Source organism: Panthera tigris, chromosome B2 (genome assembly GCF_018350195.1).
Source record: "Panthera tigris isolate Pti1 chromosome B2, P.tigris_Pti1_mat1.1, whole genome shotgun sequence".
Taxonomy (NCBI): Eukaryota; Metazoa; Chordata; class Mammalia; order Carnivora; family Felidae; genus Panthera; species Panthera tigris.
This window is the reverse complement of record NC_056664.1, coordinates 32,460,254-32,516,274: the sequence shown is the minus strand read 5'-3', so window position 1 is coordinate 32,516,274 and position 56,021 is coordinate 32,460,254. Positions and strand designations below refer to the sequence as shown.

At 53.8% G+C, this 56,021-nt stretch overlaps 2 protein-coding genes across 5 annotated transcripts; both read left to right on the top strand.

The window, feature by feature from the left end:
• The first annotated feature begins 26,435 nt into the window (after positions 1–26,435).
• MLN (motilin) lies at positions 26,436–31,859 on the top strand. Of its 4 annotated transcripts, XM_042986140.1 has the most exons (5): positions 26,436–27,176; positions 27,290–27,413; positions 29,467–29,583; positions 30,808–30,916; positions 31,717–31,859. In XM_042986140.1, the coding sequence occupies exons 1-5, from the start codon at positions 27,004–27,006 to the stop codon at positions 31,722–31,724; spliced, it is 531 nt and encodes a 176-aa protein (XP_042842074.1). In that variant the 5' UTR covers positions 26,436–27,003; the 3' UTR covers positions 31,725–31,859. The 4 variants fall into 4 exon arrangements, 2 of the variants coding, with proteins under 2 accessions (XP_042842074.1, XP_042842073.1); XR_006217591.1 differs by lacking the exon at positions 31,717–31,859 and having other exon boundaries at positions 29,467–30,263; positions 30,808–30,894; XR_006217592.1 differs by lacking the exon at positions 31,717–31,859 and having other exon boundaries at positions 29,467–29,946; positions 30,808–30,849.
• Positions 31,860–37,334: 5,475 nt separating this feature from the next.
• On the top strand, positions 37,335–55,002 carry LEMD2 (LEM domain nuclear envelope protein 2). The gene is made up of 9 exons (XM_007093203.3): positions 37,335–38,137; positions 39,755–39,795; positions 43,085–43,160; positions 46,270–46,346; positions 47,253–47,332; positions 48,953–49,098; positions 50,126–50,227; positions 50,310–50,412; positions 53,613–55,002. Exons 1-9 carry the CDS (start codon positions 37,408–37,410, stop codon positions 53,761–53,763), a joined length of 1,506 nt encoding a protein of 501 aa, XP_007093265.3. The 5' UTR covers positions 37,335–37,407; the 3' UTR covers positions 53,764–55,002.
• The last annotated feature ends 1,019 nt before the right edge of the window (positions 55,003–56,021 follow it).

Below are 56,021 nucleotides of genomic sequence, written 5' to 3'. Positions count from 1 at the left end.
AATCAATTAATGATAAAACCCTTGAGCAAACACAGCTACTTTTATCATTTTAGAATGTTGTGATTTGAGCAGCAAAAGAAATTAAATTAAAAAACGTAGAGACTCTGGGTCAGAACCCCAGCTGCTCTCGTTGGTTTTTAATCTCCTATTAAATGATATATCTTCTGATGGATTTTGTCAGCTTATTCAATGTAATAACACAGGACATGTGGCCCACTGACCCTCCTCTTTCTCTCTCATGGCTGAGGGGGCGGGTGCCACCGGCAGCCAGGTCAATTGACAAGCTCCAAATGAGGACGGAGAGGTAGGCCAGGGTCAGGGGGAGGGGCAAGGGGCTGCACGGGACTGTACATCACCAGAGCTGTGCTGGCAGAGGGCAGGGCCGTGAGGTGCCCTGGGACCACCCGTCTAAGCCCTCACATTACAGATGAGGTAGCTGGAACCCAGAAAGCCAAAATTTTCCGAAGTCACGTTGAGTCAAGAGTGTCCCAGTGCCCCGCCTGTAGCCCATTCTGTGGAACCTACCCACATAGATCATCCAGAAAGGAGACTGGGCTTGGGGTAAGGAGTGGGGTCTCCAGCCTTCCACCTTCTGTCAGGGCTTTAACAATGAGGCTTATTAAGCTCCGTCTGGGAGACAGAGTTAGGATTCCAGTCCCCCTCTCCAGGAAGACACTGACCACTAGGGAGAGCCTTTCCTCATGCTTGGGCACCTCCCAGTCTGATGGCGGGACGCAGACAAATACAGAGAGCCAAACCTACAAGTAAATTGTTCTGGTGAGAACACACCAGAACCAGAGGGGACGACTTGGAATTTGGGTTGGCTTCACCAAGGAAGGCTTCCTGGAGGAAGCTGAGCCTTAGGGAGGAAGAGCTGGTCTCAAGACAGCTTAGGCAGAGGATCTGAGGCAAGATAGAAAGGCTAGGGCTGGTGAGGGAGATGAAACACAGAATGAGTTGCCTCCATGAGTTGTCTGTACCCACACACAGGCACACTGATAAACATACGGGTCTGTTTGCACACACTCACGCCTACATGCACATACTCATCCATGCACGCTCATAACCACAGGCTTACGTGCCAGGTAGAGGCACACACGAGCTTTCTTACACCTCCATGTGCACACACACGTGTATGCACACATGCATTTGTGTCGATAGACCTGTACATGACAGACCTGTACTGGCCAAACCCAGCTTTGGATAAAGCTCACGTATGCTCTGCTCTGCACACAGGTAGTGGGCCTATGCTGCCCCCAGCCACACTTGGGGCCCCCAGCACCTGCATCGCCTGCCAAACGTCCCTGAGTCCCCCTGCTTGGGCTCTGTCTGCATCCCCCGCCTCTGCCACGGTCCGGGAACCTGGTCCATGTATCTGCTGCCTCTCCTCTGGCCCTGTGGGTGGGTGAGCGAGGGCCAACCTGGAGGACGCTCCCAGGGGAGCCCCTGAGAGCTCCTTCTTCCAGAGGACCCCCAAGCTAGGGAGGAATCTCAAGGGGCTGTCTGGGCCACCTGCCAGCTTCAAAGGGGGACCCTGCAGCCACTCACTGCTCTATCCTGTTTACTCAGGGTCTCTGCAGCAGGCCAGGTTCCTGTGAGACAGACTCTGAGCTGGAGGTCCCCGTGCAGCTTTCCTGGGAACAGGCCCCGAGGGGGAGTGAAGGAGGCAGGACTGGGCCGAGTGAGGAGCTGGGCTGTGATGCAGGCACAGCAAAGGCCTCAGCTGCCCCCCAGGAGCCTCGCATCAGGGACGACCCTGCAGGCGGCCTCACAGGAAGCAAGGAGGACGGTGCTTTACACTGTCCATTTACCAGTCACTGGACCCAGTTTCTGCCTCCAGAAAGTGAGGTAACCGTGGGGAAGGAGGTTCCCCCTCAGCCGGGAACGCTCCCCAGGGAAGAGGGGCTCACCTTGGAGCTATTAGCCGCCAACATTCCCCACTGAGGGGAGAGCAGGCACCTGAGTCTTAAGGGGCTTATGTGGGCAGCACGGCGGAGTCGACCGCAGGCTGCAAAGGACTCCCTTCCAACTGCCAGTCGCACTCGTGCCCCTCGTGCTGCAGTCAGGTGCTCCTCTCTTGAGCTTTTCTGGGCCCTGCCCCCTTGTCTTGTCCCTCCCGCGTCATTCCAACTCCTTGGACTGGTGTTGACAATTCCACGTTGCAGGCTTCTGTTTCCCTTCCAGAAAGCCAACGCCGAGGCTCCCTCCAGCATCCCCTCTCCCTCTTTTCCTGGGGGCCAAGATCCTCTCTGGGGAGCTGAGTAATCGGGGGAGGGGTTAGGACAGTCTCTGCCTGCCTGCTAGTCCTCCATGACTCAGATCGGTGGGACAGGGGCTGAGGCCATCTGTTTTGCTCTGGGCTGACAAGACAGTGGCGTGGGCTTGTGACTTTATTATTCAACAGGCTCTGTGGGTGGTAGATTCCTTTCCACTTTCTACTGCCAGGATCCCCTTCTCCCGGTCCTCTGTTGATATCACCCCCATCTCTGGTTCTTCTCACAGACAGCCCTGGCAAGGGTAGGAGCCAAAGCCTTTGGATCAGAGGCAAGACTTTCATTCCTTCCTTTCCAGGGAAGGTGTGAGCCAGAGAGCGCCCAGCCTGGAGAGGAAGGGGCTGTTCCACCTCCACCACCACCGTATTATCACAAATGCGCATTTGTTCTCACATTTTAATATCCCTGAAACTACGATATGTCTGATAATCGATGACTTCTCCTGGCTTAATCAGCAACATTTTTTCCCCCTTCATGGTACCTCAAACAATGGTCACTCTTTCAACGAATAGTGTCTTAGATTTGAGGCGACTGAGAGGTGCCGCCTCCCGCTACCAGCCACCACCGCCACCTGCAGTGGGGGAGGGGAGGGGACAGGAGCCGGGAGACCTCCCACCTCAGGTTTTCACCGCACAGCTTGGGGACCGAGGCCCTCCCGAGGCCTCCTGCCGGCAGAGCAGAACCAGGTTCTGGAGCCAAATAGAAAATTATTTTTAGAGACTCGGGGCTGAGACTTGTTTCCAGTGCGCAGACATTCTGGGGGAGAGAGCTTGGGAGGGGCAAGTGAGGGCTTTTAAAGGGCTTTTAATGTGCCTGGCACACCGTCTCCAGTGAGAGAACCGGCCCTGCGGGGTGCCTGGTGTCCAGAGCCCAGACTTGCAGAAGAAAACGCTGCGCTGCAGGAGAGGCAAGGCTGGGGAAGCCTGGGATGCTGGGCTCGGAGTGGAGAGAAGCACATATCGGTCCTGTCTGGCCACAGGCTACCCCGAGACCCCCGGGGCAGGCTCGCTGGGGGCTAGCCTTACTCTGAGCCAGGCACTCACTCTCTCTGTTCTCTAGAGGCCTTCGTGAACTCCCAAATGGCCTTCTGAGCAGACCCTTGGGGGAGGATAGGCGTCAGATGGCTGATACTGAGATCTGAGCCTCCACGGCCAGGTGAGACTTCAACAAGCAGCAGAGACTGAGGAAGCCCTTTCAGGCACAGGCACGGGAGCAAGTGTGAGCGAGGCCCAAAAGGAGACACTCCGTGCAAGGAGGCTGGAGGACCTGCGGGGCAGTATGGCAGGGGAGCCCCCTGTGCTCCCTCTAGAAACCAGAAGCCCACAGCGAGGGGCCCTGGGAAGCGAAGTTTACAGGAGGAAGGCAGGAGGGCTCTGAAAGAGTACTGACAGCCCCCCAGGACTGCAGGGCCCCCTGCCAGCCCAGGTCAGCTCTCGTGCATTCCTGCACTCTACACATACATCCTGAGCAGTCCTGGCCGGCCATGCACTGAACTGGGTGCTGGGGATTCAGCAGTGAAGCAAAAAGGCAAAAATCCCCCCTCTCTAAGAGTCTGTGTTCTAGTCAGGAGAGAGAAAGAGATAATAAAATAAGCATATAGAATGCCCGTGCTAAGCGCTAAACAGACAATAGGATGAGGGAGCTGGGGAGGGATAGGAATGCTGCTTTACATAGTGTGATCAGGTAAGTCCCTCTCAAAAATCTGACTAGTGATCTAAGTGAGATGAAGGAGTGAACCAGCAAGGTTCACCCACAGCAGTGAACCAGCAAGCACCCACAAGCAGGGTGCTTCAGGCACAGAAAGCAGTAGGTGCAAGGGCCCTGGGGCAGGAGTGAACTTAGAATGGTCAAGAACTAACAAGTCCAGTGGCTGAAATGGAAGGAGCCAGGGAGAGAGGAGGAGGTAAAGCAGGGAGGTAAGCTGCATCCGATCCTGCGGGGCTGGCTGGACCATAGAAAGGAATTTGCCTCTTAGTTGGAGTGAATTGGGGAACCAATAGAGAGTTTGCACAGAAGGGCAAGATGTGACTTCTGTTTTAGCAGAACAGACTGTAGGGGGCGAGGGACCAGAGGCAGGAAAACCCATCGGGAGACTATTGTTATCCTCCAAGTAAGAGACGATGAAGGTTGGATTCTAGATATATTTAGAAGGCAGAGCTGACAGATTGAATTCTGGGTGTATTCCAGTTATCTATTTCCACATAACAAACCACCCCCAATACTTGGTGGCTTAAAACAACCACACTCATTTATTTTGCTCATCAGTCTGCAATTTGGCGGGGCTCAACATGGAAGACTCATCTGTTCCCTGTGACGTCGGCTGGGGCCGCGTGACAGGAGCTACCGGAGGCACTTCCAACATGGCTCAGTCGCAGCAAGTGTATGCAGACGGCAGCTGGGAGCCTATCCCGGCTGTTGGCCCAAAGTCGCTATTCCTCTTCTCACAGGCCTCTCCCAGGCGCCTTGGGCTTCTCGTAACACGGCAGCTGGGTGACAAGAACAAGCGTTCCAGGAATCCAAGGTGGAAACCCCTTACGATCAAGTCTCGAGCCCTCGAAACGCATTCCGACGCTTTCTGTTGGTCAGCCGTCACCAATGCCCTGACTCAAGGGGAGGAGGATTAGTCACCACTCCATCTTCCAGTGGGAGGAGACACGGAGAATGTGTGGTCATTACTAACCTGTCGCAGGCTGTGTGAGAGACAGAGGGGAGTCAAGGGTGACTCCAGCATTTGGGGGCTGGGCCACTTACATCCCGACTGAGGTTGCCATTTACGTCCAGAGGGGAAGCTGTGTGACCTTTGCCAAGTCCCTTTTCTTCCTGGGAAACGAGGGGCCAGGATTAGAAGACAGCTGTCCCTTCCAGCCCCAGGACACGAGCCACAGGGGCTGGGGGCAGCCTGTCCTGCGAGTTCCCAGAGACAAATGACCTCTCTTCCCAGGGCTGCTCTCAGAGCCTCGGCTGGGAGACCCGAGGCTAAGGCCAGGGCAGCCGGACTTGGGAGGCACCACAGAGCAAGGTCCCAGCTTCCAGCCGTCCCCCTGGTATTCTGCCTCTGCCAGGCTCGGATGCGGCCCTCCCCGCCACAGAGCTCCCGAGGCGGCCTACCCCCAGGAAAGAGGTAGAAGGGTCCAGCCCGCTAATGCCAGGTTATGGTTTCCAGACGTCTCCGAGCCCTTATTATCAGGGCCTAACTAAGCATGAGGAGACCCAGCGGCAGTCGGCCAAGCCGCTGCCCACTGCTGCCCCACTCTGGGCTGGGCAGCCTGGTGGGGACTCTGAGATGCTTTCTTTCCGCCATGTAGGGAGGGGCGGAAGGGGGTGGCTGCAGTGGCGGCAAGCACACACCTGGGACCCCCGAGGGGTACACAGCGCCCCCTCCTGGAGGCAAGACTGGCAGGATGTAGACCCTCCCCTGAAAACACTCCAGCACCAACTCTGATGTACCCAGGAATCTCCAGGAGAAGAGTGTGAAAATACTGAATCTGATGCAAAAGGTCTGCGTGGGGGCCGAGACTCTGCATTTCTCACTAGCTCCCAGCTGACATCGATGCCGTTCATCCACAGAGCAAGGTGCTGGTCTAGCCAGACCTGTGGCTTCCCGGGTGTGCTTCCCGGGTGGGCAGCACAGACCACAGGGCTGGAGGGACGATCAGCCGGCCCCCCTGTGCTACACATGAGGCGAACAGCAGCCGTGGAGCACGGAGCCCCTGCAATGTCACTGACCACCCAGGGGGGTGAGCTGCGGGCCGTTGGGCAAATCCCTTCTCTCTGAGTCCGGGTTTGCTCATCTGCAAAAGGGGGAGACGTTTGGAAAGTGGCAGAGAGGAGGAAGGGTTGAGGGAGGAAGGGGATAGGGAATGGGGAAGAATTCCCACAGGAGACAAAGGGGAAGAATTGAAGAGGAAGGGGAGGGCAGGGCAGAGTGAAACGGGCAGCAGTCAGGGAGCCCTGGGCAGGAGTCAGCTGGGAGACCACTGAGAAAGCAAGCTGAGGAGGTGATGAGGCGCCCGGGCAGGGAGGGAACCAGGACGTGAGAGGAGGTGGGCGGGCCCGAGGGGCAGCAAAGCGGCAAGGCACTAAGGAGAAATCAGATTCCAGCTGCAACTCTTCTGGGAAACATCTTTTCCTTTATGAGGGGAAAAGCAGAAAAATGACCGGAGGAGGCGCCACTCTGTTTTTTTAAGAAATCGAAGCAAAAATGTCACCGCTGGGAGTGTAAAGCCCATCAGGATGGTTAAGTAATGGCCTGGCTGCCTTCATCAGGCTCAGCCACCCACAAGCCCCCCTTCCTTGGGCCATATGTCATCCTAGGGCCCTGCGGCCCAGACTTGCCTGCGATCCCATAATGAGCTGCAGGACAAATGTAAAATGCCCACCATTGGTCAGCTCCCTGGCAAGTCAGGCCCAAGATTCAGAACTTACAAGACCTTGACTGTCCCACCCCAGTTCCATAACACAACTGTAGGGAAACCGAGGCACAGATATTCCCGACCCCCTTCTGGACCACCAGACTTGTTCATTGTACTGGCTTTCTCCACCCAGTGGGGCCTACCAGGGACCAGAGTTGCCCTTAGGCTCGTGGAATGACAGTTTGGGGAAGTCCTTAAAGAGCAGAGAAATGGATACCTGTGCCTTCCTGCAGCCCAAACCCCAGATGGAAACTTTCCGTTTGGATTTTTGTCAGAAACAATTCTCGGTTGGGCACTGCTGGCAGTAGGGAGGCCAAGGCGAGGCCTTGGGAGAAACGAAAGAATGTCGTCAATGCGCTGCCCGGGGTGGAGGCTGGCATCACAGGCTCTCAAAGGCTCTCAAAGGTGCCAGGGCAACGAGGGCTCAGCACGTGTCCGGGATAGAGTTAGCGAGGACTCTGCTGACAGCACCTGCCAAGCTCAGGCTGGGGCTGGGCTTTAGTAGAAGGAGGAGGGTCTGGGACAGCCCATCCCTTCCTGCACAGGGGGCACTCAAGGAGGGGGTTGAGCAGCCCCTGCCACATCTTGGCTCACTCTGTACCTCGGTCTGGGGTGCCCTCTCCCTCCTGTGCGGCTGTGAGTTTACTCATCCTTCGTGGCCCAGCCAGGGAAGCCCACCCTGAACCTTCGAACCTCCTGATCAGTCTTCCCTGACAGGCCAGGCCGGCTCATAAATGGAGTCCTGTCCAAGGAAGCATCACAGGCTGCCGGTCTTGACCCTTTCTGTAAACAACCAGAAGCCCCTTAAATGCAAAGCCTAGCACCAGCCCTGGCTCACGTGAAGAATGTTTGGAAATTCCCTTTCCCCGTTGTACAGAGGGGCCTGATCGCACCCTGGCCCACCAGCTCTGTGCTCTGAGCCGCTCCCACTCAGCTGACCACACCCTGCTTTACCCCTTTCCACGGGCCCTCTCCCCCCATGCTGTCTCTTAGTTCTCGGTTTGTTGATTGCCTAGTTCTCCCGACTAGAGTGTAAAATTCAACAGGGCGGTCTGGTTTTGCCTGTTCTCTTCACTGCTGTAGTGTCCCTGGCATCTGGAATAATGCCGGGCACATGGTAGGTGCTGAATAAATGCTTGTTATATCCCGTTCTTTACAAAGACTGAATGTACGCACTGGAGTATTTCTCCTAATTGATCCATAAACCCAAGCCACACAGGCAACCGATGGGCGGGGGTTCGTTCTGCACCGGGAAAGCAGAAAACACAGGAGAGAAATGACTCCTTTTGTACTAGCTTGGAGTCTTGCCCCTTCCCTTGGGAAGCCTGAAGACTGGTGGCATCTCTCCAGAAAATTCCCTTGCCTGGACTCCAAGCCCTCAGAGAGCCCAAAACACAGATTTATTTTTGTTCATATGCTGGAGAATATCTAGAGAACCAGTGCCTTTTTGAGATGAGCACGGTATAGCAACTTGCCGAACATCACCCAGTACGTTGTGTCCCGGGCCAGAGTCCACCCTGCACCGCCACCCCGACCCCAGGGGCAGGGCACTGGCCATCAGCCCACACTGGCTCTCTTCTGCCACCCGCTGAGATCGAAGGAGGCCAGAGACCAGGAAATTAGCTGACGTAGGGGTTTTGCTCCAAAATAAAGTGCCAGGGTCTGTGATAGAGCCTGCACCTGCCACACCTCTACTCTTGGCGGGGGTTTGGGGGTGACTCTGGGCCCAGGGGCTTCAGCGCTAATTGAACTGTTCTCAGGCTAGGACCCCAATGGCTCTCACCTGGAGACAGAGTGCTGGGCCTGGTCCCCAAGCTGCTGGGGCTCATAATCTGCATCTCTCACAGAGGTTAATGCTGTCAGGAGGGGCGCCAGCTTTGAGGACCACTGGCCTAGAGAAAGCACTCCCCGCAGCTGACAGACTCACGCTGGGGAATTAGACTGGGAGAGAGAAAAGTATGAGGGACTGTTGCTTTTTGTTTACCCATTTCAAAATTGTTCCGAATGCTTAAAAGCCATGGGGATTCTTTTCGGAATAACTTTTAAATTTTTAAAAGAAAACAAGCAACCCGTGCATGGTGTGAGTGGCAATGATTTATCCAAGGTAACAAGCATTTATTATGCGCCTACTGTGTGCAGGATGAAATTTTAAATGAGTAAGACACAGTCCCCACTGTCTGGACACTGAAGAGTCAGATGGGGAGTGAGACAGAGAAAGCGGCAGTAAAGAAGGGGGGACTGCACTGCAGGTGTTTACAGGTATAATGGGAGCACAGGTGGCCATCAATTCCACCCGAGGAATCGGGGAAAGCTTCCAGAGAGAAGGAAGCATTTTCACTCAGCCTTGAAGGACCCCAGCAAGGGGAACAGCGTGCCCAGACCTGAAGCAATGTGGTACCTGCATTTTTAGGGAACTGGACCAAGCCTGGGGTGCAGGGAGGATTCCGGGTTGGGGGATGGGGGGATGGAAGGTCCTGGAGGCAGGCCAGAAAAAGCAGGTGGCAAGCAGGTGATGAAAGTCCCTATCTGTGAAGCTAAATGGCTGTGACTCCGCAGAGAGCCCTCCACGTTGTAAAGCGGAAGATGTGTCCCAGCTTGGAGGGAGGGAGTTTGAGAAAGGAATTGATTCAAAAATGCCCACGTGAAGCAGAGGCAGCGATCCCGGGACCAAGGGAGTTTGAGAAAGGAATTGATCCGAAAATGCCCATGTGAAGCAGAGGCAGCGATCCCGGGACCAACGGTCATCTGGAGTGAGATGCTGGCGGATTACCTAGGAGGGGAACCTGGGCAAGACTGGACTGGACTTCCTGCACACAGTGGGGAGGCGCTCCAGCATGGTTGTGTGGGTGTTGAAGGAAGTCCAGTCTGTGGACGGAAGCAGGAGGCATCTGGTTAGTGGGAAGGAAACCGAGGCCCCCCAGGAGAGGAGGGGAGGCAGCTTGCCCAAGGCTACCCCAAAGCCCCGTTCTTCTGCTGGAACCGGAATGCAGATCTAGGCTTCAGCCCCACCCCCACCCCACCCCGTTCCTCATGGGAGCCAGAGGTCCCCCTGTGGGCAGAGCGAGGGAGTGGCTCAGGTCCTTTAGGTCACCATCGCCTCTCAACCAAAATCTCCTCCACCTTGTGGAGGGATCCAGTGTTCTTAGCGGGAGGCAGCCCTCCCTGACTGGCGTGTCTGCCCTCTATCTTGGCTGATTGACTTTTTACTTTCCTGCTTGTCCAAGCAATAATTAGGATCCCCTTTCCATATTAAGCAGCAGCTGTCATCACCACTTCATGACTCTCCTAGTCACATTTCTCCTCCTTCTCTTTATCCTGGAGGCAGGTTTCTGACAAGTCGGCTGTTTCCTTGTCCCTGCAAAAAGGCAGAAAGATGTTGAGAAGGAGGCTGGAAGTAGCGGGTTGTGGGGGGTCGGGGGGAGCTTTCCTAGACCACGAGCAAAGCTGGTTCTGACTTCCCAGCGGGAAGGGCATCGTCCTGGATGGAATCGGTCACATTTGGTCTCCCTGCAGGGAAGCTAAGAGAGACTCTTAGGCCTCCCCGGTCTCCCAGGTCACCTGTCCCCAATGCCTGAATCCCCTCCTTAGAGATTCATTCCTTTGAAAAGGGCATGTTAAAAATACAGATATTTCTGGAAGAAGACTGGTTAAACTGTCACTGTGATTTTAGACATCGGTGCTGCCCCCTTGCTGCTTTGCCTGCCCTCCCCCTGCTCTGCTCTGCATCACAGGAGCTGCCCCCAGAAAACGACATTTCCTAGGCTCCCTGCCGGCTGGCTTCCTGTCAGACTGAGCCCATGGCTGGAGACGGGTAGGAGTTAGAAGAGGAGAAGCCAGGGTATTTCTTCCCTCTCTCTGACTTGTGGTGTCTCTGCCTGTGGCTGCTTATCTGGTTAGTGGCTACATCTCTGCTGTGGCCTCAGCTTCCCCAGTTTGTCCCCTCCACGGTTCCAGTTCCAGCCTGGGAGGCCCGTTGGGCAGCCCCTTCGCCACATCCTAGCACCCATCAGGCAGCCTCAAGCCCTAGGCTGGTACCATCACCTCTTTCTCTTATGCCTCTATCCTGGTGGGGGAGGGCGTTGTGGAGGGGCAACGGGGGAGAAGGGCAGATTCCTGCCATCAACAACCTCCAGGGTATTTCCCCACTTCCTGCTTAACTTCTCCAGCACGTCTGTAACTGGTTCTGCATGTTATATTCCCTCTGTTGAACTACCTGGCAAAGTTCTGTTTTCCTGCTCCGACCCTCGTTGGGATAGCTGCTCGCACTTAAAATGTGCAACATGGAACTGCCAATTCCACCTGCCCCGTCAATTCTTCCTTCCTCAGTCCTCTTCAGGACTGTCCACACAGCATCCAAGTCGGAAACCTAAGCACCGTCCTTGATTTCCATCTATCCACCTATCTACCTACCCACCATCTATCCACCCTCTATCCACCGTCACCAAAGCCATTTCCAAGTACACATCTTGAATCCTTGGTTTCCTTGCCACCATCATCTCCCACCTGGCCTGTAGCCTCCCACTTGGTATCCCTGCTTCTTTTCCTGCCTCCCCACAATCCACTCTCCACACAGCAGCCAGAAGGATCTTTCAAAAGATCCCTGCCTAAGCGACCTCTTTGACCTTGGCCATAGTAACTTCGTACTAGACACATCACCCGAGGCGAGGGAAACAAAAGCAAAAATGAACTATTGGGACCCCATCAAGATAAAAAGCCTTCTGTACAGCGAAGGGAACAATCAACAAAACTAAAAGACAACCGACGGAATGGGAGAAGATATTTGCAAATGAGGTATCTAATAAAGGGTTGGTACCCCAAATCTATAAAGAACTTATCAAACTCAACACCCAAAAAACAAACAAGGCAATTATGAAATGGGCAGAAGACATGAATAGACATTTTTCCAAAGAAGACATCTAGATGGCTAACAGACACCTGAGAAGATACTCACCAGGGAAATACAAATCAAAACCATGATGAGATACCACCTCACATCTGTCAGAATGGCCAACATTAACAACACAAGAAATAAGATGCAGAGAAAAGGGAAAGCTCTTGCACTGTTGGTGGGAACGCAGACTGGTACAGCCACTCTGGAAAACAGTATGGAAGTTCCTCAAAAAGTTAAAAATAGAACTACCCTACGACCCAGCAATTGCACTACTAGGTATTTACTCAAAGGATACAAAAATACAGTTCAAAGAGGGACATGCACCCTGATGTTTATAACAGCATTATCAACAATAGTGAAACTATGGAAAGAAACCAAATGTCCATTGACTGAAGAATGGATAAAGAAGATGTGGTATACACACACACACACACACACACACACACACACACATATATATATATATATACTGGAATATTACTCAGCCTTCAAAAAGAATGAAATCTTGCCATTTGCAATGACATGGATGGAGCTAGGATGTATTATACTAAGCAAAATAAGTCAGAGAAAGACAAATACCATACGATTTTACTTGGGTGGAATTTAAGAAACAAAACAGATGAACATATGGGAAGTGGAAAAAAAGAGAGAGGAAAGGAAACAGACCATAAGAGACTCTTAACAACAGAGAACAAGCTGAGGGTTGATGGAGGGTTGTGGGTGGGGGATGGGTTAGATGGGTGATGGGTATGAAGGAGGGCGCTTGTTATGATGAGCGCTGGGTGTCATATGTGGTGATGAATCACTGAATTCAACTCCTGAAACCAAACTGTATGCTAACCAACTAGAATTTAAATAAAAGTTTGAAGAAAAAATAAATAAAATATAAGATCCCTACTTAAAACCCCTCAGTGGCATCCCATTTGAATCCAGACTCCCGTCCAGGGTCAGTCAAGATATGTTCATTCATATGTAACACCAACTATTTCTGTCTAGTTTAAGGGGGAAAAAAGGCTCTGCTGGGGGATATCAGCCCTCAGGATTCATGACAGGAGACTCTAGGTTTGGAAAAGAGACAAGGAGCATCTTTTGGCAGGAACAGCCAGGACAGAACATACCCAAGGCTCCTAGGCCCCACATTCCCCATCACCACCCAGAGACAGCCTGACTTTCTTCCCATCTTTGGCTACTTCCCATCTTTGGCTACTCCTTGTCCCAGAAGGGAGGAAGGGTGGATGCTGGATAGCCAAAGCATGATAAATATCCATAAGTGACCTTCAGGCACTGCATGATCCAGCTCTTGCCTTCTCTTTATCCCCAGCTTATCCACCTCCCACCAGCTCCTGCCTTGGTTCACTCCACACCACACTGACCTGTCAGTTTCTAGAACATGGTCAAGTTCTTTCCTGCCTCTACAGTCTGTGTCAGGGCTCACCCTCACAGAGGAAAGATGCCTCATGATCCCTGCTTCCCACAGTCCTCTTACTCATCTCACTTTCCATGCTACAGGGATGGGAGGGGTAAGGGAGCTGCTGCTGTGTCCAACAGGTGTCCAGGCCATGCTCCAGTCAGCTGTGATGGGTGACCTCAAAGCCAACCTTCATGGCCAACACATTCTCAGAGCCCAGGTGTTGTCAAGGTAGTTTATGTGGGGCTGCTTCCCCGAGGGGGCACCCTCCAAAGCTAGCCCCCCCCCCCCGCCTCCTTCCCAGGCTCAGCATCTTCCAGGGGGTGCTTCTCCTAGAGGCAGGGCTCAACTTCAGACACAGGAATCCAGTCCCTCTGTGTGCCTTCCCCCTAACGCACCTCCTTCTACCACCCCCCCTCCCTCTTCACCATCCACAGCTGCAAAATTTCAGCAAAAGCATAAAAGACAGGTGCTTGTCTTTGGCTTTATTCTTTTAGAAGAAAAACAATGAAGAGACGAACCCTAAGAAATCAAGTGGGGGGAAAAATCAATCCTTCGTCCTGGAGAAATGTTAAATCAGCGAATTAAAATGCTGGAGATGAAAGTGGGACTGCCGGGTGGAGCCTGTCACACCCGCTCTGACAATGACAGTGTCATGATGGTGGGGGGATGCAGGCGATGTCAGCTGGGAGGCTTGATGTCAGCTCCCGCCCCCATTCTGCTGGCTCCTGAGTCCTCTCCTGCCAAGACTTCCCTCCAGCCCCTGGGCCCTCCTGGTCTCCTCCTCCAGCTTGGACAGTCTGGGTTGGGGGGAGCTCTCTTGCCTCTGCCCCTCCACCCCACCAAATTGTCCTGAAGTCCCCCAACCCCACCCATCATTTAGGAGAGTGCTCCCTAATGGTGGAGTGATATTGGGATTCATAATAAGCAATACATACTTGGTCTTTCTCCTTCCCCACAGAGAGCTCCTAAAACCCTTGGTATTTCCTAAGCGACAAGAACAATGGGAGCATCTTTTGTTACAATGTTTGTTTTCTGGCTCCTGAGGCAGCCCCAGAGCCTCAAAGATGAAAGGAGTGCCTTGTTATTCATCACAAACCCCTTCTACTGCACCAGGGTTTATGTTAATGAGGTAACTTTTGGAAAGCACCTAAGGATGGGGTTGGTTGCCAAGGGGAACCAACCACTTATTGGAGGATTGGAATTTTCAGCCCCTCTCCTCCACCTCCAGGGAGGGGAGAGGGGCTGGAGATCTTGTTCAGCCACCAATGGCCAATGATTTAAACTCCATGCCAATGTAATGAAACTCTTATAAAAAAGACAAAAGGACAGGTTCGGAGAGCTAATGAGCTGGGAACACATCCACATGCCAAGAGGGTGATGTACTCTATTCCACTGAAACAGAAGCCCCTGTGCTTGGGACCCTTCTGGACCCCATCCTGCATACCTCTTTATTTGGCTGTTCATCTGTATCCTTTATAATACACTGGTAAACGTAAGCTTACCAGTCACGGAAGCTGACTTCTGTGAGCAAATCAAACCCAAAGAGAGGGTCATGAGGAATCTCCGATTTATAGCCAGCCAGTGCGAAGCCCAGGTAACAAGCTGGACTTCTAATTGGTATCTGAAATGAGGGCAGTCTTGTGGGGGTGAGCCCTCTAGGGAGATAGTGTCAGAATTGAGTTTAAATTGGAGGGCACCAGCTGGTGTCACAGAATTGCTTGGTGCTGTTGAAGAAGACACACACTGGAGATGGCCTCAGCAAGTTTGAAAAAGAGATAATGGCCTCCTTGGTTCTCTCGAATACACCCCTCCATGACCCAGCCCTCTGCCTGCCTCTGTCCCAGAGAGAGTTTAGCCCTCAAGGAAATAGACTGCATTCCTGTTTCTTACAGACACTCAGTCCCCTGGTCATTGACTGTGACCATGGATCTTTTTACAGGAGGTTTCCAGGTGGATTAAGTTCTCCGGGGAAACAAAAATGGGAGAAAGAGGTGGCTGACATCTGTGGACAAGGGCCCATCTGATGAAGCTACTCAACGAAAGGGGTATAAGAGAGGAAGCAAAGAATGTTTAGAGAAGAGATAGAAACCCAGAGAGGCAGCCAGCAGGATAGAGCAGGGGTCAAGGGGGCTGGTGCATGGGCACCCCTCCCTGGAACCTGAGCTTATAACTGAATCAAGAGAGAATTTGCCCACCTACTGCACAGCAAGCCAATAAAAACTGACATCGAGTGTTTGCAGTGAAGAAACATAGGCTATTTACTGGTGTGGTACCACTCAGGAGAATAGGAAGCTAACACTCAAAAGTTCCAAACTCCCTGATGGTTTGTAAGTGAGATTTTTAAAAAATTTTTTAATGTTTATTTATTTGGGGGAGGGGGAAGGGGCAGAGAGAGAGGGAGACACAGAATCTGAAGCAGGCTCCAGGCTCAGAGCTGTCAGCACAGAGCCTGACGCGGGGCTCGAACTCACAAACCAGAAGATCATGACCTGAGCCTAAGTCGGATGCTTAACTGACTGAGACACCCAAGCACCCCATAAGTGAGGATTTTTAAGGGCAAAACTGGGGTCCAGGGTCTCCTGAGAAAGTGGATGCTGTTGATTGGAGGCCCATGAGGTCACGCTAGCAGGTGCTCTGGTGGAGATTTGTCTGGCTCCCCAGAGGTTTCTTCCATCTCAAGAAACTTGGAATCCGAAAAATATCTTTATTTTTTATGTTAGAGATTTCATTAGGTAGATCTGGTTCATCAGGCACATGAAGATGGTGTCTTTGGGGTGTGCTGATTCACTACTTGTAAGCCAGTGGGGTTGCGCCCCTACAGGTTCTTTGGCCGGTCCAGCTGTGCCTAGGGGTGATATGACCGCTAGTGTTTATTCTTTCGTCTAAACTGACAGAATGGACTACAGCTTGAAGCTGGATCCCAGACTGAGGGGGGGTAGGACCTCAGGGGGGTAGGACTGTAGGCAGGACCTCAGGGATGCCAGCTTGTGAGCTGGAGGATGAAGGAAAGGCCTGCTGCCCACCAGCACAGTTAGCGACACACCCAGACGGTTTCATCCTCTAATGAGCCCTCTTGTCCCCACGCAGCATCTGCCTGCGTGGGTCTGTGTGGTGCCACTGTCTGTGACAGCCTGGCCTTGATAAGCAGCTGTGTTTTAGGACAAAGTAGGGCCTTCTTGGCACAGTACTGGGCCTATCATCAATGATAAGGGGACAAATTGGACCTCCTGTCCCCATACGGGCTTGACAAAGCCAGAGGCAGAGGGAAGGAGGGTTGGGCATGGGCGCCAGGGCTGCCTCTTCTTCTCAGGGCTCCTCTGTCTTGCGTGCTAATAGAGGACACCACCCACAGCAGAAACACCGCAGCGGAGCCTGCCCACACTCCTCTCTTGTTCTCCCAGCTCCCAGCAGGGTCACTGAGTACCCTTGAATGAGGGGTAACATTCCAGAGATGCAGCAGGGGATGTTTTGTTGTCCATAGGGGAAAAGGAAATATACCCACTGGTGTAAATTATTCAGCCTTCCAAGTTCCGAAGCTGCAGGAAAGAGTGCCCTGGGGTGGCCAGGGAGCCTGATTCAGCGGGGCAGCCTGGGATCCTCAGCACCACGGACAGCGCCCCGGGCCCGGGGAAGCCACTTAGGCGCCTGCAGGCTGGAGGACGCTGAGGGCTAGGCCTAAGAAAAGTGCACCCTTGAGGCCCTGAGAGCATGTCCCTTTCACTGCAGCTTGAAGGGACATCGGATAAGGAATGTCACCGCCAGGCCCAGTTGCCTGGTAATCAACCATTCTCAGTGCCCTGCATGGAAAGGCAATTAAAGCAAGAATTAAAAAGCCATAGCATCATTTAAAATCCAATAACACGGCTGGCCTGAAATGTGTCTTCAGTCTCTGGGGAGGGTGGAGGTGGGGTGTGGGGAGGGTGGAGGTGGGGTGTGGGGAGGTGCGGAGGGCAGAGGGATGTAGCAACAAGGGAAGAGAAAGAAGGGAAAGGGAGAGATGGTGGCACGGTGGTGGAGATGGTTTCTGAGGCTCATGTGCCTTCCCACCATACTGCTCGTGCACCCACAGGCATCGGAAGCCCTCCTTGATGACTCTGACCTCAAGGAAGTTCTCTCCTCTGGAGTCCTCCAGAGCTTACTGCCATCTCATGGTGTCCAGCCTTGGTTCCTTGCTGTCATCTTTCCTTCTCAACCAGAGCAAATGGTCCTGCAGGGACGTGTTGTGCTTCTGTTATCAGTGTCCACTGCCCCCACCCGACCCAGTGCCTAGCACAGAGCCGAACCCTGCATAGGTGATCATTAACTATCCATTGATTGGTTCAATGGCTGAAGATTTTGTCATAGTCCTACCCTTCCCGCCCATTACCCACAACGCAGCAAGACCATCCATAAAATGAGAATCATAAAACTCATGATCGGGGCACCTGGGTGGCTCAGTTGGTTAAGTGTCGGACCTCGGCTCAGGTCATGATCTCACGGTTCGTGAGCTCGAGCCCCACATCAGGCTCTGTGCTGACAGCTCAGGGCCTGGAGCCTGCTTCGGATTCTGTGTCTCTTTCTCTCTCTGCCCCTCCCTTGCTCACACTCTGTCTCTCCCTCTCTTTCTCTCTCTCAAAGATAACTAAACATTTATTTAACTTTTTTTTAATGTTTTTATTTTATTTTTGAGACAGAGAGAGACAGAGCATGAGCAGGGGAGGGGCAGAGAGAGAGTGAGACACAGAATCCGAAGCAAGCTCCAGGCTCTGAGCTGTCAGCACAGAGCCCGATGTGGGGCTCAAACTCATGGACTGTGAGATCATGACCTGAGCTGAAGTTGGACGCTTAACTGACTGAGCCACCCAGGCGCCTCAAAATAAATAAACATTTAAAAAAAATTAAAAAAAAAAAAAACTCATGATCTTCATGACCCTATGTATTGAACACAAAGCAAGTCTGGCCATTTCCTCCTTTTGTTTCCAGCGTCTAAAGGGGGTTTATGCACACTCCTTCATGTAAAAGCTCTGAATTTTCTTTTCATTCCTAAGAGACCCAGAGAATTTCTAATCTGCTAAAACGACGGTAACCCTTTTCCCATCAAATAAAGCCCTCCTGCAGGTAATCTTCCTGTCACAAGCTGACTGCCTTGATGTGACTTGGAAGTGAGTAGGGATACTGGGTTCCCTTTCATATTCCATCCTCCTTAGGAAAATCCTAAACCGGGAGGATTCAAGTTTGATTGGAGCTGTTCTTGCAATTTATGCCTCCCGCCCCTTGGGAGCTTACACGTGCCTATTTTAAATAAATTCCCCCTTTTTTCCTCTCCCTTTTACAAAGAACAACTGCAAATCTTCTCTAAGGGTAGCTTTTCTTTGGGGTGGAATTCAGTTCTGACAGTCGAACATTCATGAGATGAGCCCTGGGTGAATAATGATTAAATGAATTACCTCTGTGATTGGGCCTTGCCTGGGACCTGGGGGCGTTCTCTCAAAGTCCCGCAGTGTTGTTTGGCTGCAGTTTCCCAGTAACTTCGTTGCTCTTCCAAAAGGAATATTATTCTAGGGAGTAAAAAAGGACAAAAAGAGGAATGGGCGCTGCCAGGGGAGGCGAGGTCGAGCTCTAACGCCCCTGTCTTCAGAGCTGCTTTGGGCAGTTCTTGTTTACGATCCTGGTAGGAGCAGCCAGCCTTGCCGCTATCTATCTACATCACTCTCTCCAAGTTCGTCTTGCCCCCGTCCTGGCTCCTGGGGTGCCTCTGGCTCACCCTACTATCCCCACTGAGATTTTAGGACCTGCCCATTTGACACGTACCTCACTTAGATGTGGCACACAAGAGACCACAAGGGTTTAGGACCTGAGCCGCATGCTCAGTGTGGTGGCAGAACAGGTCTCTGCTCAGCCAGACATCTATGAAGGGGCTGGAGCACCAGACCTGAGCAGCAAACAATTTCTGCTCAATTCCTGGGTGAACTCACCCTCCTCCACCGTGCACCGTCCACCACACTTGCCCAGACCCCACCTGGCCACCCAGCCCTAGCCATGGACCCCAGAAGAAACAGAATCCCCTCCTAGCCCTGCCACTCACCTCCAGAGTGGGCTGATGGGAAGGAGGTCTGTGTGACTGCCACAGCTGTCAACCGCAGAAGCCGCATGTGACCCGCTGTTGCCATTAGCAGCCACTGGCAGCCCCCCAAATCCAAAACCCATCAGCCCAGCAGAGGTGGGGGAGTCACTGGAAGAGGTCGGCTGATGCACCGGAAGAAAAAAGTTTGGACAGCCAGCTCCTTTTACCTGAATCTACCCTGGATTAGGCTGACATTTGAAATGATTTTGGCTCCCATCCACACGGCGTAAAACCTCTACCAAGACTTCTTTCCTTCTTAAACATGAAAGCACAAATTTTCTCAACCACAGACTTCCTTAATCATTTATGAAAGTTTGTCAGCTGTCCGTGTTCCAGTGCCTCGTGCCCGCGGATCAGGGTGCTGGGAGCCACCTGCCCTGAAGGAGTTGAAGAGGAGACAGAGGCTTTGCCTTCCCTTATAATTAATTCGTCACTTCCAAAGCCATCTGCTTTCTCTTCACACATACCCATCACCTCCATAAAAATATAAATACACATATTTAAAATTCAAATACAAGGCGACTTGATGTCGCCAGCTCAATTAACAGAAAGAACAGAAAAAAACAAATCCCACCAAAGTCAGCCCATAGACCCAGCTCTTAGCACCTGCATCCTGTCCCTGGAAAAAAAGTTATGTGACCTCTTTTTGAAGTTTTATAGCAGCAGCTTTGGCGATAAACCCCCATAAATAGAAAGGGAACCCAGAAGCAAGTTAGTGACTGGGACATTTCTAGGAGGATATTAACCACCCGGGGAAGTATTGACCGGGAAGTCGGCAGGAATGCTATTGTAAAACTCAACCGAGCCCCCAAGTTCTGTGCACACCGTCAATAGTCCACAAAGCTGAACTGAACAGGAAAGCATTTTATTGGATTGTTTTGGGTCCAGGTTGTCGGTGCACATTGAATGGACTCAACAGGAAATCGGAGATGCAGGAATGTTAATTCGAGTATCAGATGTAACACACAAGAAGCTCAACAAATTGGACATTAATTCTGGACAGACCCTGTCCGAGTTTGTTTTCCTTTCCACGCACACTATTTCTACATCAGGGGTTCTTGGGGTATGGTGTCCACTGTGTATCATTTCTCGACAAATCATTTGTGCCTTCTGAAAAAAGACCCTGAGCCATAGAAGGAAAAGAATAAAAATACCCCACAGGTCGCCAAAGCCCGCGTCCCATGGGCCAGGGCACAGTTGTTGCCTAAAATACATCTCTCAGTGCTTGCTTGCCCTAGTTTCAAGTGCCATCACCATCAACTAGTATTTTTGCTCATGAGCCCAGTCACACACCTCTAGCTCCACGAGGGACCCCTCCCCCGCACCACTCCTGCACTTGACGCTGTGTTCTTTGCCTCTCCTTGGCCTGTGCTTAACGTCAGCGGTGCGCATTTAATTCTTACCAGCATTCGGGCAAGCCGGCCTTTTCGAAATCTTTCATTTTTCATTTTTATACCTTAAGCTTTGGCACTCCCAGCCATCCTGGGGCTATTTTGACTCATCTGAACTCTGTCTTCCCCTGGCCACCGTCCTCTGCCTCTTTGAGGGAACCATCTGGAAAACACAGCCATGTGTGCACCTCCATGCCTCCTTCCAAGGGCCCCCAGTTGCAGCTTTCCTTCTTTGCCGGCCTCCCCTCGCCATCCATATCTTCATCCTGTGTCCCCGGGGCCTTGATGACATATGTCCAGCAGCTCACCTGGCCTTTTCCAGCTTGTAGTTCTGAGCTCCCAACGTCTTCTCATATTAGGTCTCTGTCCTCCTGATGTTTGTTACATCTCCCAATTCAGTATCATCTGCAAATTTAATTAACATGCCGTTGCCTCCCTGTTCCAGGCCATTAATGAAGATGTTATGGCAGTACCCAGCAAACAATATTTTCAAGGTCAGGAGGAGAGGAGAGCTTAACGGCTAATACTTCTGCCCAACATGGGGGAAAGAGGCAATCAAGTGCCCACATGTGGGTGGGTTTTTCGCCTCCCCTCTGCTTCAGCCGCTGCACGTCCGTGGCAACTCCCGTTTGGAGAATGAAGGACATTAGATTATACCTCCCTTTTGCTTTTGTCCAGTTTCTAGCTGGAGAAATAGCCACTAATTGAGCATTTGTAGGGAGAGACGGTGTACATGGTAAAGACAAAGTAGTCGTTATTAGGCTTGTTATCCACCCATCGCTCCGTTTCTGAAGCACGACCCGTGACCGTGGAAAATACACGTCGAGGGCCAAGACACCCAGCAGAGAGGAGAGAGAAGACATTTCCCCGGGGAGACACTTTCCCTGAAGGGCTGACCCTCAAGATCCACAGCCAAGAGGGGCACGAAGGAGAGGCCCCTTCATCTTTGCAGGTTGTGACCCCAGAGCAGAGCCTCCCATTAGTCCACGTCCTCCTCTACGTTCCAAGGGGTGGCTCACTGTGAACCCTGATTTGCCTTTCTTCCAGGGCAAACTGCAGATCTCATACCGTAATATTGCAAATTGCTTGGATCAGAAGTACTGAATCATGGGAGAGTTCCAGGATAATGCAATTCATGCCCAGAGAATTGATCCCAGATTATTTATTGTTTCCTGCATCTCCTTTCTCCCCATCTCTCACTGTAGGCCTGTCTGGGGTTCCGAGGTTCCCATCATTTCTTAGACAGAGTGTCTCTGGACCAGAGCCCGGACTGGCCCAGCAGAGGCAGGGCCCGGGTCTCAGAGCCCTGGTGCAGAGGGGTGGTGAGGAGAGGCTTTGAATTTCCCCTTGTGCTTGGTGGAAGGCCTGGCCCACCAGCTGCAGCCCTTCCTGGGTCCAGGTCTGGCCTCTCCAAAACTAAGAACACATCAGAACAACCTGTGCTTGTCCCGGGTGGTCAGCTCAGACTGCATTGTGCTCGGATACCTTGCGGGGGGAGGGGGGGAGGGGGGTGGGCCTGGCTTAGGAGAAAGTGGTGGGTTTGTAGAATTACCACAAGGCACTCACTGTTAAGGGCCTTCCCCAGCTGTAGACATCCTACCTGCTCACTCATCAAGCATCAAGCGGCAAAAAAACACAGTGGCCTCTGAAGCCAAACTTTGAATCCTGGCCCTGCCATTTTGATAGCTGTGACCTTGGGCCCATTGTTTCGCCTCAGTTTTCCCACCTGTAAAATGGAATAATATCCATACCAGCTTCACAGTGTATGTTGTAAGATTGCAAAAAGCTGATGTCTGGCTGTTATTTTTTACATATCAAGCACCTTCCACACTCCAGACACTGTCGAGGTCAGGGGTAAGCAAATTTTTTCTACAAGGCCCAAATAATAAATCTTTTCAGCTTTGTGGGTCTTAATGTCTCTGCCCAACTATTCAGCTCTGTTGTTGTAGCCCCAAAGCAGCCATAGACAATAAGCAAATGAATGGGAGTGGCTGTGTTCCAATGAAACCTTATTTATGGACTCAGAAATTTGAATTTCATATATATTCACATATCACCAAATATTATTCTTCCTTTGATTTTTATGAATTATTAAAAATGTAAAAAAAAATGTAAAAACTACTTGTAGCTCGTAAGCTATGTAAAAATAAGTGGCAGGTTGGATTTGGCCCGTGGGCCATAGTTGGCCTGCCCCTGGTCTATGCATGAGAGACACAGAAACTGACGTGTTCCCCGGCCCCCCTCCCCGCCCCACAGGAGTCCATTGTGCAGACGAGCCTCCCAGAGCCTGGGTAGGTGATGGGCTCCTTCATTACCCTCGTGCTAACCTTGTCCCTACCAAGGTCTGTGACCTGGTCTTAAAAGCCACTCTTGCAACCTGGGGCAGGGCGGGGAGTGGCATCTCAGTTCCAAGCCCTGGCGTTTTAAGCTCTAATTTCTCTGCGATAAATCTCAAAGACTGCAGAGACCCAGTGCACCCGTCTGACAACAGGCGGCGATCCAGCGAGCTGGAGGAGGTCTAACCTGGCGTCAGAGTAGAATGCAGAGACCCTGCTGGCCGGAAGCCTTGCTGAGCCGGGGGTTTAGAGGTTATGTGGGCTGGGTTTGAAGCACCTGCACTTGTTTCTTTCTGAGAGGAAAAGCCACAGCAGACTGGAGGACTGAGGGGGGAGGGGTTCCTGGACAAGAAGCAATCCCCATCTGAATGTTTGGGGCAGCGTCTCTGGAAGGTGCTAATGGCCAGTGAGGTTCTCCTGGAGAAATGGCCTCTGCTAGCCCAGACCCTCTGGACTTCACCCTCAGTCTGCCCCAGCCACCTCCCAGATTCTCCTCGCCCTGCCCTGATGACCAGACCCAACCACTAAGCCCATTCAAGGCACTATGAGGGCCCCCGTTTCTCCCCTCATCAAATCCAAATCCTTCTGCTTGGTTTCTAAGAACGCCCACACTCAGACCCAAGAATGACCCTCTCCCAACCCGCAGGGAGACCCTGCCATCCTATGCCATCCTTTATTCCTGCGTATGCCCTGTGTCCCAGAAGCCCCCACTCCCATCCTCTGCCATGTCTGGCCACGACCAGCCTTGACCCTTGTATAGAGAGACCTTGGGGGTCCCTGGCCGACTCAGTCGGTAGAGCATGCAACTCTCAATCTCAGGGCAGGGTTGTGAGTTTGAGCCCCACATAGAGAGTAGAGCTGACTTAAAAAGAGAGAGAGAGAGAGACCTTACAGTGGGGTCACCGAGGAGCTATTTCATTGTGCCTCGGTTTCCTTATCTGCAAAATGGGACAATTAAGAGCACCAACGTCATGGCATCGCTGAGGCTTCATTAGAACATGCGTGTCAAGCATTCCCGGACCGTGTTCCAGAAACGGCACTGGCCAGCAGCAGCAGTAAGCCCTGACTCTAGATTACAGTCATCTCTCCCCTGTTTAAATCTTTCACTTCACCATTTGAGTTATACAGTTACCATGAAACGTGCCTGGATAGGTGTCTCATCTCCCCCATTTAAGCTACAAACCCACAAACCTTCTGTATCACACACCTTACATGCTTTCTTGGCTCCCACAGAGTCTCTGTTGCTCCACAGCCCTGGGTCTAGACTGTCATTGTCTTTTCATTAGTCGTTTTAAACTGCCACACACTCCTGAGCCTTTTCTTTCTTTTGTGAGGGGCTTGGGGGGGGGGGGGGAGGCTGAAGGCAAGTTATCTTTCTAATACAGCACTCTGTCTGACAGCCCAACAGAGAATCCGATCACTAAAGAGCTGGCCTGAAGACACTCAACAACATCATATATTTAAGTAACAAAAAAGAAAGGGCTTTTGTTAAAACGACCCTCTGAGCGGCAGCTAAGTTCTAAGTGGACGGGAAAGTGCCATCTGGGTGGAAGCTGGCCTCCACCAAATCCTGACTGTCGCCTTCTGGGAAAGCCCCAGAAGTCCAACGACGTGCCAGGCCCTGCCTGTTGTTTCCGTGAGCTTTGAGAATCCAGGCTCCCCACCCAAAGCCCCCAAGGTGTGGCCAAAGGTTAACGGGCTCCCAAGGGAGGGCTAGAGGGCCCATCAGACCAGCCAGATAGCAGATATAAGGGCGGGTCAGATGAGCCAGATACCAAAGGAGGAGCAGAGACAGACAAGGTCAGTGCCACCCAGTCCGTGCTGCTGTGAGTAGCGACAGAGGAGAGGGGTGGGGGGAGGGGGAGTTCGGCCTGAGCCCCAAAGCAGAAACCAGCCCAGTCCAGAGATCTCCCCTATGTCCCTCTGCCACCTTCAAATACTTAACTAGGCTTCCGGCTGAAAGCCCCGAGCTGATTTCCAGAGAAGCAGGTTGAAGCCATACATAGTGGGAGCACAGGCAGGACAGCCCCGGAGGCACGGAAGCTGGAGGGAGGAGGAGTGGGTGCAAGTCCTGATAAAAAGGAAGCTGTCTGGGATGCGTGGTGCCATTGACTGCAGGCCAGGTACCCAAGCCAGAGCTCAGCATGGACACCGGACCCCACTTGGCACGAAGGCTTTGCTCTGGAAAGTTCAGGAGAAAGCTGGTCCCTAGAGAGATTACAGGACGGGGCATCTCTTACCAGGTCGGGTGGTACCATGGGTGGGGGGGAAGGAGACAGGTGCCCGCCTATCCAGAGCTGATCACTTGAAGGCTGGAGCCCCATCGCTGGAGATGGAAAAGGGACATCACTGGCTCATCACACAGTGAAAAGCTCTCCCACTCCGAGCTCCCAGAAACACAAATGAATGTAGGTGACATGCCAACTGCCAGTTGGATCAAGAAAATGAGCAGCAATTGGATTTTGCCTTTTTTTATTTAAAGTTTTTATTGATTCTTATGGAGTGAATGAAATGCGAACACCGGAATGAAAAGGGCTCTATAGCATCTCCGTGAAGGAAATGGGACGCCATAAATGTGACATATCCGTCCCCACTGGGAGGGAAACAGGGCTCCACAGACGCGCCATCGGGGAAGCGTAGGAACGGGGAGGGGGAGAGTGCCTGGGAGCTCTCCACCCCCCACCCATCCTCTGTTCCCCTCCAGATCCTCCCGGGGCTGGGTCTCGGCTTCCCGAGGGTCCGCCTTCAGTGGGTGAGCGGTCTTCGGACCCCACTAGGAATTTGTATGTAGCTGGCATGGGAGGCTTTGGCTGCCTGAGCTCTCTCATCCTTTCTCATGGAGTGTTCGCCAGATGGAGAGAGAAAGTAGGACGGGGCAGAAGGAAGGATCGCAAGAAGGCAGAGGGAGCGTCCTGCTTCATAGCAGTGGCTTCAGATGACAGAGGAGACAGGCCCCAGGGAAGAGGCAGGATGCAAGACCACAGCCTTCGAAGATCCTCTCCAGAGGGGGATTTGGGGTTGGACCCGCAGAGAAACTTAGAGGCCAGTCCAGGGCACGACCCTCTCCCACCAGCAGCCCCGGGCCGACTCCCCCAAAGCTCTTTATCTGCAACCCTGTGATCACCCCCACGCCGGCTGCAGCAGGGGCCGCCCCTGGTCTCATTTCCTTGCTCTGGGGCCTGGCCCCTCCCTAGGTCTTCACCTCTCTAGGCCTCCTCCCCTCCCCAGATTTCATCTGCTCCCAGATGAGTGGGAGGATCATGTGAGAGAGGGCTTAGAAGGGGACACTGAGCACCGGGGTAATTACTTACAGAATCAACTAAGGCTGGTACCCAGCAGGAAGCGCCCTTGCCAACCCCTGCCACTGGACCATCCCAACAGGGCCTGAAGTCTGCCCAACTGACCGCATTTCTTTCTTTCTTTCTTTCTTTCTTTCTTTCTTTCTTTCTTTCTTTCTTTCTTTCTTTTTTTAATATTTATTTATTTTGAGAGAGAGAGAGAGCATGAGCTGGGTAGGGGCAGAGAGAGAATCCCAAGCAAGCTCCATGCTCAGCGCAGAGCCCAAGGCAGGGCTTGAGCCCATGACCCTGAGATCATGACTTGAGCTGAAATCAAGAGTTGGATGCTCAACAGACTGAGCCACCCAGGTACTCTCTGACCCCATTTCTTAAGCCGTTGCACTCTTGAGGTCACCACACCCACCTGGTCCCTGGCAACTGTCGGCGGCCCACCTTCCGGCCCACCATTCCAGACCTACTCCCATCCTGGGACACAGGAGGCCCCACACAGGCACGCAGGCACCCCCAGCACTCGTGGCATTCTGAGGTGGGGTGGAGGGAGGTGCGGGGCAGAGGTGAACTCTTGTCCTTTCTAGATGGTAACCAACAGGCAGCTAGCTGGGGCTCAAAAGAGTCCTGTTTCCGAGCCAGCGCTGGCCCCAGAAGGGTGGAGACCCCACTCCCAGCTCCGGGATGCTGCTCCCTGCTGAAAATAAATTTCCATCTGGCTCTGCCTTCCCCCGGGGTAAAGGGTCCCAGCCTCTTTCTCTTCAGACCCAAGGTCTTTGCCTGGTGCTTCTGGGGACACCCAGGGTCATCAGGGCCTGGGTTGATCCCAGGGAGCAGTGAGGGCTCCCTGAGTCTTGGGGCACCATTCTGTTGCTAATCTAGAGTTTTTCTTCTGAGACATGGAGACCTTCCCCCTTCACGAGCTTTGGAAGCTTTGGAAGACCTCACCGGTAACGACGAGGGTGGCTGGCGTGTGGGATGCTTCTCCCCAGTTGTGTGACGGGGGCCGGACGGCCTCTCCCAGGCACTTGTTCACCTCTCTGGGGCAGAGAAGGGCCTCTGAGCTCCTCTGGTAAAGCACCACACCCGGCCCACACGAGGAGAGGCAGAGCGGCTTGCTCAACATCACAGCTATCGGCAGGGTGTGTGCCGTGAACCTGACAAGAGCTTCTTGTCGTTGTTCAGCCCCAGGATGGTGTCCCGCAAGGCCGTGGCTGTCCTGCTGATGGTGCACGTGGCCGTCATGCTGGCCTCCCAGACGGAAGCCTTCGTTCCCATCTTCACCCACAGCGAGCTCCAGAGGATTCGGGTAGGAAATCCCCCAGGCTGCCTGCCTCCCCAGCATGGTCCAAGTGACTCACAGCTGCTCAGCGCTGAAGTGGTGTTAGTCTCTCTAAGGCACAAGTGTCCCTTGGGGGAAACCCACGTTTAATCAGCTGCATAGCTGGCATCAGTGACATTGAGGGGAGCATGAAGGACCCAGACCCAAGCTGACCCCAAACTCCAGCTGCCTCCCTGCCGCCTTCATTCCCCACTAGCACCAATCAAAGGTGACAGCGGCTCCCACAAGTGACATCTTTTCCCACCCCTGCCCATCCTTCAGAGGAAATTTTCAATTAACAAGCCGATAAATATTTGCTGAGCATCTCCTTAGTACAAAGGGCCACCCTGGGTGAGAGGCCAGGCATGCGAGGAAATCGAGGAACCTCCGTCTTCAAGGAGCAGGCTCAGGAGCCAATATACAATCCTATGAAAAATTCGCTAATAGAAAACAAAGGGACACGGCACAAGGCAGGACAGGATTAATTGCCCAGTAAGTGATGCTGATGGTTAAGTGCTAAGTTCAGAGGCAGGAGAAGCTCCCTGGGGTGTCGGAAGGGAAAAGGTGAGAACTGAGCAGGGGTCTTCAGAGAGAAGGAGGGGGCGAGGGGTTGGTCCCCCGCGGAGTGCTGGCCAGAGCCTCTTCTTTAGAAGCCAGAAAAGGGGCCTGGGTGGCTCAGTCGGTTGGGCGTCCGACTTTGGCTCAGGTCATGATCTCACAAGTTCGCACCCCACATCAGGCTCGGAGCCTGGAGCCTGCTTCGGATTCTGTGTCTCCCTCTCTCTCTGCTCCTCCCCTGCTCACATGCAGTCTCTCTCTCTCTCTCTCTCTCTCTCTCTCTCAAAAATAAATAAACATTTTAAAAAATATTAAAAAAAAAAAACAACAGAAGAAAACAAGGCAGGCTTAATGGAACTCAGGCAGCAGGGCCTCTGGAAAACTGGATTGCCAGACCTGGCTCCCCGTGCCTTTTACTTTAGATGTCAAGCGGTTCTGAGTATCTTGTGCAGATATTTGTTTCTCTTTGACCTGAGGAGCTGGATGGGACTGTCGTGTCCCACCTGTCTGAGACTCGGCTCCAGTAGGGACAAACACACGAATCCGTTCTCTGGGAGGTCGCATGGGCTCTGCACCTCCATACTCTGTCCGGGGCAAGCTTCCACATACCCAGTGGCCTATGTCCTTTGCAGAGGCAAGGCCGGCCCCAGCTCCCCTTCTTCAGGGGTAGACATAGAAATATGGAAGAGAGGCAGCAGGCTCTCTAAACATAGTTTCTCTACCACCGGCTTCCTCTCCAGAAGGGACAACCAATTGTTCTAGAATCACCGTGTCGCAGGCAAGGCCCAGAGCTGAATCCCAAGGGGGTCATTAGAGAAGCCAAAGGATTGAGGTGTGTCTGATCTCGGTGCCCCGGGACCTGGCAAGCAGGATGCCACGTAAGGTTTAGGTCTGGGCAGAAACAATCAACGTCGGTAGAACATAAACTAGCAAAATGGCAACCAAAGAACGCTTTGCGTTGATCTGCTCTGTGGTTTTGCTCCTCAGAATTGCCAGGCACCAGGATTTCTATGAAGAAGCTGCAAACTCCTTCCTCCATAATTCATCTCCCTGTCTCGCCTCTTATAAATCACCTCCCAGGGACTCCAGTTTCTGGGCCACCCCATGGCGCCCTCCCAGGCGAGGGTGTCTTGCCACCTTTTTTATGGGCTCTCTCCGAAGAAAAAACACATTTTCACACTTAATATGCATGAAGGGCAGCCCTTATTTTCAGCATTTTAACTTAATTAACAGTAACAATCTGGGTGCAATGCTTGAACTACAAAGGAACGGATTCTTCTTCAAGTTGACCTATTGGTAAACGACTCTGAGGGCCATTTGTAAGCCGTTGGGTTTCTGGAACTCCTCGTGTAGAGGCACCTGGGAGAACTCTTTTGGCCTGTGGGAAGCTCAGACCACTTAGCACCCTGGGCAGAGACAGGCGAGGGCCATCTGGGCGGTGGAGAGATGTCAGGTTTTGTGCAAATTTGTGCTCTGCCCTTAGGAAAAGGAGCGGAACAAAGGGCAAAAGAAATCCCTGATTGTACAGCAGAGGTCTGAGGAAGTGGGCCCTCTGGACCCTGTGGAGCCCACAGAAGAAGAAGAAAACGAAGTTATCAAGGTGAGCAGACAGGGGGACAATGCAGAGAAACCTAGTGTGGGGAAGTGTTCCCCCTGCCAGCCACAGATTGTTCTGGAACACAGCAGCAAACTAGACATTCAGGCAACAAGTTCCATCCTAGGAGAGATACAGACACCAACAATGACACAGCTGTCTCAAATAAGGCACCGGATAAGGAGGCATGATAGAGGGTGAGGGGGTGGGGGCTGGGGGCACTGCTTTGGCTACGAGGCCTCTCAGAGGAGGTGACATTTATTTGATTTGGAACCAGAATGATGAGAAGGAGCCTGTCATGCAAACAGCTAGAGCAAGGACGTCCCAGAAGGAAAAGTGCCGGCAAAGGCCCTGCTCAGGAAGCACGTGGTAGGTGTGAGGCCCCCAAGGCCAGGGCACACTTGGGAGAGGACAAGAGAGTGGCAGGGCCTAGTGGTCCAGGCACCATGTCTGGAAGGTCACTGGGGAGTTCACAGCAGGGAAGTCATCTCATCTGACTTAGAAAGACCTGGGACCGCACAAGTGGAGGCAGGAGATGAGTCAGGGGGCAACTGCGGTCACCAGGAGACAGAGGACAAAGGTGCCCTGGGAGACGACTACAGTGTCAAGACCCAGGGCCTGGGGCCTGCAGTGCTGCGTTAGGATGCACAGATCGTGGCGGCCTGAGCGAGCCTTGAGTTCGTCCAGTGCGGCTCTTAAGTTCTCAGCCTCATTTATCCAGATGAGAAGACACTGAGCCTCCCTTTCCTCCTCTGCAGAATGGGGACACTAATGATCCCTACATCACAGGGTTATTGAGAGGCTTAATATACACGAAGCGTTTAGAATGGTGCCTGTGCCCTAAGGCTTCACAGTGCTGGTTATCATTACTCAGGAGAAGGGGGAGGGAGAGTTTCCTCCCACATGAAAAGACAGGGGCAGGGTGGGGGCAGTGGGTTCCTGCAGACCCTCCCCTCCTGTCCCAGCTTCCCCACCAGGGGAGGTTTGTTGATCGTCCCTGGGCAGCAAGTCCGGGGGACTCCCAGGATCCGGGCCCCTGGATCGAGTTGGGGGGAGGTGCCAGAATTCCCTGCCGGGTCCTGGGAGGCCGAGGCTCCCAGAGGATGGGGCAGAATGGGGCCGCAGGGTGGTGTGGCTCCTGGCAGTGCCTCCTGCCGCCCGTGAGGCGCCCAGGGGTTAATGGCGCTCTCCGTGTCTCTTCCTTCTTGTTAACTCTGCCTTATTTCACAGCTGACTGCTCCTGTGGCAATTGGAACGAGGATGAACTCCAGGCAGCTGGAAAAGTACCGGGCCGCCCTGGAAGGGCTGCTGAGTGAGGTGCTTCTGCCTGCCCGGAACGGTACGGGAGGAAGGGCGCCTCTGCCTCTGGGGCTCAGCCTTGTCCACCCACGTTAATATTCCCAGAGTGCATCTGAGCAGGGTTTGGGGATGGCGATTTGTTTTTCTGCCTTGTGCTTGAGAACATGAAGTGGTCTTCTCCGGGAGAGGGTGCCCCCATCTCGGATGGAAGCCTGATCACAGAGCAGGGGCTCAGATGGCTCCTGGGGACCAGGGAGGCCCAGTTCCCCAGCCAGGGGCATCTCGAGGCCCTGCCCTGATGGTTCAGGCCCCTTTCCCAAACACCCTCCTGGCAGAGCTGACCACGACAACCCACCCAACCCTCCCCCTGCTCCAGATCGCGTGTTCCCTCCCAAAACACCACTCAAGCCGGGCAGTTCCTCTGAAGGAAACCCTGCGGCAGTCTGGCCGCAGAAGCCTGCATTTTCTTTATCTGTTCTACAAATCGAAGTCCTGAGCTCCACGTGGCCTTGCCCGGTTCAAGGTCTGCCCTTCAAGGTCTGCCGGAGCCACTTGTGCAAAGCCAGGACTTGTCTGACAAACAGCCACTAATTACTTCTCAGGGTCCCCAGGAGGAGAGGAGAGAGGTGGGGAGTTGGTGTTTGAAATGGAAGAACCAGGAGGTTAAATGACTTGCCCCAGGCTACAGAGAAAGCTAGAGGCAGAGCTTCCAGAAGCCTGGCCCAGCCTCCCCTGGGGGCGCCCCCTCCTCCCAGGGTTGGCCCTGGGTTGGCGGCCAGGCTTAGAAGTGGACCCGCTGAATCTACCAAGCTGCAGACCTCCTGTGTTTTTCCCCAACAGACAAATGACAGCCCGCTCCAGGGGAAGGCGGATGAAACTGGGAGCGCCCTCCCACCCGAGGGAGACCCCAGAATCTGCATGCCCCACAGCCGGGCTCCAAAGGAAAATACTCTCTCCCAAGCAAGCCCCCTCCGGCAAATAAAGTGGCAAATAAACAGAAACGACTCTTTTATTTAATATTTTAATTTTTAAAGGCCAAACCCCGGGTTATTGCATAAAGGGGGGAAAAAAATCAAGCTCAGAGGGAGTTAGCGGTAAATGGCACATATACAGTAGCAAAACGTGTGCCTTGGCTAAATTCTCCGTTCAAATATCACGTGAGACCCACGGAATTGCAACATTTGTGCCGGTGAGGAAACTGAGGTCCAGAGAGATGGCATTTTCGGCCCACACACCAGTCGGTGGCAGAGCGAGGAATTCAGGTCTCCACTTTCTGTTTATTGGCAAACTCAAGGTCTAATGGGCTGGAGAGCCGTAAGACTTCTGTACTCAACCCCTTGCTGAGTAACTTCCAGCTAGCCCTTTAACCTCAATGAGGCTTTGCAAAAGCCAGGTGGTAATACGTGCCTTGAGATGAGGGTACAGGCACGGGCAAATTACTATCATTATTATCACCTTGTGACTGCATGCTCCAGCATCCGCAGCAAAATTCCACAGTCAACCCACTGATTTCTGCCTCCTAAACAAAACTGGATGGGAAATTTCATTCTAATTTAATGTTACATTAATGGATGTTCATTTATTTATAAACTGGGGCCTTAGAGGAAACACAGCTCCCTCTACCCATAGGTTATCAGCAATTAGACATGAGGCCCATTCCGTATTTTCACCCACCCCAACCATTGCGAGAACTTAGCCACAGATAGTAGCTACCGGAACAAGACGACCCCAACCTTTAAAAAGGATGGTCCTTTGGGGGTGCTCTGAATGGTCCTGAGGAACACCCAAGCCTTACATGGGACCCACACCCTCCATGCTGCACATTCCCACAATTTCCTATGCACGTACTGATCATCCCAAGGGCAGCTGCAGGTTCCCAGGAAACGCTGCCAAAACACTCTGTAATAATTGGAGAGAGGGCTGCACAGGGCAGGGGAGAAAAGGGAGGGAGAAACGTAGGAATCTACAAAGCATGCTGTTGGGGAAAACTGGATCCAAGACTCCTCCTCGCCCTTCGGAGTACCACCACGCCATTCCCGCCATTATCTGGAACCCATTCCAAAAAAGCAGAAAAACCATTAAACGGTCACCGGCTCCTTCTATGGAGTAAACACTGCTTTTGTGTCTTTCCCTGTGTCTCTGCTCAGGATCTGTCCCTACAGTGAGACTACCTTCCCCCATCACCAGCAGGGGGCGCTCACCTCTCCCCCCACCAGCCTCCACCTCCTCCCTCCTCCCCCTCCACGCCCACCACCCCGCTGGGGTTTTCCTTAAGATCCTGGGGCTGAATAGCAGTGTTGAAATAGGCGCCAAGGAGAGAAATGAGACCCCGAGGGGATCATGCCCCAGGCAGTCTGCATTTCTTAAAATGGGAATTGGCTCCGCAACCACAGCACCTAGAGCCCCGTTCAAAGCTCGGCGCTGTTGTCCCTGACCCTCACCCAGCGGCCTCTGATGTGCTTCTCAGTAATGAGCCGCAACAGGGACCCAGCCACCACCTGCATCTGTATGCACAGTGCCCCAGCCGCCTGGTTAGACGTGTCGGCTCCTTTCTTCTCTCCTTTTCCTCCTCCTGCCGCTGTTCAATTTCTCACAATTGGCTCAAATAATTCTTTTTCTCCGAGTTCCTCGGTTTCCAGCACAGCAGACTCGATTGCTTACAGGACATGCACAGCCCTGGAAGAAATTAAAACTGGGGGGAGGTTGGGGAGGAGACTGTGAGCTGAGCCAAGACAAAATGACCACATTTTCACAAAACAGAAGTAAAGACAGACACACTCCTGGTTAAAGCGATCCACTGCCAGGGCCAGGCCCCAGCCAGGAGCAGAGACTGGGAGAGTGCCCAGAGGAACCAGTCAGGTAAGGACGCCGTTCTTCCTCACAGGTCACTGAGGTTTATCTGGCAAAATCTGCAAGAATCTCTCCAGAAAACTGGCAGTTACGGAGAGTTACAGATTACCCCTCTTCGTCTGGAATGTACTTTACACTTAACAGGACCACTGGTAATTACAGGGCGACCTGAACCTAGCTTCACAAGATGGAGATGATGAGGTATTTTCTCGGCAACCACATCGCTATGATTTTATAATTACTGAGCTACGTGGATTTGCCATGAAATTGAATAGTTAAAAAGCAAAGAGTAATTGCCTGATATCTGTACTCTGTAATTTAGTGTAATCTAATCATGGACAAAGCCCAAAAGAAAATGTTCTGAAAGCATTACATTTTTCTTCATACACAATTCGCTATTGACATCAGGGAATGTATTCTGTGCCTCTAAAGGAACTCTTAACCCACAGATCTCAAAGTGTGGCCAGAAGAATGAGAGTTTTGTTACATTTTCAGCCGATTATGAAAAGCGGGCGACGTAAGTGCCCATTACACCTGTTCTGGCATTTCTCTGTTGAGTCCCGTTGCCCCTTCGTTGACCTGGAGAGATTAAGGTGCTCTCCTCTTCCCCAGGGCACCGAGATGAGGCGGCCAGAAGCTGGGCAGTGCTGGGACCACTCCAGTCAAAACCTGAGCCTAGACGCCACCCACTTTGTCGCCACTTTTCAACCACGCTCTCCCCGTGCCCCACCACTCCGCGGTGGGACCCCACCCGAGATGTGGTTCCAAGGAAACTTGGCGAGATGCACGAGGCTGGTGAGGAGGTGGATCAAGGAGGAGCTCGTGGTCCCTGAGCATCTTTAAGGACCTGATAAATGCGTGCAGGGCTTTTGCAGGAGGAGAAGGAGAATGGAAGCCACTAAAAGATTTATGGCTGTTGTTATTATAAGGTTCTGCTGAGACAAAGAGAGAGGTCAGCAGGACGGCAGGCGGTGTGGCAGCCCTCTGGGAATCCAGAACGTCCTCCTAGAGGCCCCTCACCTCCGCTAAATGTGTGGATGTGGTTACTAAGTAGATCTGGACATTGGAGCTTGTTTTTCCTCTTCTGCCTTTAATAAATCAGGAAGACCGCCCGCAGCCTGAGCTGCTCACCTTAAAACACACACACACACACACACACACACATACACACACACACAAGAAAGTGATGAGAAAGGGGGGGCACGCAGAGCAGCTGTTGACTTTAAAATACGCGTTCCCATCCGCAACATGGAAGGCCCCAGAAGAGCCTCGCGGGCAGCTCCCCATGCGAGGCAGCGGGCCAAGCCTGCGCTGGGGCAGACACGAGGGTCCGTGAAGAAGGTGTGGGTGGTCATGTGGAGGAAAATGAGCAGCAACAAGCAGGTAATGGGGTCTTGGGGGCAGGGAACGTTGATGGAGGGCCTCAGAGGGGCTATCAGTCCACGGAAGGGGCAGGACTGGAATGAGGAGTTTAGGAGAGGCCCCAGACCTGAGAGGGACGACTGACTTGTGAGGGTTTTTCCAATTGACTTTGCTCAATCAGATGGTGAGGTTTCTTCCTGGGGGCGGGCATGGGGGCGGGGGCCTGGGGGACACTGATTGGCAAGCACCCTGCAAGTGGTAGCACGCTACCCCCAAAGGCCTGTTCGACCCAGTGAGATGAATCCAGCAACTGCTAGAAGCCCCGTGGAGGCAGAGAGTAGACCACAGGGGGGCAGAAAACCGCAGCTGCCAACATGATGGGTTCCAGGCTAGAGGCAAGACAACAGGCTTGGCGGGTGGGGGTCACTTGGCCCCGGGTATGTGTGGCAGTAGCAGCGTCCCCAAACACAAGGCAGGCTGACAAAGCCCACGCTGGGGACCGCTGCTGGGGGCAGCTCTAGTTCAGTACATATTTTTAAATCGCCCTGGGATCCATTGTGATGAAACAGACCGTAACTCTGCGAAATGCCAGAACGTTCACTTGGTTTAAGCGTCAGCTTCAAGCCCTCTTAGACTACACGGGGCCAGTATTGATGCCGAAAGGCTCATTCCTTATATATGGAACTGCACAGCTGCAAGGAGTTGCACAAATGTTACCAACTCATTTGTCATGCAAACAGTGCTTCAGAAAGAAATAAAATACTATTATGTGGTATATGTGTTAGGCAATCACTATATCAAATTCATGGCATTCCGTGCAAACACAGGCAGAGAAAAGGAAAACAACACTTGGTGAGAAAAATTGCACCACATGGGAACAGCTAAGTTGGGGGATATGGGGAGGCTGACAATGGAAGCCTGACCGAGCTGAGCCTGTAATTTTCCCAGCAATTGCGGCCAGTGTAGGAATACCCCTGTGGGACAGCGAGTGGCAGGAATGCAACCCACTGGCAGAGGGGCCGTGCCCATGACCCAGGGAAGGAATAGGAGGAGACCTGGGGAGGGGGGTGATGGGGAGTGGGCGATGGGCAGGGAAGAGGGGAACTGATTTAGAGGAGTAGTAGTGGAGCGGAACCTAAGAGGCCAAGGTCGGCCATAAACGTTTGGGACAGGGAGCTGAAGAAGGATGTAGAAGGATTACAAAGACGGGAGAGGGCAGAAGGGCAACTATGAGCCATGGCGCTCTTTTCCTTTGCCACCACTTCCCATGCTTCCCTTAGGGGCTTCTCAGCCAAGAGCCTTCCTGTAATCAAAGAGGGTGTCCTGTGGGAGATCACACATGTGCTGCCGCTGCAGAGATAGGGGTTAAGTATAAGCAGTTAGGAGGGTGTACCAGGCACTGTTTTAAGCACCTTAAACAAGTTACCTGTTCTAATCCTCATAGCAACCCTATCAACTTTACTGGCCAGCAAGCTAGAGATGTTCATTGGATACGATCACACATCTAACAGTGGTGCAGTTGGGATTCAAATGTCCTCAACCTAAATCTGCAAGGGGCACAGGACTGTATCTCAGGGGTCTTCCCCTACCCATCTCTCAGAGAAATCCCACTATCCAAACATATGGCCTCCTCCCAGAAGCCTGAACTGCCCACTCAAGCCCAAGGGCATTTGGCTCTTCTGCCTTCTCGGTGCATGCGGTGTCTGGCCTGAGGCAGGGCCGGTGCCCCCTCGGAGCCCCACCTCAGAGTTAACTCCCAGGAAAACACAGAAGCCTGTAGCCCTCGACCTCAGGTCGGACCGGGTCTCGTAGCATGCCTGGCGTCTAGTCCACGACCCAAAGCCTTTCCTGACTGCAGAAGGGATCACACAAGGTCCCCAAGCACAGAGCGGGAAAGGGTCCCATCTCCCTGCTCTCCGTAGTGGCTCGTCTTTCACCATCAAGCAATTCATCCACCAAATCAACAATTCACTGAGTGCCTACCACGTGCCAGGGACCGCGCATGGGGCGGAGGATTCAGAAAGAAAACACCGATTGGCCTTACAGACAAGGGGGAGGACTGAGTAAGGAGGGAGGGGGGAAAAGGGAGGGGGGAAAAAAAAAAAATCCTTGGACCTCTCCAACATGGCGGCCTTAATGGCCGAGTCTGACCCCCTCATCATGGCCGGCAATCGGGGAGGCGCCGACCTTCTCAACATGGCGGCAAAGGCCGACCTTCCCATCATGGCGCGGGGCCCCGCCCGCTCCGCCGCGGCCGCCGGCGAGAGCAGTTCCGGGTGCGGTGCGCGCCAGGGGCGGGCGGGGGGCGGCGTCCTGGCCATGGCCGGCCTGTCGGACCTGGAGCTGCGGCGGGAGCTACAGGCCCTGGGCTTCCAGCCAGGACCCATCACCGACACCACCCGGGACGTCTACCGCAACAAGCTGCGCCGCCTGCGGGGCGAGGCCCGGCTACGCGGCGAGGAGCGGCTGCGGGAGGAGGCCCGGCTGCGGGGCGAGGAGCGGCTGCGCGAGGAGGCCCGGCTGCGCGAAGAGGCACCGCTGCGAGCCCGGCCCGCTGCGGCCTCCCTGCGAGCGGAGCCCTGGCACTCCCCGCCGGCCTCGGGCTCGGCCTACGCGACCTCTGGGGCCTACGGCGATCTCGGGGCCTCCGCGGCTTCCTGGTCCGGGAGCCGCGGCTTCGCCTACCCCGCCCGCCCTGCGCCGCTCAGGCGCCGCGCCTCGGTCCGGGGCAGCTCCGAGGAGGACGAGGACGCCCGGCCGCTCGACCGGGCCGCGCCGGGCCACGGAGTCCGTCGCTGGTGGGCCACGACCCCGGCCCCGGCACGGCTGCCCTCCACCCTCCTCGGCGCCGACCCGCGTCCGGGCCTGCGAGCGACGCGGACGGGCTCAGCCGGCGCGGCGCGGGCCCGGCCCGAAGCGGGGCGGCGGCTGGAGCGCTGCCTATCCCGGCTCCTGTTCTGGGCCAGCCTGGGGCTGCTGCTCGTCTTCCTGGGCATCCTCTGGGTGAAGATGGGCAAGCCCTCGGCGCCGCAGGAGGCGGAGGACAACAGTACGTCCCGGGCCGGCGCAGGGGAGGGCCCCGGGCGCGCGAGTGTCCACCTGCACCACCACCGTTCCTCTCAGCGCCAGGCTGCACATTCCCGGGCCTTAGATGCCTCTGGCTGTCTTCTTACCTCCAGACCTTGACTCTCCTCCCTCCAGCGGTGGGAGAAGAGGGCCGGAGTTCCTGCATCTGCAATAATTTCTGTCTTCACTCTCTCCTGTTCTCATTTTCTGCCCTAGCCCTTCCTACCAATCTCCCTTTCAACCACGTGCTGGAAGCAATCTTCATTCGTAGTCACTCCTTCCCCAACCTCTGGTTTTCCCTCTCTAGAGAAAACCACACCCCTCTCTAACAGACAGGTCCACCCCCATTCCTTTTTAGTTCTTTCTTAACTTGGATCTCTTGCTCATTCACACATTAGTGCCCATTCCAAGGCACCCCAGGTTTCACTGCCCACAGATCGGATCTGGTTGGGTTCCCAGCTTTGCAGCACCAAAAGAGTTTAAACTGATGTAAATGGAGGCGTTTATCCTTGCTTACATTATCCTCCTGGAGTGTGTTAAGAAAGGGTTCTGTGAGTCAAGGACATTGCCAGCTATGCTGCTTCTGTCCACACTTTAGTTAGTGATTAGACATGACAATTAGAGGTCTGCAGGATACAGTATGTTTCCTGAATAGTTCACGATTTGTATGTTTCTTAAAAGGAAAATTTGCCTCTTGGGTAATTCTGGGCTTTAGCCGAACAGAAAACAACATAGAAATCATTCCTTTATAAGTTTTAGGGTGTAAAGTATATAAATTTAAAATGTAAGTATAAAGTGGCATTGTAGTTCACCAACTTTTGATATTCTTTGCAAAGGATGAATGTGATTAATACTGTTCCCCGCCTCAAGCCAAGGCCACATCTTTCCATGCCTAACAGGAACGGCCAAAAGGCAGGGAGATGCCAAATCATGTCTTAGCTATTGCAGCAGATGGGTATTCGGGTGTATGAACAAGCCTGTGGGCATGGGGATCCCAGACTCATGCACACACCCAAATAATTTCTTGGCTATAAGAGCAGTTTATCCACCTACTAAAGAAAGTAAGCAGACCCGGGAGTCTGTGGGACTGTACTGATACCACAACAGTCAGACAGTATACTGTCCTACCGCTGAGATGCTTTCAGACAACAGCTCTTGGATATATACTGGGATCTACCTGGACTTCCCCTCCCACAATGTTACTGATCCCTGTTCAACACATCATTGTTTGCAATTTCCAAAACCATCATGTGTATTGACTTGTTTGAGGCCAATGCCCCGAGTTAAACAGGGAGGGCTTTATTGATCCCATTTTACAAATGAGGAAACAGGCACAGCGTGGTTGAGTTGCTGGAAATGCCTAATCATTTCCAGCTAGGATTTGGACCCAGCTGTCCTGGTCCTAATTCCTAATCTAGGATTGGGAAACCCTGACATGTCTGCATTTTAAAAGTGCCTCATTTAGATGACATCTTTCTGATCCCCACCCTTAGGCTGGTAATGTTTTACTTCCCCTGAATTTTGAGAGTGGTCTTTTTTTTTTGTCATCTTTTCCTTAACCCACACTTTTAATTTCCTGTGTTTCTTTTCTTGGTCTCAGTGAAATTATTGCCAGTGGACTGTGACAGTAAAACAGATGAGGTGAGTTTGAATTTCTTTAGCTTTTGTTATTCCTCTCAAGGATGTGAGCCTCCGTCAGGAGGTAAACTTCCCCAGAAAAAAGATCATAATAGGATCATTTTCAGGAGTGCTTCCTGTAATGCACCAGAATCACATCGTGTTCTGTGATGTTTGTGTCAGACTCAATTGTGGCAGCAAAAGGAGTACTTGAAACAGAGAGAATTGAGCTCCCAAGATCCAACCCTGGGATTGTTATGGAAGCTCTCCCATCCATCACAGCACTGGGGACTTTGATCTTCTGCCTAAGTCAATCTGGGGGGATGCGGTAGGTTGTGGTTGAAGGACCTCTCAAGCTCCCTGGCTTCCAGAGGAAGGGCTGGCAGTTTTTAAGCGTCAGGAGGCTGGGTTCTCAGGTCCACCTTTCCCTCTGGTAGTACATTTGTGGCTCTGACGATGCCGTTTGGATTTGAAACATCATGGGGGGCTGGTTTTAAACATACCTAAAGTGGAATTAGCCCCGTTAGTCTATAGATTTGTTTTATGAAGCTTTGATGTTCCCTACAAATAATATTTGGGGAATGCAAGCAGCCCTATCTGTCTATGAGTCATGCAGGCAGCATCAGCAGGGAGCTGGGATGCTGGCACAGGTGACAGTATGGGGAAGATAGGAGGCAGTAAATTTTCAGGTCATAAATCCTACAAGGAGGAGCCTTTTGCTGCCAGAGGGCATGACTTAGTAGTCTAATTATTAAGTGTGCAATGCCAGGCCTCCCCCAAGAACTCAGTCTCCATCTCTGGCAGCCCGGGGGCTGGGAAAGAAACAACCCATGGCCACACGTTCATTCTCTCACCCGTGTTAACGAAGGGGTGTTCCCGATAATAGGTTTTATTGCTTCTTTTGGCTTCTGCGGTATCCTATTGGGGGCCGTCTCATTGCATTCATTTACTGCAGTCATCCACCAAGTATCTTTGCTTCTCAGTTGTTTTTGTGAAAACAGATTCATAAGAAGTTTAACCTGCCTTCTGTCGTGAAAACAGCAGTGGGTGATTAGAGGCAGTGGCCCAGACAAAGAGGGAGTGGCCAGAACTTTGAACCCTGAAAGCAAAAACAGGAAACAAGGAACTTTTCTATAAGGCCTCTCTGGTTGCTATTGCTTGGTTCTTCGTCCCACTCGAGTGAGCCCAGGCAGGCATAGTCCAGGTACCTGCGAAAGATGCGCTCAGCGAGCACACTGTATACTTGCCACATCAGAGCATCGAAAGACAGGGTCTGGGCATCGTCTCAGGCTCCAGTGAGCTGAGGTTGCATGGGGTGCTGCTGGCCTTTGTGAAGGGTGGACACGGGAACAGCAAGTTGGCAGATGCTTCTTGGCTTTGGTGAGGCTCATGCCAAAAGTCTTGTTCTTTGCGCGGCTCAGGCTCACCCAGAACCCAGATGGGCATTTGAGTTTTAGATATACGTGTTCTTTCCCTTCTCAGCCAACTACGACACTTAGCGTTTTTCTTTCTGCCTTTGTGCTGCGGAAAACGTGTGGACAGGCTGGGAGTGGGTGTGCTGTCTCAATCAGGCCGTCTCGTTGTCTGGTGCCTTCTGTCCTCCTGTTCCCTTTAGGTGGTATCGGCCCCGCTTTGCCTAAATGTCGGTGAGTTTGGAACAGAGTTAATTGTTACTGCTTTTTTTTTCTGGTTGTGACAGTAAGGTTTAGTATAGAAAATGTGAAAAATGTGACAAAATCACCCATGATTCTGCCACCAAGGGGTACGCTCCATTCACATCTGGGGGGCATTTCCTTCCCATCTCGTCTGCGTACCTGCGTTTATAGAATTGGGATCTCCGTGTATATTCAGTTACATTTCTTGTCGTCAACATTTGCCATCTCATTAGTCTTTAAGAGGTAGTTTGGATACCTAATTCTGCTTACAGACCTGTGAGTTGTCTCTGAACATTTATGATCCTGTGGGTAAATCTTGGTTGTGTCACTTTGTACCTCGTAAAGGCTTTCGGGTCTTTAGGCAACACGAGGGGACGTTTCTTGGCCTCCGAGACTGTGAGAAACCAAGTCCATCCCGTTACAGGTGAGGGCAACGAGTGAGCCTGAGAAAGGAAGTGACTGTGGTCCCTCCTGCAGTTTGGAGCCAGAGCCCAGACCCTAGGCGTCGGTCCACACCCCGCCCGGTGACAACCCAGAGGAGGTCTGAAGGGGGGCTCCAACACCCGTTAGCTGTGGCATCTTGGTGGCCTACCTAAGGTCTCCGCCTCGGGCTCCTCATCTGAGAAACTGGTGTGCGGTCAGGACTGTGGTGGCGCTTCAGTGCGTGCCCACGTGTAAACGACTCAGCACAGCACATGGCTTGCCGTTCGCTCTCCGGGAAGAGCAGCCTTTCTTTCAAATCTCCTAAATCTAGCGAGTCTAGCAAACTGGTGTCAGTTCTGTTACAGGTGCAGGAGATCTAGGTAGGCCTGTATTCCTAGACCTGTTTTCTCCTACACGTGACTTCTTTCCCCCTCTAGTTCCAAGGTTTCTAGAAATTTCCCATTTCCAGTCCAGAAGCCAGTCCGAGATGAAGCATTTGCTGTAGCTAATCCACAGAACAGACAATTTATAGGCAGCATGCAGACAGCGGACTTTCCAAAAACAGACGGGAGTGGCCCGAGGGGAGAAGCGACTGCAGTCGTGTGGCATGTGCTTGGCCCACCAAGGAGGCCAGGCTCCCGCGCCTCCCCACAGCCCCATCGCCTCTGCTCTGCAGCCCCACTTAATGGCCTTTATTCCAGCGAAAACCATGGGACAGAGGCCGGGAGCCTCCAAGATGCAGACCCTTAGTTACCGTGTCTGCTTTCAGCTCTGCCTCTGCTTTTACGGTGTTCCTCTTTGGTCAGTTAACCCGATATTTATCGACCCTGTCCTGGGCCCACTGCGCTGCAGAATTTGTTTTTTTGTTTTTTGTTTTTAATTTTTTTTTTTTTAACGTTTATTTATTGTTGAGACAGAGAGAGACAGAGCATGAACAGGGGAGGGGCAGAGAGAGAGGGAGACACAGAATCTGAAACAGGCTCCAGGCTCCGAGCTGTCAGCACAGAGCCCCAACGTGGGGCTCGAACTCACGGACCGTGAGATCATGACCTGAGCCGAAGTCGGACGCTTAACCGACCAAGCCACCCAGGCGCCCCTGTTTTTTGTTTTTAAAGTATGAGGTGTTTCTTGCTGCTTAATACTTGACAGTGTAACCGAGGAGGTAAAACCAGACAGACAGAGCCCCCTTTTCCCCCCATCCCTCCTTGCTGACTGCTTGTCCTGTGCCCTTTCAGTTCTGTCAGGCCAAGCAGAAGGCGGCCTTGCTGGAGCTGCTGCATGAACTGTACAACTTCCTGGCCATCCAAGCCGGTGAGTGGGTATCTTGAGGCCTGAGATTCCTCATGAGGGTGTGGGCTATTACCCCGATCAGCCAGGCTGGGGCTGGCTGGCTGGCCGGCAGGTGGCTGAGATGCTCTGTGGAGATCTTCCAGAAGATATACTCAGAAACCAAGTCTTGCCTTCCCTGCTTCCCCACTCAGACACATCTCTTTTAAGCCTACATTTCGTTCTTATATCCCCTTTAAGGGTCCCAGGGGTTCTGGCACATGTACAGGCCTTTCTGCCTTCCCTAGATGCCCACCACCTGATGTTTTGGGGGTTCATGTTGATTGGAAGGGGCCAGGCCCCAGGTCTTCTCAGAGTCTGGGTCTTCTGACCTAGAGGGCCTCCCTATATCAGATGGTCAGCCAGGCCAGGAGGAGAGGCATAGGCAGGTGGCAGGGGTGTGCATGGGGGGACCAGTCACACTCGGGCCCATCCAGCTTGCCAGGGCCCTGGTGTCACAGCTGGTCCTGATCTCCCCATCTGACCTCAGGACTTCAGAGAAGTCCCGTACCCTCTCAGGAACTCCCCATCTCACCAGGTAATCTTGGGTTTGTTTGTTTTTTTTTTTTTTTTTTTTTACAAAATGAAAATTAAGTGCTCTACTCTAGAGGAGGGTACTTCCAGCACCCCCAGGATGCCCCTAAAAAGTCATCCATCCAGAAGGTCCCCCTACTACTTTATTTAGAAAATTATTCTTTGAGGCCAGAGATACCACCCCCCCACACCTCTCAGAATCACTTGCTAAAGGTATCGGTGAATGACCAGGGCTTGAGTACCAGGCTAAATATATTTGGCACCAAAATCAGACAAAGCTATTCAGTCTTATGAGATGTTCAGGAGGCACCTCTTACCTGTGGGGCCAACGCTTGTGGAAGGTTGTTGCTAGGAAATCAAGGCCAGATGGGCCTGTAGTGGGCCCTCAGCCCTCGGAGCCAGTCTTGTGGTCTCAGCTCTGCCACCACCTCCCTCCTGAACGGTGGGAGACTGGCGGTGGTCAGGGAGGCATCTGTGGGCAGCTCAGAGGAGCAGAGCAGGAGGAATGGGAGCTCACAGCATCGCAGGCCTCAGGGGCCTTTCTCCATGGCTGAGGTGCTTAGACTATAAATTTTGGCCTATGAGGGTGTTCCAGACCTTAAGTGACTCAGCTGTGGCCCAGGAACCAGCAGCATCAGGATCACCCAGGAGCTTGTTGGAAATGCAGACTCTGAGGTCCCATCCCGAACCTATGAATTAAAGTCTGCATTTTCAGAAGCCCCCCAGGGCATAGAGAAGCTCTCCTCTTAAACTGTGGATGCCGGTAGACATTTTTCCTCCATCCCACCCTTCATATGTGGTCCTGGCTTATGCCATCCAGGGGTTTGCTGCCTCCTGTCCTCTGACAAGCCTGGCAGCGGCGACCCTGAGGGTCTCGCTGCAGGGGAATGAGGGCTCTACTAGGCCATACTCCCCTCCCACCCCCGCCCTGCCTTGGAGGTCACCTATGGGCAGGGAATTGTGCTGGCCTTTGCAGCCCACGGGCTGCTTATGGTCTAGTAGAAGAGACAAACCACCTACCTCCCTGACCACTGGCTGATACACAGTGTGACTGGATGAGAACCGAGAGGCCGGAAGTTCCAGGAGGCATGTTGCCTTTTAGCTGGAGCAGTCGGGAAAGTGTCACAGGGGAGGCGGTGTCTGCCGGGCGCTGAAGCCCAGCAAGGATTGGTTCTGCATATGTGGGGGGGAAGGCAAGGCCAAAGGGGAAATAGGGTCAGGGCTGGAAGCGGCTGGCTTCGTGAGGGAAGAAGAAATGGAAGGAATGGAGTTTGGAAAGGTCGGCCGGGCTCTACCATGGGTGGCTGTAGAGGCCAGGCCCTCGGGGCTTCATCCTGCAGGCACTGAGCACCGGGGAGGCTTCTGAGCAGGGGAGTGATGTGCTGAGAGCCAGCAGCCAGGAATGCAAATGTGACAGCAGCTTGAGTGTAGTAGTGTCACGTAAGCAGAATCGTTTTAAAGTTTGGTTGCTCAAACGTGGAAGAGAAAGGGGAGAGGAGGCAACCAATCGGGAGGCCGTGGCGGTGGTCCAGGCGGGGTGATCTGGGGTGGGGCAGACCATGGCAGCCACCTTGGTCTCAGGGGTCCCATAAGGTCAAGATCAACTTGGCATAGGAGGGATAAGCTTTAGTTCGTTCTCAAGCTTTTTAATGTTCATTCCCAGCCACTCAGTCCCCAGCACACAGACTCACAGACTAGCCATCCGTAGCCCCTAAGCTGTGCCAGGTTAAGAGCAGTCAGGCTGTGCGTGGGTTCAGGTTCTTGTACATGCCGACCCTGTGCTGTCCCTGCTCTCAAGGAGTCTAGTGACCCATGGGAAACAGCACGTTGTGGGTGGACCATAGCAGGCTCTTGAGAACCAGCGGCTGTGGTGGGCCCCCAAGTCCAGAGCAATTTGGTCCAACAAGATTCTCCCACGGGCTGGGGATTTTTCAGAGGAGGTGGCCCCGGGCAGGCCTAAGGGGAGGCTCCCAGCTCCATCCTGGGTGGGAGCTGTTCACCCAGGGTGCTTGGAAGGGAGTGGCCCCTTGGAGCACCATGCCGAGGCCCCACTACCCAGCACAGAGATGCCCTCTTTCTCTTTGGGGCATTTTGGACACCCCTCCCCAGAACCCCTTGAAACAGTGGGCCTGGAGTTCAGGTCACCTGCCTATGTCACGGTCAAAATCCCTGCAGTGCCTCCGGCCTCCCTGCCTTTCTTTTTTCCCAGGTTGTGTTTATTTATAGTGCCATTCTGGTACCTTCCAAAGCTATCTGTCTGATCCTTTTAGGGATCAATTGCAAACAGACCTTAGGATTGGGCAGCTTTTTAGTCATTTAATGCAAATCACCGCACTGCTTTGCAGGTCAGGTTTTAATGATCTGGAATCGATCCAAGCTAAGTGGCTTTTGATCTTGCTGCAGAGTGAAGATGCCCCACAGAAGCCAGAGCCACGGGGCCACATGCTCCCTATCAGAGCTGATAGCTTGATTCTTGCTGCATTTTTTTTAGTCCGTTTCAGAGTCATTTTTTTTCCCCCACCTCTTCTTTGTGTTTGAATGTGTGTTTTTTTCCTCCTAGGTAATTTTGAATGTGGAAATCCAGAGAAGCTAAAAAGCAAATGCATTCCTGTAATGGAGGCCCAGGAATACCTAGCAGTAAGTAAGGCTGCAGCGCTTACCCATTCCCGGGAGGTGCTGGCGCTTTTGTAGTGATCTTTCAAGCCCTGCTTTTTTTTTTTTTCCCTTTTTGTTTTGTGTTTGCTTTTTGGCTTTTTTGTTTTCCTTTTTTTTTTTTTTTTTAACTTAGTTGAGTGCTAGGCTGCTGCAAGTTTAGGCAGCAGTAGGAGTGACCGGTCCAAGGTGAGCTATGAGCCAGAGCCCAGCCTGCTGGCATGCGGGTGGGGGGCTGGCTCCTGAGCGGCCAGTGCGGCCACTGCAGGCCACCTCTTCTTTAAGTGGCCCTGTTACTCGCTCCCCCTTGCTCTCCTTCCCAGCAGCTTTGCGGATCTACATTTCACCTGTCCGTTCTCTCCTTTTCGTTCGCTGTGCAGATTGCTCAGGGTCTGCTTGACTGTGTGCCTGGCCCCAGTCTGATAGAATGGTGGAACTTTGGAGCTGACAGAAACCTTAGGGGTCGCCTAGGTCATTGCCACTTCCCAGACGAGGAAACTGAGGCTCAGAGAGGGACAGGGACTTGCCCAAGGCCACACAGCTGGGACAGGCCACTGGGCTCCCATCCCCACACTGTTTTTCATTTTCCCCAAGATGAGCTGCCAGCTCTGTGGCCTGACACTTTGGTCCTCGAGGAAATGATAATTCCTTTGGCTACCTCAGACCTGCGTCGTTTCCTTGTGTGTGCTTCCACATCAACTCCTCCGGGCAGAGCTCCTTCTTGATTCTCAGCAGCCCAGATTTCCTGCCTGTCACTTTGCTGTGCATGTAGTGGAACAGGGCTTTGGGGCCCACGGAGGGCACGGGAGAGGGCTTCCTTAATCCAGCAGGAGAATAATGTTCCCGCTGCTCGGCCCAGACGCAGAACTCATCTCCCGCCCCCTCCCACAGAACGTGACCAGCAGCTCCTCTGCCAAGTTTGAAGCTGCACTGACCTGGATACTGAGCAGTAACAAGGACGTGGGCATCTGGTGAGTGCGGGCGAGACATCACAGGGTGGCGGCCCCGCCACAAGCACCCGTGGCCGTGTTCCTCACCCTCAGCTGACTGCCGTGTGCTCACAGAGGTGTCTCGGGTCTGAAGTTAGAGGCAGGTCTCCCGGCTGAGTCCTTGTGGGCTAAGCCTGAAGCCAGGCAACAGAAGGAAGAAGCGTTTGGGGTGCAGATAAGACACAAAATCCGGGTGGCAGGACATTAGCCTAGTGTTCCAGCTAAACCTGTTTCAGGTGACTCGCTTTGAATTCACTGGTCCCACGTGGGTTGCTGGAGAAGGCATTTTTCTGCACTTCCTCTCCCTGGGTGCTAGTTTTCATTCCTAGACAAATGTTTCTGTATGTTGGTTTCACTCTGTATAGAAATGGCTAAAGGAAATACTGGATTTTATTCTGACTGGGCAGTTCCGCCTCAGTTCTGTCTCTGGGGAGCACTGTTCGCAGAGATGGTCAGCCCTCTCGCCCTCCTGAAAAGCCCCATCTGGCTGCTCAGCTGGCAGGGGCAGGGCATACCAGTGATGCCTCCCCTCCCCCACCAGAGTTCATCATCCTGGCACTGCCTCTCGTTTCTCAGGGTTTGTCGGGGTCTCTGCTCAGGCCATAGCTCCTGATATTCAGACACCCTCCAGGGTTTTGTTCCCTTCCTCTCTAATCCACCCAGACTACTAATTCCATCAGCAGTGCCTCTACCAGAAGCCCCTCGGGCAGCTCAACCCAAAGCTTGATAACTGGATGCGTGGCACGATTAAAATTCGTTGGCTTAAAAAAGAATAAAGCTTCCCTGAGTGGCTGAGCGATTTTCCTGTGTGTTAGGAAAGGCGAAGGAGAATATGGATTTTATCCTCCATGGCACTCACCGAAACTGCTAGCACAGAAGAATGATGACGCTCGCCCTTCCACTCTGGGGAAGGTAGTCAGGAGGGGGGGCCGGGCCCAGCTCACACGACCAGTGTTCAAAGTGGGTCGTTAGAAGTCGGGACGCTACAGATACTGGGCATTGCACTGTGCGGTCCAGAGCACGAGACTGTCACCCAGCTGGAAGAAGGTGTAGGTGTGGGCATCCATCCCCGTGTGTCCTGACACCTCCTCTCAGCGGCCAGGGTGGAGGCGCTGGGGCTGGGGCCTGGCCTCGGGGAGCCCGGTGGTCGTCATTCCCTGAGCCTCACGGCACCCCGATCTTTACCCTTAAACAGCTTATATGCCTCTTTGTCACCATCACTGAGGAAAAGCACACCCTCCCAGACTCTTTCAGTTCCTGCCATGCAGTGCAAAGCCAGCAATTCAGTAAACATTTCCATTTCTCTATGCTGGGAGGTGGGAATCCAATTTACAGTTTAATCTTCCACACGCTGAGAGGGGCTGTCAAAAGACCCGACAGAGGGGGACGTCACTTTAGCGGTAGGGGTTCAAGCCTGCTGCCGTCTTTAAAGCTTTATTCTTCCTAAGTAGCCAACGTGGGAAATTTCGGGAAAGCATGCAACCAGGATACCGAGCCTATTTCATAAGCAAGTAGAGGCCTCAAAGCCCATCCTTGAGTGGGGCCGATCCCACGGCTCCTGGGAGCTTTTGAATGTGTCTGCAGCCCTGTGTCCTGTTTTAGGTTGAAAGGGGAAGACCCATCAGAATTGGTGACGACCGTGGACAAGGTGGTGTGCCTGGAATCCGCCCGCCCGCGCATGGGTGTCGGCTGCCGCCTGAGCCGCGCCCTGTTCACTGCTATCACCAACTTGCTCATCTTCTTCTGGTGTAAGTCCTTGGCTGCCCTTCTCCCCCCTGCCTCTGCCGCGGGGACTGCTCCCAGAGCACCTCCCAGGAGCCCAGCTCAGTGACACTCCTAGGCATGAGTGATGAGTTCTGGAAGCCCAGGCCCAGAGAGTTCATTTCTGTCTAGTGAACCTGAGGTCTGTCTAATAAAACAGAGGAGATGAACAAGTCGGCCTCTGCCCTGGTTCATCTTACCTTTAGAGACTGGTGGCGGGAGCATGAGGATAACTGAAAACATCCTTGCTCAGGGTCGGGGACCGTCAAGTGTCCCTGAGAGGGAGATGGGTGCTGGCTGGAGCCCAGCATCGTCGCCCTGGGGGCCCCAGAGTGCAGGCCTCTCGGAGGAGAAGGCGCACCAGGAGCTTGGCCTGATTTTACTCCCTCTCCTTGGGAGCTCTAGGTACCTGATGAAAGCAGGAAGGACCCGGGGCGCTGAGCTGAAAAGCAGAGCGCGAGTCTTGTCTCCCGACATCAGGGGCCGCCTTTGAGCAGAGACCTTGGGGTGTCTCTGAAGGCAAAAGGCCGAGTCCTAGAAACTGCCGGCTCTGCAGACATGGCACAGTTACAAATCACAGGCCATCTGGGCGTGCACACAGCTCCCTCACCCACACCATCAGGCACAGACATCATTATCGGCAGCAGCATCCCGGAATACAAAGGGCCCCGCATGTATATATGTATGAAACGCCGTGTTCTGGTTCACAAGGGAGGAGATGAAAGTCCCGGAATGCGGTTGGGAGGAGCTGCAATCTGGACGGCTGGGGATGCCTCTGTGGTGACAGCCGGCAGGAGGAAGATGATCACTTAATGGCCTGCCTTCCCTTTGCATTTCCGCCTCCTTTGTCCCCTCCCGCATGCTAGCCGGGGCCTGACACATAGTAGGTGCTCAGAACACTTGTGCGGCTCACCCATAGCCTCCAGCGCAGCCACCGACCCAGACTGACACGCAGTGTGCCTCTGAGTGGCCGCAGGTGACGTGAGGATTAACCGGGCCTTTGTTCCCTCACAGGCTTGGCCTTTCTGTGGGGCCTCCTGATCCTCCTGAAGTATCGGTGGCGGAAGTTGGAAGAAGAGGAGCAAGCCATGTATGAGATGGTGAAGAAGATTATAGGTGTGTGGCCCCTGGGGCGAGGACTGCGGGCACCCGCCGGAAGGTCCTTGTCCTAAACCGTGCCCCCTGCCCTACCCTGCAGACGTGGTCCAGGACCATTACGTGGACTGGGAGCAGGACATGGAGCGCTACCCGTACGTGGGCATCCTGCATGTGCGCGACACCCTGATCCCTCCGCAGAGCCGGTGAGTCCTGGTCCGGCCCCCCCGAGTGCCACGGAAGGAGCCCCGAGCATCAGTTATGGGGCGGGGGGAGGGGCAGCTCAGCCCCGAGGATCCCAGGGGAGGGGGCCACTACGCATGCCTCCTGCCACTCCTCCCGCGCTCGGCTCTTCGTGGCAGAACGCAGACCAGAGGTTTAGAAACATGGTCCCACTCCTCTGTTAGCGTTGGGTGGCTCAAGCCGGGAAGGATCTTGATAGGTTTCCATTAGTGGAAGTCCAGAGTCATGTGGGCTCCAGACACAGAAGAGTCGGGTCCCTGGTCCCTTTTTTCTGTGATCCTTGGGGTCCTGGCTTCCGTGGATGTCGTGGGCTGGCGGGAGTTCCTCGCGGTCGCAGGATGGTGGCCAGCAGCAGCTGGACCAGCATCTGCCTTGTCACAGCCAGCAGGGGAGAGGGGCCTCCCGTTGCTGTCACAAGCAGGAGAAAACATTCTCAGAAGCTGCCAGTGACACACTCACTGAGGCCCTGCTGGCCAGACTCGGTTACTTGTCTGTTCTTTAGAATATGTGAGAGAGAGACAAAGTGTGATTGGAGGAGGGGCAGAGAGAGGGAGACACAGAATCCGAAGCAGGCTGCAGGTTCTGAGCTGTCAGCACAGAGCCCAACGCGGGGCTTAAACCCACAAACTGTGAGATGGTGACCTGAGCCGAAGCTGGACACTTAACCGACTGAGCCACCCACGTGCCCCATATTCTTGAATCAGTCACTAGCAAGGAGGAGATTGTTTTTCAAACATTTTTAACCACGGCCCATGACATGTTATCTAAAATACGGTTCACTTCCCACACACGCATGCACACGCACACACGCACACAGGTGTACCTGCAGTTGAAAGCAGAACTTCACGGCAGTGGATGGGGTCCGTTCCCAGGGGGCACGGCTGCATGGGAAGGGGTAGCAGGCCGTTGTCCCGCATGACACCAGGGGACCTTTCACATGGGCTGCAGATCCCGGATGTGGGCATCTGCAAAACCACATGTGGGGTAGCTTTGGAGGACGGGGTCCCAGGGGGCCACCATCAGGGCCCGCCGAGGTGTCGGCCCAGATTATGGGGCCCCCCCTCAGTAGCTCGCCGCGGTCTCCAGCCGGATGCCATCTCTCCGGAGGGGGACGAACACTCACTGCAAGCTGGCGCTGCTCTGTGCCCTCCACGGGCAAAGCCCACACTCACTGGCTCCTCACTGTGGCCCTGCGAGGTGAGAACAGTGAGTACCCCATCTAACAGATGAGGAAACTGAGGCTCAGGGAGGTTAAGGAGCTTGCTCGAGGCCCAGCGCTGGTGGCACTTCTGTGCAACCCAAGAGGACTGGAAGAGCAAAACATTTAAGGTTTTACTTGTAAATGCTTAGTAACTTTCATCGTTCTTAGGGACGTGCAGGCAGGAAGCTTAGGGAGAGCAGGCGTTGGCTCGTGCTTGTTGTTTGGTCTTCAGCAGGAGGCAGCTACGTCGCCCTCCGGCTCCCAAGAGGAGGCCACTTGGTGTTTTCAGACTCCCACCAAATTCCTGGCCCCACTAGGAGTCGCCACGTGACCATGAGTCACGGCCACTCTGAGCCAGTTTCCTCATCCAAAACAAAGACACCACTGCCGGGCAGAGGGCTGCGCTGAAGCCCTTGTTTCCTCAACAAATGTTTATTGAGCACCAACCGCAGGCCACATGCTACTGGTCCCGGGGAGACGGTGGGGAGAAGAAACCCAAATCCGCGCCCCAGCGAAACATTGGTTCTAGGGAGGAAGAGAGGTGACAAGATGCGTAAGGAAAATGTGTGCTATTAGGCAGTAGTGACAAGTCCTCAGGAAAAGGGGACAGGGTGTCAGGAAGTGGCCTCACAGCTCATTCAGTCTGTGCCTAGCACGTGAGCACTCACCCAAGAGTGGCCCTTGTTGCTTGGGCTTCAGTTCCATGCAACCCACACGCTCGCTGAAGTAAGAGCAAGAGTGCCGTCGCGGCTTGTCTCCGGCCGGGCCACCCGGCCTCCGCTCCCACGCCACAGCAGGGACCACAGGCGGGACCGAGCCCGGTCAGTAAACCCCGGGAGACTCAAGCCATGTTGGCTCCCAGCCTCTCGATTTATCTCCCAGGCCCCCGGTCGGTGCACCTGAGCCCTCATGTCGTGAGGACCTGTCCGCTGCTGTCGGCCCTGCGTGGGCACCGTCGAGTGTGCCCCGCAGAGGAGGGTCTGCCCGTGAGACTGAGGGAGAGCCGTGGAGCCTGGCTGGCGCAGGCCTGCTCGCTGCCTGGGAGCGGGGGCTGGGGCTAGAGCAGCCCAGTGGGCCTGCCCAACGGGACCTGACCTCTGGAGGAGAAAGCCCTGGCACCCCAACTCTGACTCCTGACCCACGGGCCACCTTGGGCGCTTCCCTCCTTTGTCCTCCCCCAGGTGGAACCTTCCCGCTCCCACATGTACACACCCATGTTCACTCTCCACGCGAGGGGTCACAGGGAGGTGGTCTGCGGTGCTGACGAAAGACGGGAACTCATCAAAGAGAGGACGTCAGAGCAGTCCTCCCTGACTGCCTTGGAATCTTCCTGTCTAGTCTGGAGGGGGAAGAGACCACAGGGGGCTGTCCAAGGGGATGCAAGGCCCCAGGGACCCAGCAGAGCAGAAGGGGCCCTGGCCGGTAGCTCTGGTTCCAAGAGCAGCTCCAGCTTCTTCGCCTCCCCGGTTGGATGCTTAGCTCACTCGAGTGCTCCAAAGTACTGTGGAGTTTGGACTCGACAGCCCAGTGGCCACTCTTTAATTAGCCCACATGGGGCATTAGAATGCAGCCGGCACCGGTGGTGGGGCTGCCTGGCCCGGGCTGCTGCGGTAACAGGTCCCAGCAAGCGCTGGCTGAGGCCAGCACAGCCCCTTCCCTCTTGGACACCTGAGGGTGCCCTGGCCCCCTCTGGCCCCCTTCAGCTCCCTTTAATTGAATGCTTTTGGAGCAGAGAAGGTTGAGGAATTATTTCTCTGTGGCTCAAGAAGTTCCTCTCCTCTGCAGGAGCTCTGTTAGTACCTGATGACTTTTCCTCCCGCAGATAAATTCTGCGCAAGATCCTGGAGTCAGGGCCCCAGTTTGTACAGAGGGTGCGTCCGGACCAGCTCGCTTCTCTGGGCAGTACCCAGTGGAGCTGCCGGGGCGCAGCTTGCCTGCTGAGCCTGGTCCTTGTCGTTGCAGGAGGCGCATGAAGCGGGTCTGGGACCGGGCTGTGGAGTTCCTGGCGTCCAACGAATCCCGGATCCAGACGGAGTCCCACCGTGTGGCTGGAGAGGATATGCTGGTGTGGAGATGGACTAAGCCCTCTTCCTTCTCCGACTCAGAGCGATAAATCCCGGGCGGGGGCCTGTTCCCAGTCGGCCTGTCCCAGGCCAGTCCCCTCCGGGGGCGCGAGAAGGCCACCAGACCTGCCAGTGCTGAATTCACACTTGCCTTGACTTTCGCCTTCCTCCAGACTCTGGTTCCAAAGGTCTCTCTGTAAGACTCTTCAGAGATTAGCTTGTAGGGAAGCGTGGGCTTCCTTGAAGGGCACAGGGGAAAAGCCAGAGGCCTTGTCCTCTGCATTGGTCCAATCCTGTGCCCCGACTGCCGGCAGAAGAGGGGAGAAGGGTTTGTTTTTGATGAACAAAAAATGAAAGAGCAGCAGCCGTGAGACCCTGCAGAGCTAGTGTGCAGTTAGGTGGGCTGGAGCTCGTCCACCGCTGGCGAGCACTCAGCAGGGTGGGCATCGTGCCCGTGGGCGGTGGGTCGGGATGGCAGGCTGGGGCGGCAGGGGTCGGGGAGCAGTTTGGTCCATGTGCCTTCAGAGGGTGTTACCTGGGAGCTCAAGGGAGAGGGGAGAAAGCCTGTCCTCTAGCTGGGTTGGGCCTCTTTTATCCTGAAGGGGGAAGGTGCTAGCAGTTAGAACGAGTACTGTAGAAGGACTATCTAGAAATGCCAGGCCCTGGCACGCAGGACCCTTGGGTCCGGAGTGAGCTGCTTGCGTGGCCGCCTGAGAGCAATCGGGAGCAGACAAGGGCCGAGAGCGGCGAGGCGGGTAGGGCTGCCCAGAGGCGGCCTCTTTGGTGGTGCTGCTCACAGGGTCGCAGTTCTAGACCAGACCTGCAGCCAGGGCACTGCATCGGGCCGCGAACGCAGATTGCAGGACCCGGGGAGGGTCTCGCCTCCGGGGTGCGACGGTCACCTTGTCCCGTGGCGGCCACGGCTCCCCACGCCGGGGCTGCTGAAGCAGAACTTCCGGCACCGACTAGGTTCGCAAGGGCGGCTCGGCTGCCCCCTGCTGGCCTCCCCGGGAGCGTGCCGGCGCCGCCGCAGACCTTCGCGGCCCCCCGCCAGCCCATCAGCCCGCGTCGCGGGAGCCTGTCTCCGCAAACACCCTGGCGGGGGGGCCTTAGTTAAGTGCGAGGAGCCTCTCCAGCAGAGCCTCGTCCCCATATGTTCTCATCTGCGGCCGCGGGAGAGGGGCAAGCAGAGGAGCCGAAACAGCTGCCTCCAGAAGGCACCGACCACCCCTTTCGGTCTTCCTGGTATTTTTTGTTTCCTTAATAAAGCTCCGGTCTCCCTCATTTGAGCAATACTCTCTCATTTCCTCTGATGTCTGGATGATCGGCGGGGCTGGACTCTGAGCGCCAGCCCCGTGGCAAAGAAATGGTCTCTTAATCAAGGCTGCAGCCAGAAGAATAACGCTGCAACAGGCTTCAATATCAGGGTTGAAACTGTTGGATAAATAAACTATTTATTAAAAATGGATGTGTTTCTCGTCCATGGTTCTCCCCCACCCAAGCAAGTTATAAGGAATGGTAAGTGGTGGGGTTACGAAGCACTGGCTCCCCAGAGGTCAGCTGGAAGAGGAGGCTGGGGTGGGCTGCGCAGGGGCCCTGAGCCTTCTCGGGACAGCTGGCCTTCCTCCCTCCGGCCCCGGCCTTTTTGTGACCGGGTTCTCCAGCAAACTACGCAACCTCTCAGAGCCTTAGTTTCCCCATTTACAACAGGGCATGACTACCACACCCTGCAGGATGAAGTCAAAAGGCACCCACCTGGTCCCAGTGAGTGGGTGGCAAGGGCTGGAGATCGGTAGACCCTCTTTCCTGGGCCCCATTTCTGCCTCCCCGCAGGGCCCCAGAGGCCCCCAGGGGGAGAAAGGAAGAGCAGAGTGAGGTCGGATGGGGCTCCTTGGCAGCCGACGGTGTCCTTAAAGGAGGCGGGAGATTGATGTTGGCAACACAGTAGTCTCTAGTCTGGAGACTGCGGAGGCCCAAGTGCTGTCTGGGAGGGAGCAGGGCCCGCAGGACTCTGCAGGGCAGGGGCTCACTGAGCTGCCGGCCCTACGGCTCTCCACCAGGGCAGCCCCTACCCCGAGGGCACACCAGAGCTGCGGGCATTGGAGCTGGCACCAAGATCCAGCCCTTCCTCCTCAGCCGGCCCCGCTGCGCCCCCCGCGCGGTCCCACCTGCAGCTGGTGGCTGGCCGGTGAGCACCGTCCCGCTCTCCTCCCATCTGCTGGGAATTTGCTGGATAAATTGATAGTCAAAGGACCCAGACAGAAATGAGCCCACCTTTCCCTTTTCTGTTTTTCAGTGAAACATTCTC

Bases quoted from the DNA above. Each gene is read 5' to 3' on its own strand.
- LEMD2 (XM_007093203.3), top strand. From the start codon at position 37,408: ATGGCCGGCCTGTCGGACCTGGAGCTGCGGCGGGAGCTACAGGCCCTG. The intron at 47,333-48,952 runs GTGAGTGCGGGC...GTCCTGTTTTAG, and splicing joins AACAAGGACGTGGGCATCTG to GTTGAAAGGGGAAGACCCAT. The intron at 49,099-50,125 runs GTAAGTCCTTGG...GTTCCCTCACAG, and splicing joins CTTGCTCATCTTCTTCTGGT to GCTTGGCCTTTCTGTGGGGC.
- MLN (XM_042986139.1), top strand. From the start codon at position 27,004: ATGGAGACCTTCCCCCTTCACGAGCTTTGGAAGCTTTGGAAGACCTCA. The intron at 27,177-27,289 runs GTAAAGCACCAC...GTCGTTGTTCAG, and splicing joins AGGGCCTCTGAGCTCCTCTG to CCCCAGGATGGTGTCCCGCA. The intron at 29,584-30,807 runs GTGAGCAGACAG...CTTATTTCACAG, and splicing joins AAGAAAACGAAGTTATCAAG to CTGACTGCTCCTGTGGCAAT.